This window comes from Paramormyrops kingsleyae, unplaced genomic scaffold, assembly GCF_048594095.1.
Source record: "Paramormyrops kingsleyae isolate MSU_618 unplaced genomic scaffold, PKINGS_0.4 ups29, whole genome shotgun sequence".
NCBI lineage: Eukaryota > Metazoa > Chordata > Actinopteri > Osteoglossiformes > Mormyridae > Paramormyrops > Paramormyrops kingsleyae.
Window position 1 is genome coordinate 298,900 of NW_027325967.1, and position 72,089 is coordinate 370,988.

At 42.9% G+C, this 72,089-nt stretch overlaps 1 long non-coding RNA gene and 2 pseudogenes across 1 annotated transcript; 2 read left to right on the forward strand and 1 right to left on the reverse strand.

Annotated features, from left to right (window-relative positions):
- Positions 1-6,699: 6,699 nt before the first annotated feature.
- LOC140584025 (U2 spliceosomal RNA) lies at positions 6,700-6,932 on the reverse strand (annotated as a pseudogene).
- Positions 6,933-27,334: 20,402 nt separating this feature from the next.
- On the forward strand, positions 27,335-28,677 carry LOC140584013 (uncharacterized). Its single transcript, XR_011986064.1, has 2 exons — positions 27,335-27,746; positions 28,091-28,677. It is a non-coding gene; the product is annotated as an uncharacterized lncRNA (long non-coding RNA).
- Positions 28,678-33,955: 5,278 nt separating this feature from the next.
- Positions 33,956-34,188, forward strand: LOC140584026 (U2 spliceosomal RNA; annotated as a pseudogene).
- The last annotated feature ends 37,901 nt before the right edge of the window (positions 34,189-72,089 follow it).

Here is a 72,089-nt window from a genome sequence, read left to right on the forward strand (position 1 = left end):
TACTGATGTTATAATGTTTGTTGTTTGATGTCCTTGTAATGAGTGTTATTTTACTTATGGTTGTTTGTATTCTGTATTCCCCTACACTTCATTTTCTCCGTCCAACCTACATTATTAGTTTTATTTTTCCTGTATACCTCTGTTTCCTTTTTTTTTTTTTCTTTTCTCTCCCCATGGTGATTAATGTCTGTTCTCGTTACGATTGTTGTTTCTGTATCCCCCGTTTTTTTTTTTTTTTTTGCTTTCCTCCACAGGACGGGTGAGTTCGGAGCAGCCACACTCTTTGCTCTTGAATTTAGTGTAAAATAAAGTTGTCCTCCGAAGAGGGGGGGTGGTGGTGGGGAATTTAAAAAAGAAAGAAAAAAGGAAAGGGAAAAGAGAAAAAAAAATAAAAAAAATCAAAGGCTCTGAAAAAGAAGTTCAGACACCAGATCCACTCTGATGAGTAGGAGAAGCGGTCCTCTGAGCCCTTAAACTTTTTATACTTATATCATTTTTATACTTAAGACTTATATACTTTATATACTTAAACTTTATATACTTATACTTTATGTACTTATACACTCACCAAAGGATTATTAGGAACACCATACTAATACGGTGTTTGACCCCCTTTCGCCTTCAGAACTGCCTTAATTCTACGTGGCATTGATTCAACAAGGTGCCGAAAGCATTCTTTAGAAATGTTGGCCCATATTGATAGGATAGCATCTTGCAGTTGATGGAGATTTGTGGGATGCACATCCAGGGCACGAAGCTCCCGTTCCACCACATCCCAAAGATGCTCTATTGGGTTGAGATCTGGTGACTGTGGGGGCCATTTAAGTACAGTGAACTCATTGTCATGTTCAAGAAACCAATTTGAAATGATTCGAGCTTTGTGACATGGTGCATTATCCTGCTGGAAGTAGCCATCAGAGGATGGGTACATGGTGGTCATAAAGGGATGGACATGGTCAGAAACAATGCTCAGGTAGGCCGTGGCATTTAAACGATGCCCAATTGGCACTAAGGGGCCTAAAGTGTACCAAGAAAACATCCCCCACACCATTACACCACCACCACCAGCCGGCACAGTGGTAACAAGGCATGATGGATCCATGTTCTCATTCTGTTTACTCTACCATTTGAATGTCTCAACAGAAATCGAGACTCATCAGACCAGGCAACATTTTTCCAGTCTTCAACTGTCCAATTTTGGTGAGCTTGTGCAAATTGTAGCCTCTTTTCCTATTTGTAGTGGAGATGAGTGGTACCCAGTGGGGTCTTCTGCTGTTGTAGCCCATCCGCCTCAAGGTTGTGCGTGTTGTGGCTTCACAAATGCTTTGCTGCATACCTCGGTTGTAACGAGTGGTTATTTCAGTCAAAGTTGCTCTTCTATCAGCTTGAATCAGTCGGCCCATTCTCCTCTGACCTCTAGCATCAACAAGGCATTTTCGCCCACGGGACTGCCGCATACTGGATGTTTTTCCCTTTTCACACCATTCTTTGTAAACCCTAGAAATGGTTGTGCGTGAAAATCCCAGTAACTGAGCAGATTGTGAAATGAGCAGATTGTGAAATACTCAGACCGGCCCGTCTGGCACCAACAACCATGCCACGCTCAAAATTGATTAAATCACCTTTCTTTCCCATTCTGACATTCAGTTTGGAGTTCAGGAGATTGTCTTGACCAGGACCACACCCCTAAATGCATTGAAACAACTGCCATGTGATTGGTTGATTAGATAATTGCATTAATGAGAAATTGAACAGGTGTTCCTAATAATCCTTTAGGTGAGTGTATACTTTATATGCTTATATTTATATACTTATACTTTGTGTACTGATTATATATACTTATTAATAAATAATATATTTTTATCACTATTATTTTTAAAAGAGTTGCTGATTTTGTAATACTGCTGCAGCATTCTCCACATGCTAATCACTGCCCCACATCGAATTGGCACTTTGATCAGCCATGAATCACTTCACTACCCCCTGTTGAATGTTGCATCGTATGTTGTTAGATATCTCGTAGTAGTATTGCAGTATTTATTTAAATTGAAAATGCTTAAAACAGATCAATTTCTCACAAACACATCTATTCATGAGTGATTTAAACGGCAAGGATGAAAATGATTAGGATTAGCTCTTGCCAAAATAGGGCTTGTAAACTTTTGTGGTACTCAGAATGAACCCAAACAACTATGACTCTATAATCCTCTATAATCACTCTCACTCTGTCACACTTGAATCAAACTCCAGGCCTCGCATGTAATGAGCAAAATTTTCTTCTTTATTCAGCAATCCAGCATAGTGTTCCAACCACACTCGGGGACAATGCGCAATGCACCCCGCACCCAGAAATCAGCAGGTTAATATACTATAAGACGAATTCCCCTATATGGACTTCTAAGTCCTGATTGGTTACCAAACATCTGCAAACCAGGTTTCGAACATACAACAAACATAATACGCCACCTCTATTGGTCTACTTCAAGGATGTTCAGTTTCCAATCCTCGTTAGGCCTAGGCCTCCTATGAGTCCCACACATAAGCCTGTCTATCCAGCCTAGGAAGGAGGGCAAAAACCCTAAACATTAGGGAAATTCCACTCCCAACCCAGCAAAAAGGTGCAACCCCCCCTTTGGTGTCCATGGCTGGCATGGCTCACAATGTTATCAGTAAGGGAAACCCCAACCCTATATTACCTAAATAAAGACTTCAGCGTAAACATATACAACCCTTATGGGTACATAACTTGCTTGTGTGTTCAAATGCTACCATACAACAAACTGCGTCTAGCATAGTATAGCAGCTACATTTCAAGGCTTCCTGCAGGTCCCCTTTCTCCCCCCGGCGATGTTCCCTTCAGCCCAGTTCTCCAAGATCTGTGGCCTGCAAAGCTGGTTCCGTGCAGGTGGCTGTGAGGCAAGGACACACGGCACCATCCCCAAAACAACAAAACCTGAGACACAAGAACAATCCCACAATGCCTCCCAACCCTGGCCTACCATCACTTTAAATTTCCCTTCCACACTTTGAAGTAATGTTAAACATATACTACATAATCCTGAAAAGGAGTGGTCACTAAAATTAAACAGCTCGCAGATCTTCACAATGCAAGAAATGCAAAGATGGAGAAAGCGAAGAACAGTTCACAGCCGGCTGGGCACATTGTCATCATCAAAGATTTTAAGCATGTTTATTTATATAGCACAATTCGGGCACAAGGCAATTCAAAGTGCTTTACAAAGACAAGGATACAATCAAATTAAAATGTCAAAATCACATTTCAAAGATAAGTAAAAGAAATAATAATGAAAATAAATAATTTTATTAATCAATTACAATGAACACATAATAATAAGAAAAAGCCAAAATAAATAAATAGCTAACTGAAAAGACGTCACATTTTAATGACAGAAAATGACTGGTGCTGCACTAGGAAACTCTGACCATGCAACAATTCATCTAATTCCAGCATACAGACAAAATCTGAAAACTGCTAAACCTGTTGTTACTAGAGTGAAACACTGAACATGTGGAGCAGTAGAGCAATTAAAATCATGCTTTGACTCGACAGACTGGAATGTTTTCAAAACTGCTACTAACAGCGTGGATGAATACACGGACACTGTAACATGGCACATAAGCTTCTGCGAGGACTCTCGCATTCCCAAAAAGTCTGTTGTCAGCTATAATAACGACGAACCATGGTTTACAACTGAACTCAGGCAGCTTCCTAAAACAAAAGATGAAGCTTACAGGAGTGGTGACAAAAACCTGTTCAAATTCTACTGCGGGTTTGAAAAGCCACATTCGCGCATCATACAGCCCTCACCTTTTCAATGGCCTTCTTCACACCTGGGTACCTTCACACCTTGCCCACACTATACCCAGCTCACCCCCCCCCCACGTCCAGCCACCTCCCCAGGAGAATCAACGACAGAGATGTAAACAAGATCTTCAGTAGCCAGAATACAAGGAAAGCTCCTGGTTCAGACTCTGTCTCCCCAGCCACTCTGAAGCACTGTGCAGATCAATAGTCACCTGTCTTCACAGATATTTTCAACCAGTCACTGAACCAGTCAGTGACTACAGACTGGTGGCTCTCACATCGGTGGTAATGAAGGCTTTTGAGAGACTTGTGCTGTCATACCTTAAAACCATCACAGACCTATCGCTTGACCCCAGGCTACAGTCTGCCTACAGAACCAACAGACCTGTGGACGATGCAGTTAACACTGGACTCCATTTCTTACTCCGACTTTTGGAGTGCCCTGAGACATATGTTAGGATTCTGTTTGTGGACTTTAGCTTTGCATTTAATACTATTCTATCGGAGCTAATGCGGAATGAACTCTCACAACTGTCCGTGCCTGATCCAAAATAACATGTTATAACCACGATGGCCCAGTTTTACGCTACAATCATTGAGTCCATCGTCACCTCCTCCATCACAGCCTGGTTTGGATCAGCCACTGAACGAGACAAGGCCAGACTGCAACACATCATCCACTCAGCAGAGCGAATAATCGGCAGTAACCTGCTTACCCTCCAGACACTTTACATCACCAGAACCAGGAAACGGGCATACAAAATCTTTGAGGACCCATCTCACCCTGCTCACCACATCTTTCAAGCCTTACCCTCCATGAGAAGACTCATGGCAATCAGAACCAAGACCACAAGACACGCCAAGAGCTTCTCCCCTCAGGTAGTCTCTCTCATTAACCAAACCAGTCTCTGAATGGACGTTCAATTAATCGTCAGCTGCAGTGAAATATCCACCAGCATAACCAGTGAACAACTGATAAACTACCTCTATGATTATATTCTGCACTCTTGCACATTATGCACACATACTGCAAACTCTGTATACATATTGCACTCTTGCACATATAGTTGACTTGGCTGCTACTTAATAACGGCACCATTTAAGAGCCCTTTAAATTATTATACCATTTATATAGTTTATATTCATACTACAATGATTACTATGTACACACACATATATAAATATCATAATACCATCATTACTACCATTAATAAACTTAATTATCATATAATTATCATATTACCCAATTGCCAGTCTATTGTTTATTACCTTTCTGCATATGTCTTTGCTAAATGTGGGTAACTCTCGCCAGTGTGGGGAAGCAATAAAAAAGGCCAACAGAATGTTGGGTTATATCTCTAGGTGTGTGGAGTTTAAGTCAAGGGAGGTGATGATACACTTATATAATTCCTTGGTAAGACACCACCTAGAATACTGTGTGCAGGTTTGGTCACCATACCTCAAGAAGGACATTGCTGCCTTAGAAAAGGTGCAACGAAGAGCTACGAGAATGATTCCTGGTCTTAGAGGAATGTCTTATGAGGAGAGGTTAGCGGAACTCAATCTGTTTAGCCTTGAGCAAAGGAGACTAAGGGGGGATATGATTCAGGTCTATAAGATTCTAACGGGTCTGGATGCTCTTCAGCCAAATGACTATTTCAATATTAGTCTAAATACTAGAACTTGTGGCCATAAGTGGAAATTAGCGGGAGAAAAATTTGAGGAAGCACTTCTTTACACAGCGTGTAGTTAGAGTATGGAATAGTCTTCCTGCTAGTGTAGCGGAAGCTAAAACCCTGGGTTCCTTTAAATCAGAGCTAGATAAAATTTTAACAACTCTGAGCTATTAGTTAAGTTCTCCCCAAACGAGCTTGATGGGCCGAATGGCCTCCTCTCGTTTGTAAATTTCTTATGTTCTTATGTTCTTTGTAATGTCATGTAAAAGCACCACCAAGGCAAATTCCTTGTATGGAAACATATCTGGATTCCGATTCTACATCCTTCATCAGTACTAGAAAACTTCCATCCAGCGTTGCATTTCTCTTTGACGCTGTCGCTTTTGAAACACTTTTCTGTGATCTAGCTCTTGTTTTGGTCGCCGACTATCATCCAACAAAAGGTTCATTTCAGCTCTCCTAATCTGACATAAACCACACTCACAAACACTTTTGGGTTACTGTGTCACCGGGAAGGGATGGACTCCAGTCGGGATGGGTTTCCAGCATTTCCTATCCTGGCTGTTCTCTTTAGGGACAAACACAGGAATGGAGTCTAGTGATCACACCGGAACTTGACTTACCTGAACGGAGATGTATGGAGCAGACTCTCATATGCGCAGGGATGCTCTGGAATGCAAGGTCTTTACGCCCCACCGCTATAAGCTACGCTATCCGACGCCATTTCGTCAACTCTTCCACTTTTGCTCTTGTCTTTTCCAATCCAGAAAAGAGAAGAAACGTATACCGGTCCTGAAGACCGAAGAGAGACCCGAGTCGATATGGGGCTGCCGCTTAGCGGGTCGCCGTTAGCCGGGCCTCCGTGACGCCCCCGCGCAGAGTAGAATGCCCAGGGGCGTCGCAGCCACCGGCGTCCTCCCTGTCCTCCTGTCCTCTCAAAAAACAGCAATCATTTAAACAAACATGAGGGAAAATTCAAAAGGCAAAGATGAAGTCATGCCTTACCTCAGCACAGCTGCCCACCGCACAAACGACAGCGTGTCACCTTACTTTAAAAAAAAAGAAAAATTGGGGCCGCGCACGGACAGGGCCCCTCCCTCACACCACATGCGGCTAATTAGTTGGCCATCCAGAGGCACTCAGTCTATTAGTCACCCATTCAGTCAGTCAGTTCTGCCTTTCAACAACAGGGGGCAGTAGAGGTGCACCGTTCCCGGAAGCACTGCAATACCGGGTCGATGCCTGGAGCAGATGGGGCAAGCCCCACTTCCGGCTCCCTGTTCCAAAAATCCGTTTAATATGTGGTCCCCTCCATGGGGGACGTATCAAAATAACCTTTTCATACCAAAACAAAATGTAAATCAGCTCAAATACATGAATAATAAATATTATGCTTGTACTACTTACATTAACACATAATCACAATCTATAAGGCTGAAACATTCCCACACTATGCAAATCATGCCAACACAGTACAATAAGACTTTCAAAGATAATATTAAACAAACACCCACAGAGTGTTCCAAAGTGCATTTTGCAATGTCTATACTTTGAATGTCAAATTACAAACTTCACATAAATCTAAAGTACACTAAGATTAAGATGAGTTTGTTACCAAACCAAATATATAAGAAATAATTTATTTGCCAGGAATTAAGTTTATGATATTGAATGAAATGTGTGAGCATGCCCCAGTTAGTGAAAGTGTGTCCCCTACCCCAAGACTCCAGAGGGTTAAAAAGGAACACATCCGCAGACTTCCAAGCTCTGCACTAGGGCTGAACGATATTCTGTTTTGACATCGACATCGCGATGTGCGCGTGAGCGATAGTCACATCGCCGGAACATACGATGTGAAGGGTAGAAGCCCATTGTGTATTAAGAGAACGGTAGCACACAGTAAACACGAGTTTGTTGTATGGCTTGTTGCTGGGGTGACATGCACGTTCCGCGTGCCTGCACAGTGATTGGTTCGCTGTGTCGCTGCTCACCGCTCACAGCCAACATTCACTGCTAAAAATGCGCGACGAAGAGGATCCGCCGCAAAAAAATGATTTCGTACCAAAAAGAAAGTCGAAATCATCTATTTGGGACTATTTCGGCTACAAAAAGGAGGATGTTGACCAAAAAGAGGTACTTTGCATGGAGTGTCATAAAGTTGTGGCCACAAAACATGGAAACACCACCAATTTGTCTGATCACTTAAAACGGCACCACAAAGCTCTTTACAACGAATACAAAGCCAAATCTGGATGTCAACCAAAACAAACAAATGTTTGTGATGCCTTTGCCAGTGTGACACCTTACCAGAAAGGCTCTCAATGACAGAAAGAAATAACAGACGCAATAACGTTTCATATCGCTAAAGATATGTTGCCATTAAATACCGTCGCCAAAGAGGGATTTAAGAAAATGATCCGAACGCTTGACAGGCGGTATGTTATACCATCCCGCACATATTTTTCCCAAGTTGCGATAAAAGAGCTGTATGAAAAATGCAAATCTAAGATTGAAGCAGAACTGTCGCACGTGGAATACTATGCAACTACAACAGACTTGTGGTCCAGCAGGACAACGGAGCCCTACATGAGTCTGACGGTCCATTTCATCGCAGAGGACTTCGAGCTAAAAAGTCGCTGTTTGCAGACGGCATTTTTCCCGGAAAGTCATACAGCCGAGAATGTCGCAGAGGCCCTGAGAGAAGCGGTGTCCGCTTGGGGCTTAGATGAGACACGTCAAGTCTGTATAACAACAGATAATGCAGCGAACATGGTGAAAGCTGCCGATCTGAACAAGTGGACCAGGCTACAGTGCTTCGGCCACAGACTGCATCTTGCAGTTGGTGAGTAATGACCATGACCTTTATCCAAAATAAAAATACATTTTTACTCAGCTGTTTTACTTAATAACCTGTCCTGAACCTGACAAAACTTGTAAAATGAATTTGTTGCATGTGTGTACGTAGAGCTTTAAAACGTACGAAAAAATACAGACACTAAACATTTAATTTTAAACAAAAAACAGTTTTATGAGCACATTTGAGGAGCTCTTTTCCAAAATGCGATAACTCCATTTTAGAGCCCGACCGATAAAGGATTTTGAAGGCCGATACCGATACAAATATTTGTTGGTTTTAAAACCGATATTCCGATATATCGGCCGATATATATATATATATTTTTTTATTTCAGAAACACGCAACAAAACATTAACAGATTTCCCTAACATTAGTGATTTGTAGTTATTTATGAGTTTTAACTAACATAATATGATAATGCATTTTAAAAAGAAACTTGTTTCATTTATTGTCACAACAGAACAGAGGAACATCAAAATATATTAAAGTTCTGATAAATAAAATGTATAAAAATACAAACTTAAGATATGAAACGTAAAGTCCTTTGAACAAAAACACAAAAACAACAACAACCAAATCAAAGTTACCAGTTTTAAAAGACTTGGTAAGCTTCATAAATATAACTTTGAATAGCACAAGCAATAGAACTTTTATGCACAAGCTACGTTTGATACTTTTTCTCTATGTCTAAATGTTCACTCCTTGGCGCCAGAGCATGTGAGCAGAGCGGAGCGGGCGGAATTTGGTCAGAGCGCGGAGCGGGTTTTCTAATTAAGGCTGGAGCGGTCGCTTTGTCTCGCTCCAATTTCGCTCCGATACCGCTCACACTACAATTCTGAGGCGTGCCCAAATCTACCCAGAATTCATCTGTACAATTATCAAGACTGTTACACAAATTGGCCGAGATGGAATTCGCAAAGTATTTCACAAAGGAAACTGATAAATCATACAAGTGTACTATTCTTATCAAACGTATAGATGACAAGAATGTACAGCAAGAACAACAATGTGGTGAAACTGTTTCAGTGAGTAAAGATTCACTTTGGAATCACTTTTCTCAGAAACATGAGTGTGCTACGCGAAGAAGCGGAAGCCAGAGCAAAACGCGTGCAAGTTTTATATGGTTGTAGCATATCAAGTCTATAAAGTAAATTAAAGTATAAAAGCCTATAAAGTAAATATTGGTAATCAAATAAATTCGTTTTGTCATTCAAAGTAGGTCTAATAAGATTTTATTTTTTATTTCACGTAACGTAAAATTTTATTTTAGAGACGTGCTGCATCAACAGAAAAAAATTGAGGAATTTAAAACGTGTCTGTATATTCTTTAGGCTATTAAACCCACTGATTCTTTTATTTTTAAGCCTATTTTTGTGTGGAATGCCATTTCCAAACCTGTCCGTTGTTGCCGATAGGTTGCTTAATAATAAATATTTTCTGTTCTGACTGGCAATGTTACCGTTGCTCATATTTCTTTATGACATAAGGCTTCGGTTTAAGGTGACATTTGTTAGGCATGCAGATTATTTGTTCCTCTTTTAAATTGGAGCGAGCGTGGAGCGATTTGACTGGAGCGGGAGGACATTTTAGTGGAGCGAGGAGCGGTGTTGAGCGGAGCGGCTTAGTGCGAATTAGAGTGGAGGAGCGGGCGCGGAGCCAACAACCTAGTGAGCGAGGAGCGGAAATTCTCACCGCTCCGCTCCGCTCACATGCTCTGCTCCTCGCAAATGTCTAACTTACATTTTACAATGCAGGGACTGTAACTAGAGATATGCTAGTTATAAATACAGTAATCATTACTTTATTTAGGCAGAATAAGTTCGTTGTGGTTTCCAAGCTCATTAATGCTAACGTTAGCGGTCTTCCACTGATAGTGGCATTAGCTAGCTTTGTGGTTAGCTAGTCTATGATGAGCCATAATTTAGCAATGGATAAAGTCATACTGCAAATTGTAAAACATACATTTTCAATATAACAGGCCAAGGAGAGATGATACGTCTCACTGCTATAACTACCACGCTATTAAAGAAATACTCAGTCTCATTGTCAAAAGTTAAAAGGACAGTCAGTCAACTACTGTACACTGTAACAACGTAACGTAATTACTAGCTAATTCCGCTTCACTCTCGGCTTATTTAACAGCAGCAAAACTGGACATGATAGTCACGAATTTTGTCATGCTTATTTGAGTTAAGAGAACTGATGGGGATGTTCTTTTAATTGTTATTCAAGCAATGTATGTCTCGTGACCAAATCACCATGAACACACTTCACCGATGATCTCACTCGCGGATAACTGGTTCTCTCTGCCCGACTCTGGCTGGATCAGCAGGTTGCAGGATGTGTGGTTATACACGAGTGTTGCCAACAGGGACGGTGTAGAGTGCCCTCTAGTGGACAAACTATACAACGCCAACACTCATGACATGGTTGAAGGGTGTTTCGTCCGTTTTTATTTTATTTTTGAAATATTCATTTATCGGCCATTATAAACGCCGATACCGATAGTTTGGAAAATGCCTAATATCGGCTGATAATATCGGCCTGCCGATAAATCGGTCGGGCTCTACTCCATTTCAATAGTTTTCAGGGAAATTAATTGTTTTACCTAGACCCACACATTTTGTGAATATTCAATTTATCCTGTTAAAATGTTTTTTGCTTAGTCTGAACATGTTGAATAATGATTATTAAATCAAACAACTATATTGTTGTTGAAAAATTCAAAGTAAATTTTTTTTCTTTTCAAAACACTATAAATCCATCCATTTTTCCCAAAAATTGATGGTTGTCTTTTTTTAAAAGTCTTTTGTCTTTTATTTTTCATGTTCGCAGTTATTAATAAACAATTAAAATGTCTCATTGCAATATTTTACATATTCCTAATCATTACTTTTGCTGGTTCTTTGTCACAGCTTTTAGGGGCCGTGTACATGAACGCGTCCTGCATCAGCACCGAAAACTTAGAGAGAGAGAGAGAGAGAGAGAGAGAGAGAGAGAATAAGATTTTTTTACTTATTTTGAGGAATTATAGCCTAATGAACAAACATCTGTTAGGAGCGCAGCCACGTTGGATTGCGAGAACGTTCACTAGGCTAAAATTAAGTTCGGTGCTTATTGGGGTTTGGAAAGAAACTGCATCTTGCAGTACATTTTAAACAAGGAAATTATTATTGGCGTTTATCGCGTTTCGGAAAAGAGCTCTTCATTTATTGTTTGAAATAAAACAGTGTGCTTCAATAATTAAAGTTCGCAATGTTTTGTTTGTTTTCTCCGCTTAGAAAATGCAGTGAAAAAGGATGGCCGCAATGATCGTGCTACAGGAGTCTGCAAGAAGCTGGTGAGCCACTTCTCTCACAGCTGGAAGGCCAGCGATGCCCTGGCAAAAGTCCAGAAGGAACTCAATCTACCATCACATTGTCTCATCTCAGAATGCCAAACAAGATGGGGTTCCAGACAGATGATGATCAGCAGGATATTAGAGCAGCAGCAGGCTTTAACTCAGGTCCTGTCTGCAGACAAGAAGCTGCGGCATCTAATTCCAACCTGGCAAGATATAGATGTGCTGGAGTCTGTAAGCAAGTCACTGGGCCCAATGCTGGATTTCACTGATGCACTTTCAGGCGATGAATACGTCAGTGTCTCCTTTGTAAAGCCAGTTCTTCAGCTCTTCAACACTTCACTACTGGAAATGCGAGAGGAAGACACAGACCTGACCAAGAACATAAATATGAAGATGCTGGACTACCTCAATGAGAAATACGAAGATGATGATACTCAGAAGCTGCTAGATATGGCATATTTTTTGGACCCCCGGTTCAAGATAGACTTCATCAGTGCAGACAAGAAGACCCAAGTTAAGGCCAGAGTGGTATCACAGATGATGGAATGCCAGGAGAAATCAAGCTGCAGCACTGACGTGGAGCCCAACGTTACCAGTGCACCCCAGGCAAAGAAAGCAAAGAAGTCATTGGGAAGCTTCTTTAAACAGAGAGAAACTGAAGCAAAGGGTGATTCCTCTCTGACCCTAAAGGATGCTTTGGAAGCAGAGTTAAACACTTACCTGCTAACACCTCCAATAGACAAAGAGGAGGATCCACTTGCATGGTGGAAAGTACACAAACTAAGCTTTCCTCATCTCGCCAGACTTGCCCGCAAATACCTGTGTATTCCTGCGACAAGCTTGCCGTCAGAGAGACTTTTCAGTACTAGTGGCAACATCGTCACTTGCCAACGAACCTGTCTCAAGCCTGCAAAGGTTGATAGACTTGTATTCTTAGCTAAAAACCTTGAGTAAGCAAAGCATACAGCATGCATGATCATGATCATGCTAAAGAATACTCAGTTTAGAAGTTTTATTTCATTTTGTTTAGCCATGATTATGATGATGACCAACACTGTTTTACTTTGGCACTTTTGCTAAGAAAAGTTGACTTAAAAACAAAAGATTGTGAACCAAAATGCTTATAAGTTGTTTTATATAAATATATATATATATATATATATATATATATATACTTTACAAAAGTCTTCAAGAAGTCTTTCATGACAGCATTGGCAACTAACCAAGTGTCTAACTAGTGTAGACCTGAATAATACAGCACATGAAATGACACTTGTTAAACTCACCTCAACATGCATTTTACAGTCGTTTAAACCGTCATGAGCAATGCTGAAATCACTGTTGCTAACAGTACAGCACGCAACACTGTCATTATTTTCATCCTTATTAAACATGGATACACTTTCTGAAGTGAAATGCGTTTTATACTTCCGTTTTTTGGGGCACTCTCCGTCTGTCATGATGCTCCACTGAACCGATAACTTCGGTCCTCGAGAAGTTAAATAGAAGCCCGCCCACGTTGAAATCTGATTGGCTTATTTTGCTAAGTAAACCAATCAGGATGCTGTCTGTCTAGCACGGGCAACAGGCACACACGCAGGGATCCACACATATATGCACGTTCTCTCTTTCTCTCTCTCGCTCATTCCGTCGTACGCGCGCGTCTCTCGAGTGCGCGATGCACATGTAGAGGTATGAATCCAGATGATACATGTCTATGTCTATTATTATTGGTTATTGTTTATTAAGTACATGAGTATTCTCACATAACTTTAAGTTTGTATAAAATGGAATGATGCTTATGTAATTACGTAGACCTGTACATACTGGCGGGTGACGCTAGAGGGAGCGACTGCGAGTTTCATCCATTGATGAAATCGTCGCACTGCCAGTCGTGTTAAACACGGGGAAATCTGTTCTAATTTCTTATCGTGTTTATTCCAATTTACAGGTAAGAGAAGTAATGTGGCATCGTGGGTTACGTCTATTAAATGCTTGTCGTGTATTTTATATGTTTGGTTGCGGCACGCAGGTGATATATCGAGGAAACTAATCGCATTAGCGCAGTCATGGTTGGAATGCGGCCAGTTAGCTCGCGCCATGTGGTAGCAGAACAGAGATGGTGGATGTCGTTCGACACGTGTGACTAATAAAAGAACTTATGAGTGCCACCAGAAAACCCTGCCTCTTCTGTGTGTGCAACACACACACTACTGTCTCGCATGCATGCTCTTGTTTACTTCCTCTTCTTTCCGGGATATTTTATTCAATTTGCGGGTATCAGGGAGTCGCTGTCAATATGTGGGAGACTCCCGGAACTTCCGGGAGAGTCGGGATGTCTGGATAACTGCTTATTTGTACTATAATGATAGCTGTTAATTTTCAGGGAGCTGTGATGATATTCGAAATTGTGCAGGGTTATATAAGTACTGTGAACCTGTCGTTATCTAGTTAAATGTTTAAAAATATGTATTATTTTATCATATTTTATGTATACTTTAAGCTTATTCACAGGTCTCTCCTGCATTCATCTTACCGTCCGTCCATGCCTACTTCAATGTAAAATCAGACAGATTGCTTAACTTGCAGCTGTCCAATTACGCGTACATATTTTATTGCTGCACATAATTAAGGTAGGTAATACAACGCTGAAGGTTAGATGTATAGTACGATTACATATGTACAACATGTGGTCATTTCAGTCAGACAAACGTTTAAAATGGAAAACCAGCTTTCCGTTTTTACCGGCAATTTCCATAGCACGTCTTAGTCGAAGTACTACACTGCCATCTATTGGACAAGTCAGGTTACTGAATCGTGAAATGTGTCTGTACTAAAATGGATAATATCTTCAGTCATGTTTTCTTTTAGGACCACTACAAGAGGATTATCAGTATGAAGGTTTATCAATAAAAATAATTTATTATTAAACTAAATATTACAGGGCTCTCCCTGAAAATAAGACGCTCTTAGCTTCCAAAGGCAAGGACACATTCTAGTGATTTTCCAGGAGACTGGACCTAACTAACCTGGGGCCTTATTAAAAAAAACAATCAATCAATTCATGTTGAAGCTCACAAGGTGTGGAGAACAAGAAACACAAGCAGTGTAACGACATATTGTCACGATCGCGGGCGAGCGGTGCAGGTAAGCAAGCGATCGGAGCCAGGAAATCAGGAACAAAGGGGATTTATTTGGAAAACAGGACCGGGGAAGCACGATAGGCAACATTAATGGTGAGTCAGGCGAAGACAGACTCAGACGAAGACTAAATACACAAGACATGGCAAACGAAACAGGAAACAGCTGGGCACAATCGGGGAAGCACACGTGGATAATGAGGGGGCGTGGCACACACTAGGAGCGGACGGAGCGGGGCGTGACACATATCAGTTACAATGTATGATTAAAAATACATCATTTCTCACAGTATGAATAGTGGCCCGTTGCTCCTACTATAGCCTCACGCCTCCAGGGTCATGGGTTCAATCTGCACCCCTGCTGTAATAAACAGTGACATTATTACAGTAACATGCTGGGATAATTATTTTTTATGAGTAAAGTAAACCCAAGTTTAGCAAATAACATACCTAATGTATTTAAAGGGCCCTTTTCAGCATTCAACGCAAAGTGGTACCAGGTTTGAAACAAAGGTCTTTGCCAGCATGGCCTGATACAGTTTTCTGTCCCTTTGGGAGTAAAGGTCTTTGCTCAAGAGCTCATTAATATGGCTATTCTGCCAAGACTGGGCTTTTCTGCAGCTGTGGTATATTTCACCCACCGTCATGAAGGAAACTCTCCCAAATACTGATCTTGCAAGATGTTCTCTGTTGAGATAAAAAAAAAATGGAATAGCTGTGATTGCTCATGTAATGCTTTTTTGGGGTGATGTATTTGTTAATGTAAGGCCATTTTGATTACCCACACTTGGCCTTGTAGCCTTATATTTGCAGAAAAGAGCCTGAGCTGTATGTATATGTATATTTGCATAGCATGACATGGTACTGCCTTTGATTTAGTAGATTTTTAATTCACTGTTATGATGTTGAATAGGACAAGTGCATAAATCCCCAAATATATTGGCTACCACAGCTAAAACGGATCTTGGTGGGGTGTGTTGGTTCGTGCTCCATGGAGTGATCTTAGGTGGGAGGCTAAGATTGGATGTACATAGAATAAAAAACCTCAATGTCTTCTAACATCCCCACCATAAGAAAACACATTAAGTCCTGCTCATACTAATTCTGGTATCTAAACCATCAGCTTTTCAGGACTCTTTGGCAATTATACATCTCAAAACACACAAAGCCAACTGATACAGAGCAATCAGTTTAAACAACCAAAGGAATCCTGAAGTAAAACAAGCAATGATATGTGGTGGAGACTAATATCTGTGGCATTCCATTCTCAACTGCAGTGGGATTCTAAATATTATGTAAACATGGATATCCAAAAATTAAACCTAATTAAAATCGAAATATTAAATGAGCAGAATGATTAAATTTGTTGTTCTATCTGCTCTAGGGAAATGCACTTCTGCGGCCAATAGGGGAGCTCTCACCTTCTCTCAGCTAAATAATGCTGCATAGTCTAACAAGCTTTATAATCTGTGTCAATGAGCAGTGCCTTACCGGAAATGCTTTCCCTGGGAATTATTGTAAACATGTATTACGTATTATAGGAGAAATACTTGTAAATGAATTAGATTTATTAACTGGCTCCTGAAATTAGGAATTGTAAATGAACTGACCTTAATGAGTATTAATTAAATTAATTCAGAGTCACTGCAGTTCATTCCACATGAAAAGTTACGACTTAAGCTAAATCCGCTTAAATCATTTAGAGCATAGTCATAGTGATCAATGAAACACCTATACACACACACACACACATATCCTTATGGGGACCGCTCATTCATTTCTATGGGAAAATTGCTAATGCTAACTTAACCCCTACTCAGCTCTAACCATAAGCATAAGTAGGCAACCAAAATACAAGAGTTTTTGCATTTTTAGTTTTTTCATTGCAGTCACGGATTTTTATAAAATAGAGTTTTCCCTTATAGGGACCAGGACCAGCTACACCTGTACTATTACACAGGCTACATGTGAAGAATGCGAGACAAAAAAGAAGAGCATTTAGACAGCCAGAGAATGTTAACTGCCAGTTTAATTATATTTATTACAGAGCTTATTGAATTGTTCAGTGAAATAAATCCATCCATCCATCATCCATCCATCTAGCAAACGGGCTGGTAGCCTCTCCTCAGCAGCATATGGCACAAGGTTGGTGCTCATCCTGGACGGGAGGCCAACTCAAATGTAATAGTGAATACTGAAAATAGGACAGTGGTGCAAACAGGAGAGATGATTATTTATTAATTTGTTTGTAATTTGATTAATTAATCACTTAATTCACGTTCCACAGCCACTTGTCCCATGTAGGGTTACAGGTCACTGGAATATATACCTGAAAATAATGGGCGCAATGCAAGGAGGAACCCAGGAGGGGGTGGCAAACCCATCGCATGGCAGGGAATAACCCAGATGGGGACACCAGCCCTTTAGGAGGGCAGGGAATAAGCAGGGGGCGGTGCCAACCTATCACAGGGCAGGGAAAAAGCCAGGAGGGGGGTGCCAACCCATCACAGGGCAGAGAATCTCCCAGGAGGGGCGGCAGTCCATCACAAGGCATGGCAGTTCATTAGATCACAAAAACCTGCTTTGTCAGTTAGACTGCGAAAGGCATTCCTAAAACTCATTTAAAAATAATGAAAAATATTAGAGTAGCTGGTTGGATACAGAACAACAAATTAGGGTTATGAGCATCTCTCCGGGATCCACCCATCTATCTTCTAACCTCTCATCCTGGTGAGCGCTGTGGGGCCTGGAGCCTATCCCAAACAGGACAGGACACGGGGATGGAGTACACCCTGGACAGGATGCCAGTCATACAGAGGACACATAGACACTAATACAGCCAACTGGACCACATCTACCTCTTCTAAAACATCCATATAGTTTCCTGTCTGTTTCTGACAGCTTTCACCATTTTTCTTTTGCTCCAGTTCTTTGTACTTTTTGAGGTCACAGGTTTTAGTATCAGTACATTTGCAATCTAGAGGAATGTTACCCTCCAACTATGAATTATTGTTTGTGGTCAAAATCACCCCATTTGTGTTAATTTGCACAAATTATAGTATAAATCGATATATTCCAGATCAATTTTTAAAGTGATTTCAAGAAAGGCCTGAAATATCATTATCGACCATCATGTGACCCCAAAAGCCGTTGGAAAGCCAGTAAGAGGCCCATATGATGCTTAGAGCTGAAAATAGGACAATATGCTGTTTTTGTTAAAAATATCACAGTGCAGTTGTTTTAAAAATAAATCAATGGCTTTGCATGCACAAAATGCTTTGTCTAATAAAAACCTGAAGTATCTGAACTTGAACCAATACTGAGCAAAATATCACCACTTACTTTTATGAATGTACGCATTATCTGTGATGTAGAATAAAACACTATGGCTCAAGAAAACAGTCCATTTCTGTATTTTAACAAGATAAATGTTAAAGTAAGAAAAGATGACAATATTTCAAACTACATTTTAGAACAGCAAAATCAAATATACTGTATACTGATAAAATTGCAAAAATATAAACATCAGTGTATCAAACAAATAACACCAAAATCCAAAGATGAATGAACACTGAACAATAACTAATCACAAACACTGCAAATGCTCTGCACAAGTGTGACAGAATGCAAGAAATGTAGATGTATGTGGTTTGCTAACATAACATACAAGTAGCACAAAGTGTGGTCGTCTTGCATCTGGTGATCCTGTGCGGGGACGTCATTCACAGAAAGCGTACAAAAATGGATGCTGATTTGTAAGTTGGGGCTTTTCTCCTCTATATGTGAAGAACCCCTGTTCAAACAGATGCAATTGACAGGAAACTTCTTCTAACTTAAGGTGTGAACTGCTTCATCTGAGAAAACTAGACTTAGGAAACAGGGAGCATCAGCGACAAGTCAATGACTGACATCTCATACAGCCATATTGCAAACTAATACACACATAATGAGGATACAACATGAAATGGTCTGGGGGAGGGGGAAACATTTCCACATGTAGGGGGATAGAGGCATTTAATTATTTACAGAAAATTCCGTGTAGCCAGTGTAGGAACCTGAGGTCAGTTTAACACAGATCACTGTCCGTGGTGCTGAAATCTCTACTTGGTCGGCTGGTGCTGAATGAATAGGACGGCTGGCCAACATATCTCACTGTGTGATTCCACTGACTGGTACCTTCTAATGCATGGGATTTTTAACAATGAGGAAAATAATTTAAAAAAAAGTTATTACAGGAAACAATATTTACATGCCTGTAGCTTTCATCTCTCACGACAGGAAACCCAAAAACTATTACTTTGTCAGGGATCCGGGGCGCGAGAACGAGGCATGGTGCACAGAAAGGGTGGACGATCCACTGGCGGCTCCAAGAACAAAAAGGGGTTTATTAAATAAAACAGAAAACACTACAAACACAGCAAAAACCAAAAGGACCACGAGGGGTCAAAAACTAAAGGGGATAAATAATAAAATAACAAAAACCTAATACACGTTGAACACTGAAAATCTCAAAACCATCAAACAACGACAATCAACAACACACAATCACAATCAATGAACCACTGGGGAACTGAACAGAAGCAGGAACTAAAATACTAAGGGGTAACGAGACTAACACAGGACAGGTGAGGCTAATTAACAAAGACCAGGGAAACAGGGCACAGGTGAAACTAATAAACTCAAAAGGAACTGATAACAGGGAAACTAAGAACTAACCAAGGAAACAGAAACTAACACTGGGGAATTACAGAAAAGGTAAAGACACAAGCAGGGGCACAAGGAACAAAACCAAATACAACGTCACCAGATACAGGAACTAGAAAAACTCAAATGAAACACTAGGGAGCAAAATACAAAGACAGAGGAGGTGGGACTCAAACACAGGACAGAAGGGTACACACAACTGGATGCTCAACACATTGAGCCATATGACAAGACAGGCAACAGGGGAGAACAAAGACTAACATAAAGAACAGGATGACCAGCGACACCTGCTGGTCAAACGGGGAAGGGACAGAGTGGGACAACAGGAGGGGCTGACCCTGACAGAAATACAGTAAAACCGGTCTAAGTCGACACTCGCGGGACCAGCTTAAAAGTGACGACTTAGAGAATTGACGAGATACACCTAAGTCGACACTTCGGCGACTTATGTCTATCTCGCCGTTTTGCCGACTAGTAAATATAACACCATACCTCTACTACACCACACTATACACGCGAGACTTAAGCCCAGGGAGCGACTAGTGCGATAGGTGGGGATTCCCCGTTTCTACATCGCCGTGGTGACAAGCAGGCGGCGGGAATGCAGCGATTGGGGTGTCGACTTACAGGTAGGAAAATCCATTCATTTGTGTTGTTCGGGATTTAGGTGACGACTAAGGGAATTTGACGACTTACAAGCGGCGATTTACACAAGGAATTTTAAAGGAAACATCATTAGGAAAAATCGGGACTTTTGCTTGAGCGTCGACTTGTGCACATTGACGAGTTACAAGATGGCGACTTAGACCAGTTTTACTGTACATTCATGTTATATCAAGTATATCACATACTCATTTAAAATCACAAAACACACCTGATTTAATCTCTATATTTTAATTATTTCAATAGTATTGCTTAATTACAGCAGTTAAACATTATCTGTATTACAATGGTACAGAAAAGTTGGGCTTTGGCTTTCCTGAGAGAAGTATGGCCTTGCCAGGATAGATGTCCTGTATGATTTGCGTTCTCTTTCATGCAATTATAGACACGTTTGTATTCATCTTCCTGGAGACCATCCATTCATTTCTGTGGTCAAAACACTTTTTTTAGATTTTTGATTGCAGTCACAGATTTTTTTAAAATTGAGTTTCCCTTTGGGGGACTGAAAAAGCTGGTCTCCACATCGTCAAAATTTCAGGTTTTATTGCATTGTGGGGACATTTGGTCCCCAAAATTTAATATATACATAATGCGCGCGCACACACACACACAAGTTGGTCTTCTTATCTAAATGGGGACTGTCCATTCATTTCTATGGGAAAAACCCTAATCCCAGTCACGACACCCTTAATCCCTACCCACCCCTAACCTTAACCATAAGTAACCAACCCAGATACAAGACTTTTGGCATTTTTACTTTTTTGATTGCATTCACAGATTTTTATAAAACTGACGTTATCCAAATGGGGACCTCAAAAGATGTCCCCAAAAGTAGGGAAATTTCAGGTTTTACTACACTTTGGGGACAGTTTGGTCCTCAAATGTGATCAATGCAAATCCACACACACACACACACACACGTTTGTATTCATTTCTTTGTGTGGACTCTCTATTCGGTTCTACGTGGAAAAACCCGAATCCCAACAATAACAACCTTTACCCCTCCAGCCTAACCTCAACCATAAGTAACTAGAAAAGATACAAGACTTTTGCCCCCCTTACAGCGCCATCCACCTGGCATTTCCCAGCTGGAGGCAAGGCATCGGAGCAGGGCAGTAGTGGGCAAAGTGTCTGATCTCTCCGCAGCTGCCATGGCTTTGCGCGTATAACGTGCATGCTCTGTCCCTCTCTGCAGACGGAGCCCCCACATGCGCAGGTGCAGGTTTGGCATGAAGTGGCTGGCGACCGGCGTGATGTTGCAGACAGGGACAGGATTGTCTCAGTCCGCTCAGCCTCTGCCAAGGCCTTGGCAAGCATGGCCGGCGTCTGCAGCTACATGTGTTGGCACAACCGTTCCGGGTACCGGTGCCCTCAGCGGGGAGGCTTCTGCTCACTCTACCTGGTGGATCCATCGGGTTGCCCCAGGAAGGCACGCTGCCCGACTCCCGGGGTGCACATCCCACGCACTGGTGCTCCTGGCTGCCACTGTAGGAAGTCGTTGGGTCGTTGTATAGGAAGTGGTTGTAGTCTTCCAGGGAGGTTAGTTAAGAATATAAGAGGGGGGAGACAAAAAGCCCTAAGTACTAATAAGTGGGCAGTGTAAAAGGCCTACCCTTTGCTGTCTGTATTTAAATGCTAGGAGCAGTAGAAACAAAATTCATGATTTGAGGCCTTCATTTCATCAGACTCATGATATTATAGGACTAACAGAAATGTGGTTGAGTGACAATGATGGAGAAGAATATAATATGGATGGTTACATGTTGTTCTGTAGGGACCAGATAAGCAAGAAGGGAGGTGGTGTTGCAGAATAGGTAAAAGAAAATTTGCAGGCAAGGGAGCTCACAGATAATAATAAACCTAGAGAAGCTACAGCACCCTCCACAATTATTGGCAGCCCTTGTAAATATTTTTAAAAAGGGTTAGAAAAAAATCTACCTTTTACTAAAATAGCTTCATCTAACACCGAAAAAATTAGAAAAATCCAACCTTTCATTGAAATAAATTTTTCGAAGAAAAAAAAATCCATCAAGAAATAATTATTTTTAACAAAAATACTTGAGCCATGATTATTGGCACCCCTGCTTTTAATACTTTGTACAACCTCCCTTTGCCAGGATAACAGCACTGAGTCTTTTATAAGGTTGGAGAATACCAAGCCGGGCATCTGAGTCCATTCCTTTTTAGAGAACCTCTCCAGATCAGCACTCTACTCTTCAGCTCAGTCCATAAGTTTACAGTGGGGTTCAGGTCAGGTGACTGAGATGACCATGGCAGAAGCTTGCTTCTATAGTCAGCTAACTATTTTTGTGTTGATTTGGACATGTGCTTAGGATCGTGGTCCTGCTGGAAGATCCAGTGAAGGCCCAGTTTTAGCTTCTAGTGTCAGTATTGTGTATGAATAAAATGCAAAAAAATATCCCTTTGTCCACTGGTGTCCCCTTGTTGCCCTTACCCTGTTTGTCCCTTTATCCCCTTTCCTGTGAATACTGTTACACTGCAACTCTAGACTGGAGATCATAACAGCATCTTACCTATAGTTTTAAAAGAGATGAGGGATATTATTTAACTTTGCTATTTCAGAAATCTGTATCTGTTGGTGTGTTACTAATATAACACCCATATTCAAAAAAGGGGATAGAAGTAATCCAACAAACTATAGGCACTTGGAAAAGTAATGGAAGCTATAATCCAAGCCAAAATGGTGGACTACTCTTGGTGTGTATGTTGTTGCTGCCATGTCCCACTCTCGCAAATGTTGGGAAGCAATTAAAAAGGCCAGTAGGATGTTGGGTTACATCTCTAGGTGTGTGGAGTTTAGGTCAAGGTAGGTGAAGCTTAAGATTGTACAATTCCTTGGTAAGACCCCACCTAGAATATTGTGTGCAGGTTTTTTCACCTTACCTTAAAAAGGACATTGCTGCCTTTGAAAGGGTTCAACGTAGGGCTACAAGAATGATTCCCGGTCTTAGTGAAATGTCTTATGAGGAGAGGTTAGCTGAGCTGAATCTGTTCAGCCTCGAGCAAAGGAGACTAAGGGGGGACATGATCCAGGTATGTAAGATTCTGATAGGTTTATTTTTTTTCCATTACTGCAATATGTCACTCATGATTATATAACAGAATAGATGAAACCCTGCCTACATCTAGCTTTCTCCCAGGGGATTCACTATCCCAGTGTAATTCAATACAGTCAGTATCTACTGAAATGCTTGATATATTTTCTTTTCCATTGCATTTTTGATGGACATAGAGGACAGTATTTGGCTGAGACAGTATTAGCTTGAAATTTTTATTTTATAATAAATACAGTTTAAATACAGCTCAACCTCATGACAGTGAAAAAGTCTGCAGGCCATTGCAGAGGTCTTGGATGATGTTCTCATCTATGGAGGTCTTTGGTGGCTGTCGTAACCAGTGTCTCTGCCTAGGCCAGTGGTGGGTCTCATATTGAGGTACAGAGAATGGGTCCTTCCGCCTTGCGGATTCCCTCTTTCCCTGAGCAACAGCTTCCCTCCAAGATGATGGGGGGAGTGCGGTGGACAGAACTGGGGCTTCTTCCCTGTCATGCACTTTCTGGACCACTGGCTGAGGCCGGACACACAGATGAAGTTGCATCCTCAATGTTAGGCCTCTGGAGACCAATTTCTTTAGCTGGCCTGTTGCACAGAAACATTTCTCTTTATTGTAAACTGTAAGATGATTACAGCAACTATTCTGCTGTTATTCAATCAGTGAGAATAATTTACATAGTACCGACCAATTTTTTAAACTTCAATTAACATCAGACTGTCTCAAACTCATGTTAAAAAAAGTTCTGAAATACACACGTTTATATACTGGCTGATGATAATGTTCCACCGCCCCAGCATCCACGTCTCCAGTACAGGTGCCAGCCTGGTTAGAGGGAGGTGATGTGGGTGGAGATTCGTCATCTCCCCAATCAATCACCTCATCCCACTTATTCCAGGCTGCCCAGTACTCATTATCTGTCCAGCTCACGGCTTTTTCCAATCGCCTAGTGCTGAGAGGAGAAACAGGTTTCAGTCAGACAGGTTGCACTACAGCTCACCAGACAACAATAAAAACCTCTTAAAGAGCAAATACATAAGCCGGTTCTATCTAATAATTGTATTTAATAATAAAACAGTACAATCATCTAAGTTTTATCAATGTAGATGGCCAGAAAATTTTACTGTCACATATATATGTACTTGTTACTGTGGCAGTACACTTGTTAACAATAATGCTAATATACTCACTGCAGCTACAGGATATATATATATATGGGGCATATGGCATACCGAGCATTCTCCGGTATGGTATTAATTCTAGTGCCACCCCCCTCCCCCAGTCAATAAAATGTATTGCTTAATGCCAACAAAGGGAAGGGTGAGTGCACTTGACCTTCTGAACATGATAACTGGTATTTGTTGCATCTTTTTATCACTTCACATAATGTCAAATGTTTAAATGCAGTTTTGGGTGTTTTTAGAAATCCATATTGCTCCCTCTCACGAGAGAGTAAAAACCAGTACAGTATCTCTGTTTGGACCAGTGGTGGGTCTCGTACTCAGGCACAGAGAATGGGTCCTTCCACCCTGTGAATTCCCTCATTCCCTGAGCGACAGGTTCCTTCCACGCTGATGGGGTGACGGTGGTTTCCAGAACTGGGGCTTCTTGTTCCCTGTCATGCACTTGGCTTTGCTGGACCAATTGCTGAGGCTAAGAATGAAGTCGTATCCTCACCGTTAAGCCTCTGGACAGCAGTTTCTTTTGCTGACCTGTTACATAGAAACACTTCTCTTTATAGTAAACTGCAAGATGATTACAGCAACCATTCTGCTGTTATTCAGTCATAGTACCATACAATTTTCAATCTACATCAGACTCATGGTTCGAATTATGGGGGATACTGGGGGGTACTGTACCCCCTGATCAAGACCCAGACCCCCCCAAAGAGACAAAAATAGCAGTTTTGGGGGGGTTTTAACATTTTTCTTTTGCTGTAAAAAAAAAAAAAAAAAAGATAACCTCACCTTGTAGGAAAAGTTTATGTAAAACAATTTCAGACACCCCTAATGTGGACCGTACCATTTTAACCACCTCGGCGCTAGAAGCAGCCAGTCGGTTGCGTCATTCATTCTCATTGAGTGACCTGTTCATTGTGTTCGTCTGTCATAGTACTGTTTGTCGTGCATTGGTAAATGTGAGTAGCCAGCAGAAGTCTAGCCTGTTGAAAATGTGTTATTTTACAACCTTCATTTATTCGTTTAAGTGTTTCATCTACTAATGCAAGCTGACGTCTTTATAAGTTGAATTACTTACCCTTGTCCTTCTGAGGCAGATGTTCTGTCGAGTTGAGCTACTTTGTCCAGGTAATCTACTGTAGTGCTAATTGATAGCCCTAATCATAGCTTACCTCGACAAAGTAGCTCAACTCGACAGAACACCGGTACAGTCAACTTTAGTTACATTAACTAGCAAGATGAGCTAAGTTCTCTATTTAAACCAGGCTTATTTGGTGAGGTAAAATCGATCATGATCATTTTCCAAGGAGATGAACTCCATATGTTTTCGTTCTCATTTTATCACGAATAAATTGTGCGATTCTGAAATTAGTTTGCCACTTAGCCTGTGTGGTTTGTTATTAGGCTAATATTAACGCATAAGAATGTCTAACGTCATGCTCTGAAAAAACATTACTATAAGTGACACCTATAGGGGCAACGTAAAAAAAACTAGCTAACAAATAATAAGCCCTATTATTTGAATTTTAGTGGTATTGATTCTGCATTCCACAATTTCATATATATAGACATTTTAGAAGCTTCATCTGATAGCCCAGATACTGTTTTGTTAAATATAGATTAGATTTTATTCACAGACACACTATGAGGAAAAGGAAAGATGGAGACATCAGACACTCTTTTGGTGGTAAAAGAAGAGTAAGTAGGAAACATTAGTGTTAAGAGCTACAGAACATTACACTAAAAGTATAGGTTACTTAATATGTATGAAGGAAAGTGGTGGTCAGCAGAAGGCAGGAGAGGCACAGGAGCAGGGAGATGGCAGGATGAGGACAGTGAGCAGGTAGCAGGGAGATGGCAGGATGAGGACAGTGAGCAGGCAGCAGGGAGATGGCAGGATGAGGACAGTGAGCAGGCAGCAGAGAGATGGCAGGATCAGGACAATGAGCAGGCAGCAGGGAGATGGCAGGATCAGGACAATGAGCAGGCAGCAGAGAGATGGCAGGATCAGGACAATGAGCAGGCAGCAGGGAGATGGCAGGATCAGGACAATGAGCAGGCAGCAGGGAGATGGCAGGATGAGGACAGTGAGCAGGCAGCAGAGAGATGGCAGGATCAGGACAATGAGCAGGCAGCAGGGAGATGGCAGGATCAGGACAATGAGCAGGCAGCAGGGAGATGGCAGGATCAGGACAATGAGCAGGCAGCAGGGAGATGGCAGGATGAGGACAGTGAGCAGGCAGCAGGGAGATGGCAGGATGAGGACAGTGAGCAGGCAGCAGAGAGATGGCAGGATCAGGACAGTGAGCAGGCAGCAGGGAGATGGCAGGATGAGGACAGTGAGCAGGCAGCAGGGAGATGGCAGGATCAGGACAATGAGCAGGCAGCAGGGAGATGGCAGGATGAGGACAGTGAGCAGGCAGCAGGGAGATGGCAGGATGAGGACAGTGTGCAGGCAGCAGGGAGATGGCAGGATGAGGACAGTGAGCAGGCAGCAGGGAGATGGCAGGATCAGGACAGTGAGCAGGCAGCAGGGAGATGGCAGGATGAGGACAGTGTGCAGGCAGCAGGGAGATGGCAGGATGAGGACAGTGTGCAGGCAGCAGGGAGATGGCAGGATGAGGACAGTGTGCAGGCAGCAGGGAGATGGCAGGATCAGGACAGTGTGCAGGCAGCAGGGAGATGGCAGGATGAGGACAGCGCACAGGACCAAGTGGTGAGTTAGAAATTAGGCTGTACTTTACTACCATTATCTACTGTATCATCAATGCAGATATTAGCCTAATAGACAAATATTCATTTCTGAAGGCTGTTGGACCTGCGGGGACTGAGAGGGCAGGAATTACACCAGACTGCTGGACCAGACCAGGCTGTTTGTATATGTATAGGCTTTTTACTTTTATTAGTATACTACTTCTAGGATAATTCCTGAGAGTTAGCAAAACCAAATTCTTTTGGATAGGGATAAGGATAATGAGATCTTCTGTATTGATTCTCATTTTGTCGCATGTCCAGACTAGAGGTCGACCGATATATCGGCCGGCCGATATATCGGGCCGATATTTAGCATTTTTTAATGTATCCGCATCGGCCGATATCCGAGTGCACTACGCCGATTTTCAGACAGGCACGTCTGCGGGCAGCCCAGTGTTATTGTTGCCATAGATATATATATAGAATGACTAGATGTATTATGACGAGGTCTAGAGCGTCCGCACAGGTCGGCCATCTTACCACAGGCTGGCTTTCTGGCGGGATCATTCGAACGTCAGGTAAACAGAGGTAAGGTAAGTGACCTGCACAAACGTTAATACTCTTATCTCGCTGAAATCTTGATGGATTTACAAACTGTGTGTTTTCTTACAAACATTATTAACGTGGTTATAGTTCTGGATGCTTGAACATGTTGAAATCGCAACTTTTCTCCTCGAAAAAAAAACTGACTTAATCGTGCAGTTTAGTTGTGTATCACGCCTAGCTAGGCTACTAGCGATCCAGTAATTTGGGGCGAGGCAGAATTACGCTTTCTTTTCAATATAATACACACATTATAAACATGATTTAACTGAATTTACACATGATTTACTGTCTGGTTGGTTTGTTAAAACGTCTTGCATTATAATTTCTACAGGAAATTGCTGACAAGATGCCAGACTTTTGTGCCGCCTATGTCTGCTGTAACCGCCGTTGTCTCGAAACGAGAACCCGAGGGATCACCTTTCACCTGTAGGATGTTACAATATTATGAATTATTTTTAGGATAATCGTTAGCTACTTAGTGGAAGTATGTACATATTACATAATAGTATTGCTAGATTGTTGTTGACACAAGGTTTAGAATATTTTGTTTAACGTACACCCATTTTAAAATCACATTCCCTCTCTCTGTCTCTCTCTCTCACTTTCTCACAAACACACATACAGACACAGGGAGAGAATGTTAACTTTTATCTATTATTTTGTCCGAATGCACCAGAATGCTCCGTTTGTATGTGAAAATGACACATTCACCAGCCGCCACTGATCATGAGTTATAGTAATGCTAACCCACTCTTATCAGGCCCAGCTGGATGAGGACCAGAACCAGCACCACTGGGACACCTTTGTTACTTCGCTAAATTTTTAATGAAAATGTAAAAAAAAAAAAAAATCCATCAAATGTCTCTAACACCTCTGTCTAAACATTGATTTTAATAAATCTTCAAAAATCTTTGAAAAGTGCCTTTATAATGTCTAAACAAACTGTTTACTACCATTTTATGTGTAAAAATATTTTTATTAACGATTTGGAAATATGGACTTTAGTTCTTTGTGCTGTGTTATAGTCATCACTGTACAGGGTGGGGATTTTAACATGCAGCGTTTCTTGATGTATATTTGTTAAGGGAAATCTTGTAGGCTTAGTCTACCTATTCTAGAACATTATTCTATTTTTTAGAACATAAGATAATTATTCAAAAGTATTCAGTGTCATAACTACATATTTGACGTTTATAAAATCAAACCGTTTGAAAATCGGTTAAAAATTGAGCACGTTATGGCTATTTAAAAATTACATGTTTTACTATCAACATATTTTGGGTGAGCGAGCAGCCTGTGGTAAGATGGCCGCCATATGCGGACGTGCGACTCCGTTGGCCAGCAACGCAGACGAGACATCTAGTCATTCTATAGATATCTATGATTGTTGCTGTGGAACACGTGACCCATGCTGCCTTGTGCAGGACCACAGCCAGAAGTTTTGGAAGAGTCCTGGGATAAAAGGCTTAAATTCTGATCTTTCAATGACCTGTTTATTTAAGTAGTTTGCTATGAAATGTTGCTTTAAAAGAAAACGCGAATTACGCTATTGGGAACTGGGGTAATGATAATGAGCCTTCAACCAACTGTAGCTTACAGGTAACATTAAGGATCATTGATTCTAATAGAGTTCGTTTTGTGCGCTTATTGGTGGGCTCACAGACGTTTTTTAATCGTTAAAAATCATTTTAGTTGTTAACATTTTAATTATTACCATATCAGCCCGATGTTATCAGTTATGTTTTTTTTCTTGTGTCGGAGAATTTCACTCTGTGAGTGTGTGGGGCGGAGCAGGCAGCTCTCAAATACTGCAGCGTGTGTGAGAGTTGCGTTGCTCTGCCCTGATCACAGACAGCGCCGTCCTCGGGAGACACAGAGCTGCTAAGAACAATGCATGGCGGAGAAAAGTGTTTGTTCGAAAGCGTGGTTACCATTTACTTGAGCTGATGCTGACAATGGTCCTTCTGTGCAACTTTTTTTCATTTGAGACCGGAGATTCAAACAATTTGTCAGACGTCTAGATAAAAAGTGCATGACTTTGCGCAGTTAGTTTCCTCATTAAACATGTCTATCCTTTATACGGGCTTATACGTAGACAACGTCACAATCACTAGGGGCTTATGGTGTCCTTGCATACAAGGCTGTGCAATACGACAGTTATTTTATTTTCCGGGATCACTAGATTCTGATTGTGAATTTGGCTTTAAGCTATCTGTCTGCTAACAACAGAAACAACATGTTAGTGTACACTACTCATCATACCATGATGCACTTAGTGTTTTTTTTTTTCTTCAAAATGTATTAGAGTGTAATTGTTTTAATGTGCATGGAATACTGGAATTGTAGAATGAATTGAAGATGAAGGTACTATAATAAAAATTCTAACCTTGCATTTATTCTTCTGTTTTAGTAATTGCTGTCTGATGGCTGAACAAAAATCTAATCCTGTATGGCAGCATTTCACAAAGCCAACACCAGGAAAAGCCAGGTGCAATATCTGCAGCAGACTGGTGAGCTTGGGAGCTGAAGAATGAGTTTGCTGCTAAAGAGATTCTGATGCTGCTATCTTTATTGTTTATAAGTTTAAGTTGTTTATAAGTTGTATTGTGTTTTTGTTATTTAAGTTTATATTTAAATTTACACAAGTCAGTATTCAATAAATGCTAAGTTGAGAAATTTTGTGTATCATTTGTTATTATTAATGTGATATTTTATCATGCAAATAGAGGGGAAAACGTCCAATTTTCGGCCAAAAAATATCGGCAGCATATATCGGCCATCGGCTGACCCTGACTCCTAAATATCGTCATCGGCATCGGCTATTGAAAAACCCATATCGGTCGACCTCTACTATCAACCTTTGCAGGCTTGAGACAGGTTCGTTGGCAAGTGACGATGTTGCCACTAGTACTGAAAAGTCTCTCGGACGGCGAGCTTGTCGCAGGAATACACAGGTTTTTGCGGGCAAGTCTGGCGAGATGAGGAAAGCTTAGTTTGTGTACTTTCCACCATGCAAGTGGATCCTCCTCTTTGTCTATTGGAGGTGTTAGCAGGTAAGTGTTTAACTCTGCTTCCAAAGCATCCTTTAGGGTCAGAGAGGAATCACCCTTTGCTTCAGTTTCTCTCTGTTTAAAGAAGCTTCCCAATGACTTCTTTGCTTTCTTTGCCTGGGGTGCACTGGTAACGTTGGGCTCCACGTCAGTGCTGCAGCTTGATTTCTCCTGGCATTCCATCATCTGTGATACCACTCTGGCCTTAACTTGGGTCTTCTTGTCTGCACTGATGAAGTCTATCTTGAACCGGGGGTCCAAAAAATATGCCATATCTAGCAGCTTCTGAGTATCATCATCTTCGTATTTCTCATTGAGGTAGTCCAGCATCTTCATCTTTATGTTCTTGGTCAGGTCTGTGTCTTCCTCTCGCATTTCCAGTAGTGAAGTGTTGAAGAGCTGAAGAACTGGCTTTACAAAGGAGACACTGACGTATTCATCGCCTGAAAGTGCATCAGTGAAATCCAGCATTGGGCCCAGTGACTTGCTTACAGACTCCAGCACATCTATATCTTGCCAGGTTGGAATTAGATGCCGCAGCTTCTTGTCTGCAGACAGGACCTGAGTTAAAGCCTGCTGCTGCTCTAATATCCTGCTGATCATCATCTGTCTGGAACCCCATCTTGTTTGGCATTCTGAGATGAGACAATGTGATGGTAGATTGAGTTCCTTCTGGACTTTTGCCAGGGCATCGCTGGCCTTCCAGCTATGAGAGAAGTGGCTCACCAGCTTCTTGCAGACTCCTGTAGCACGATCATTGCGGCCATCCTTTTTCACTGCATTTTCTAAGCGGAGAAAACAAACAAAACATTGCGAACTTTAATTATTGAAGCACACTGTTTTATTTCAAACAATAAATGAAGAGCTCTTTTCCGAAACGCGATAGACGCCAATAATAATTTCCTTGTTTAAAATGTACTGCAAGATGCAGTTTCTTTCCAAACCCCAATAAGCACCGAACTTAATTTTAGCCTAGTGAACGTTCTCGCAATCCAACGTGGCTGCGCTCCTAACAGATGTTTGTTCATTAGGCTATAATTCCTCAAAATAAGTAAAAAAATCTTATTCTCTCTCTCTCTCTCTCTCTCTCTCTCTCTCTCTCTCTCTCTCTCTAAGTTTTCGGTGCTGATGCAGGACGCGTTCATGTACACGGCCCCTAAAAGCTGTGACAAAGAACCAGCAAAAGTAATGATTAGGAATATGTAAAATATTGCAATGAGACATTTTAATTGTTTATTAATAACTGCGAACATGAAAAATAAAAGACAAAAGACTTTTAAAAAAAGACAACCATCAATTTTTGGGAAAAATGGATGGATTTATAGCGTTTTGAAAAGAAAAAAAATTTACTTTGAATTTTTCAACAACAATATAGTTGTTTGATTTAATAATCATTATTCAACATGTTCAGACTAAGCAAAAAACATTTTAACAGGATAAATTGAATATTCACAAAATGTGTGGGTCTAGGTAAAACAATTAATTTCCCTGAAAACTATTGAAATGGAGTTATCGCATTTTGGAAAAGAGCTCCTCAAATGTGCTCATAAAACTATTTTTTGTTTAAAATTAAATGTTTAGTGTCTGTATTTTTTCTTACGTTTTAAAGCTCTACGTACACACATGCAACAAATTCATTTTACAAGTTTTGTCAGGTTCAGGACAGGTTATTAAGTAAAACAGCTGAGTAAAAATGTATTTTTATTTTGGATAAAGATCATGGTCATTACTCACCAACTGCAAGATGCAGTCTGTGGCCGAAGCACTGTAGCCTGGTCCACTTGTTCAGATCGGCAGCTTTCACCATGTTCGCTGCATTATCTGTTGTTATACAGACTTGACGTGTCTCATCTAAGCCCCAAGCGGACACCGCTTCTCTCAGGGCCTCTGCGACATTCTCGGCTGTATGACTTTCCGGGAAAAATGCCGTCTGCAAACAGCGACTTTTTAGCTCGAAGTCCTCTGCGATGAAATGGACCGTCAGACTCATGTAGGGCTCCGTTGTCCTGCTGGACCACAAGTCTGTTGTAGTTGCATAGTATTCCACGTGCGACAGTTCTGCTTCAATCTTAGATTTGCATTTTTCATACAGCTCTTTTATCGCAACTTGGGAAAAATATGTGCGGGATGGTATAACATACCGCCTGTCAAGCGTTCGGATCATTTTCTTAAATCCCTCTTTGGCGACGGTATTTAATGGCAACATATCTTTAGCGATATGAAACGTTATTGCGTCTGTTATTTCTTTCTGTCATTGAGAGCCTTTCTGGTAAGGTGTCACACTGGCAAAGGCATCACAAACATTTGTTTGTTTTGGTTGACATCCAGATTTGGCTTTGTATTCGTTGTAAAGAGCTTTGTGGTGCCGTTTTAAGTGATCAGACAAATTGGTGGTGTTTCCATGTTTTGTGGCCACAACTTTATGACACTCCATGCAAAGTACCTCTTTTTGGTCAACATCCTCCTTTTTGTAGCCGAAATAGTCCCAAATAGATGATTTCGACTTTCTTTTTGGTACGAAATCATTTTTTTGCGGCGGATCCTCTTCGTCGCGCATTTTTAGCAGTGAATGTTGGCTGTGAGCGGTGAGCAGCGACACAGCGAACCAATCACTGTGCAGGCACGCGGAACGTGCATGTCACCCCAGCAACAAGCCATACAACAAACTCGTGTTTACTGTGTGCTACCGTTCTCTTAATACACAATGGGCTTCTACCCTTCACATCGTATGTTCCGGCGATGTGACTATCGCTCACGCGCACATCGCGATGTCGATGTCAAAACAGAATATCGTTCAGCCCTAGTGCAGAGCTTGGAAGTCTGCGGATGTGTTCCTTTTTAACCCTCTGGAGTCTTGGGGTAGGGGACACACTTTCACTAACTGGGGCATGCTCACACATTTCATTCAATATCATAAACTTAATTCCTGGCAAATAAATTATTTCTTATATATTTGGTTTGGTAACAAACTCATCTTAATCTTAGTGTACTTTAGATTTATGTGAAGTTTGTAATTTGACATTCAAAGTATAGACATTGCAAAATGCACTTTGGAACACTCTGTGGGTGTTTGTTTAATATTATCTTTGAAAGTCTTATTGTACTGTGTTGGCATGATTTGCATAGTGTGGGAATGTTTCAGCCTTATAGATTGTGATTATGTGTTAATGTAAGTAGTACAAGCATAATATTTATTATTCATGTATTTGAGCTGATTTACATTTTGTTTTGGTATGAAAAGGTTATTTTGATACGTCCCCCATGGAGGGGACCACATATTAAACGGATTTTTGGAACAGGGAGCCGGAAGTGGGGCTTGCCCCATCTGCTCCAGGCATCGACCCGGTATTGCAGTGCTTCCGGGAACGGTGCACCTCTACTGCCCCCTGTTGTTGAAAGGCAGAACTGACTGACTGAATGGGTGACTAATAGACTGAGTGCCTCTGGATGGCCAACTAATTAGCCGCATGTGGTGTGAGGGAGGGGCCCTGTCCGTGCGCGGCCCCAATTTTTCTTTTTTTTTAAAGTAAGGTGACACGCTGTCGTTTGTGCGGTGGGCAGCTGTGCTGAGGTAAGGCATGACTTCATCTTTGCCTTTTGAATTTTCCCTCATGTTTGTTTAAATGATTGCTGTTTTTTGAGAGGACAGGAGGACAGGGAGGACGCCGGTGGCTGCGACGCCCCTGGGCATTCTACTCTGCGCGGGGGCGTCACGGAGGCCCGGCTAACGGCGACCCGCTAAGCGGCAGCCCCATATCGACTCGGGTCTCTCTTCGGTCTTCAGGACCGGTATACGTTTCTTCTCTTTTCTGGATTGGAAAAGACAAGAGCAAAAGTGGAAGAGTTGACGAAATGGCGTCGGATGGCGTAGCTTATAGCGGTGGGTAGTAAAGACCTTGCATTCCAGAGCATCCCTGCACATATGAGAGTCTGCTCCATACATCTCCGTTCAGGTAAGTCAGCTTCCGGTGTGATCACTAGACTCCAATCTTGTGTTTGTCCCTAAAGAGAACAGCCAGGATAGGAAATGCTGGAAACCCATCCCGACTGGAGTCCATCCCTTCCCGGTGACACAGTAACCCGAAAGTGTTTGTGAGTGTGGTTTATGTCAGATTAGGAGAGCTGAAATGAACCTTTTGTTGGATGATAGTCGGCGACCAAAACAAGAGCTAGATCACAGAAAAGTGTTTCAAAAGCGACAGCGTCAAAGTGAAATGCAACGCTGGATGGAAGTTTTCTAGTCCTGATGAAGGATGTAGAATCGGAATCCAGATATGTTTCCATACAAGGAATTTGCCTTGGTGGTGCTTTTACATGACATTACAAAGAACATAAGAACATAAGAAATTTACAAACGAGAGGAGGGCATTCGGCCCATCAAGCTCGTTTGGGGAGAACTTAACTAATAGCTCAGAGTTGTTAAAATTTTATCTAGCTCTGATTTAAAGGAACCCAGGGTTTTAGCTTCTGCTACACTAGCAGGAAGACTATTCCATACTCTAACTACACGCTGTGTAAAGAAGTGCTTCCTCAAATTTTTCTCCCGCTAATTTCCACTTATGGCCACGAGTTCTAGTATTTAGACTAATATTGAAATAGTCATTTGGCTGAAGAGCATCCAGACCCGTTAGAATCTTATAGACCTGAATCATATCCCCCCTTAGTCTCCTTTGCTCAAGGCTAAACAGATTCAGTTCCGCTAACCTCTCCTCATAAGACATTCCTCTAAGACCAGGAATCATTCTCGTAGCTCTTCGTTGCACCTTTTCTAAGGCAGCAATGTCCTTCTTGAGGTATGGTGACCAAACCTGCACACAGTATTCTAGGTGGTGTCTTACCAAGGAATTATATAAGTGTATCATCACCTCCCTTGACTTAAACTCCACACACCTAGAGATATAACCCAACATTCTGTTGGCCTTTTTTATTGCTTCCCCACACTGGCGAGAGTTACCCACATTTAGCAAAGACATATGCAGAAAGGTAATAAACAATAGACTGGCAATTGGGTAATATGATAATTATATGATAATTAAGTTTATTAATGGTAGTAATGATGGTATTATGATATTTATATATGTGTGTGTACATAGTAATCATTGTAGTATGAATATAAACTATATAAATGGTATAATAATTTAAAGGGCTCTTAAATGGTGCCGTTATTAAGTAGCAGCCAAGTCAACTATATGTGCAAGAGTGCAATATGTATACAGAATTTGCAGTATGTGTGCATAATGTGCAAGAGTGCAGAATATAATCATAGAGGAAGTTTATCAGTTGTTCACTGGTTATGCTGGTGGATATTTCACTGCAGCTGACGATTAATTGAACGTCCATTCAGAGACTGGTTTGGTTAATGAGAGAGACTACCTGAGGGGAGAAGCTCTTGGCGTGTCTTGTGGTCTTGGTTCTGATTGCCATGAGTCTTCTCATGGAGGGTAAGGCTTGAAAGATGTGGTGAGCAGGGTGAGATGGGTCCTCAAAGATTTTGTATGCCCGTTTCCTGGTTCTGGTGATGTAAAGTGTCTGGAGGGTAAGCAGGTTACTGCCGATTATTCGCTCTGCTGAGTGGATGATGTGTTGCAGTCTGGCCTTGTCTCGTTCAGTGGCTGATCCAAACCAGGCTGTGATGGAGGAGGTGACGATGGACTCAATGATTGTAGCGTAAAACTGGGCCATCGTGGTTATAACATGTTATTTTGGATCAGGCACGGACAGTTGTGAGAGTTCATTCCGCATTAGCTCCGATAGAATAGTATTAAATGCAAAGCTAAAGTCCACAAACAGAATCCTAACATATGTCTCAGGGCACTCCAAAAGTCGGAGTAAGAAATGGAGTCCAGTGTTAACTGCATCGTCCACAGGTCTGTTGGTTCTGTAGGCAGACTGTAGCCTGGGGTCAAGCGATAGGTCTGTGATGGTTTTAAGGTATGACAGCACAAGTCTCTCAAAAGCCTTCATTACCACCGATGTGAGAGCCACCAGTCTGTAGTCACTGACTGGTTCAGTGACTGGTTGAAAATATCTGTGAAGACAGGTGACTATTGATCTGCACAGTGCTTCAGAGTGGCTGGGGAGACAGAGTCTGAACCAGGAGCTTTCCTTGTATTCTGGCTACTGAAGATCTTGTTTACATCTCTGTCGTTGATTCTCCTGGGGAGGTGGCTGGACGTGGGGGGGGTGAGCTGGGTATAGTGTGGGCGAGGTGTGAAGGTACCCAGGTGTGAAGAAGGCCATTGAAAAGGTGAGGGCTGTATGATGCGCGAATGTGGCTTTTCAAACCCGCAGTAGAATTTGAACAGGTTTTTGTCACCACTCCTGTAAGCTTCATCTTTTGTTTTATGAAGCTGCCTGAGTTCAGTTGTAAACCATGGTTCGTCGTTATTATAGCTGACAACAGACTTTTTGGGAATGCGAGAGTCCTCACAGAAGCTTATGTGCCATGTTACAGTGTCCGTGTATTCATCCACGCTGTTAGTAGCAGTTTTGAAAACATTCCAGTCTGTCGAGTCAAAGCATGATTTTAATTGCTCTACTGCTCCACATGTTCAGTGTTTCACTCTAGTAACAACAGGTTTAGCAGTTTTCAGATTTTGTCTGTATGCTGGAATTAGATGAATTGTTGCATGGTCAGAGTTTCCTAGTGCAGCACCAGTCATTTTCTGTCATTAAAATGTGACGTCTTTTCAGTTAGCTATTTATTTATTTTGGCTTTTTCTTATTATTATGTGTTCATTGTAATTGATTAATAAAATTATTTATTTTCATTATTATTTCTTTTACTTATCTTTGAAATGTGATTTTGACATTTTAATTTGATTGTATCCTTGTCTTTGTAAAGCACTTTGAATTGCCTTGTGCCCGAATTGTGCTATATAAATAAACATGCTTAAAATCTTTGATGATGACAATGTGCCCAGCCGGCTGTGAACTGTTCTTCGCTTTCTCCATCTTTGCATTTCTTGCATTGTGAAGATCTGCGAGCTGTTTAATTTTAGTGACCACTCCTTTTCAGGATTATGTAGTATATGTTTAACATTACTTCAAAGTGTGGAAGGGAAATTTAAAGTGATGGTAGGCCAGGGTTGGGAGGCATTGTGGGATTGTTCTTGTGTCTCAGGTTTTGTTGTTTTGGGGATGGTGCCGTGTGTCCTTGCCTCACAGCCACCTGCACGGAACCAGCTTTGCAGGCCACAGATCTTGGAGAACTGGGCTGAAGGGAACATCGCCGGGGGGAGAAAGGGGACCTGCAGGAAGCCTTGAAATGTAGCTGCTATACTATGCTAGACGCAGTTTGTTGTATGGTAGCATTTGAACACACAAGCAAGTTATGTACCCATAAGGGTTGTATATGTTTACGCTGAAGTCTTTATTTAGGTAATATAGGGTTGGGGTTTCCCTTACTGATAACATTGTGAGCCATGCCAGCCATGGACACCAAAGGGGGGGTTGCACCTTTTTGCTGGGTTGGGAGTGGAATTTCCCTAATGTTTAGGGTTTTTGCCCTCCTTCCTAGGCTGGATAGACAGGATTATGTGTGGGACTCATAGGAGGCCTAGGCCTAACGAGGATTGGAAACTGAACATCCTTGAAGTAGACCAATAGAGGTGGCGTATTATGTTTGTTGTATGTTCGAAACCTGGTTTGCAGATGTTTGGTAACCAATCAGGACTTAGAAGTCCATATAGGGGAATTCGTCTTATAGTATATTAACCTGCTGATTTCTGGGTGCGGGGTGCATTGCGCATTGTCCCCGAGTGTGGTTGGAACACTATGCTGGATTGCTGAATAAAGAAGAAAATTTTGCTCATTACATGCGAGGCCTGGAGTTTGATTCAAGTGTGACAGAGTGAGAGTGATTATAGAGGATTATAGAGTCATAGTTGTTTGGGTTAATTCTGAGTACCACAAAAGTTTACAAGCCCTATTTTGGCAAGAGCTAATCCTAATCATTTTCATCCTTGCCGTTTAAATCACTCATGAATAGATGTGTTTGTGAGAAATTGATCTGTTTTAAGCATTTTCAATTTAAATAAATACTGCAATACTACTACGAGATATCTAACAACATACGAAGCAACATTCAACAGGGGGTAGTGAAGTGATTCATGGCTGATCAAAGTGCCAATTCGATGTGGGGCAGTGATTAGCATGTGGAGAATGCTGCAGCAGTATTACAAAATCAGCAACTCTTTTAAAAATAATAGTGATAAAAATATATTATTTATTAATAAGTATATATAATCAGTACACAAAATATAAGTATATAAATATAAGCATATAAAGTATACACTCACCTAAAGGATTATTAGGAACACCTGTTCAATTTCTCATTAATGCAATTATCTAATCAACCAATCACATGGCAGTTGTTTCAATGCATTTAGGGGTGTGGTCCTGGTCAAGACAATCTCCTGAACTCCAAACTGAATGTCAGAATGGGAAAGAAAGGTGATTTAATCAATTTTGAGCGTGGCATGGTTGTTGGTGCCAGACGGGCCGGTCTGAGTATTTCACAATCTGCTCATTTCACAATCTGCTCAGTTACTGGGATTTTCACGCACAACCATTTCTAGGGTTTACAAAGAATGGTGTGAAAAGGGAAAAACATCCAGTATGCGGCAGTCCCGTGGGCGAAAATGCCTTGTTGATGCTAGAGGTCAGAGGAGAATGGGCCGACTGATTCAAGCTGATAGAAGAGCAACTTTGACTGAAATAACCACTCGTTACAACTGAGGTATGCAGCAAAGCATTTGTGAAGCCACAACACGCACAACCTTGAGGCGGATGGGCTACAACAGCAGAAGACCCCACCGGGTACCATTCATCTCCACTACAAATAGGAAAAGAGGCTACAATTTACACAAGCTCGCCAAAATTGGACAGTTGAAGACTGGAAAAATGTTGCCTGGTCTGATGAGTCTCGATTTCTGTTGAGACATTCAAATGGTAGAGTAAACAGAATGAGAACATGGATCCATCATGCCTTGTTACCACTGTGCCGGCTGGTGGTGGTGGTGTAATGGTGTGGGGGATGTTTTCTTGGTACACTTTAGGCCCCTTAGTGCCAATTGGGCATCGTTTAAATGCCACGGCCTACCTGAGCATTGTTTCTGACCATGTCCATCCCTTTATGACCACCATGTACCCATCCTCTGATGGCTACTTCCAGCAGGATAATGCACCATGTCACAAAGCTCGAATCATTTCAAATTGGTTTCTTGAACATGACAATGAGTTCACTGTACTTAAATGGCCCCCACAGTCACCAGATCTCAACCCAATAGAGCATCTTTGGGATGTGGTGGAACGGGAGCTTCGTGCCCTGGATGTGCATCCCACAAATCTCCATCAACTGCAAGATGCTATCCTATCAATATGGGCCAACATTTCTAAAGAATGCTTTCGGCACCTTGTTGAATCAATGCCACGTAGAATTAAGGCAGTTCTGAAGGCGAAAGGGGGTCAAACACCGTATTAGTATGGTGTTCCTAATAATCCTTTGGTGAGTGTATAAGTACATAAAGTATAAGTATATAAAGTTTAAGTATATAAAGTATATAAGTCTTAAGTATAAAAATGATATAAGTATAAAAAGTTTAAGGGCTCAGAGGACCGCTTCTCCTACTCATCAGAGTGGATCTGGTGTCTGAACTTCTTTTTCAGAGCCTTTGATTTTTTTATTTTTTTTTCTCTTTTCCCTTTCCTTTTTTCTTTCTTTTTTAAATTCCCCACCACCACCCCCCCTCTTCGGAGGACAACTTTATTTTACACTAAATTCAAGAGCAAAGAGTGTGGCTGCTCCGAACTCACCCGTCCCGTGGAGGAAAGGAAAAAAAAAAAAAAAAACGGGGGATACAGAAACTACAATCGTAACGAGAACAGACATTAATCACCATGGGGAGAGAAAAGAAAAAAAAAAAAAGGAAACAGAGGTATACAGGAAAAATAAAACTAATAATGTAGGTAGGACGGAGAAAATGAAGTGTAGGGGAATACAGAATACAAACAACCATAAGAAAAATAACACTCATTACAAGGACATCAAACAACAAACATTATAACATCAGTAATAATAATTATAATTAATAATGTGACAAATAGGTATTATATATATATATATATATATGTAGCATACACACACGTGATCCTACCCTTATACATGTATATTTCAATTCCTATGTCTATAACACACGCTAAAAAGTAACAATAATAATGATACTGATCGCTCAACCATTCTTATATGTATGTGTAAGTGTAGGTGTGAACTGATTTGTCATTGGATGTGCTGGCATATGATGCCGTCGGGGGAAGCGACAGCACCCCACCCCCCCACAAGGCCGAAGGCGAAGGCAGGAGAAACCAGGCAACCGAGGCCACCCTGCCGCCCCCCCAGCACAAGGGCCCACGGCCATGTGCCCCGGAGATAACCACCCGCCCAACCCAGGAAGCAGCCCGCGAGGGACTAAAGGGGCGCCAACCCCCGTACAGGGAGGCCCGCAGAGGGAGGACGGGCGGCGAGCCCCCCCGCCCAGCCCAAACCGAACCCCCCAATCCGCCTAGAAGGCCCCCAGTGTCCCAAGATCCCCCGGACTGCCCGCCAGGGCCCCACCACGGCGCAGCAGAGCCAAGCACCACCCGGCCCGCGGCCCAAGAGAGGAGGCCGCCCACACCCGCCAGAGCCTTTGATAAGATGGAAGTAATGTCCTCTTGAGGCCATGGGCGTCCCCTGTGTCAGCCCCTCCTTGGCACTGGCGTCCCACCTGGCGATCTCAGCACCGGGTGCAGTTTAATGCGGGGCAGCTCCGCCAGGACATCCACCATGTTGGGGCCTTTGGTGGGTCCTGCGCCACTTCCCTGACGATGACTCTGCTTGGGGCCCTGGATACTAGCAGGTGGAGGAGGACGAGGTGGCGGTGGAGGATGAGGAGGAGGAGGAGGGGGCGGGAAACAGCTTGGAGCTGAAGTGGGGACTACAAAAGGAGTCCCAGTGGTCTCCGAACTACTCCGGGATATATATGGGTCAGTCAGGGCACCAGCAAGCATGGAGATCTCGGACCGGAACCTTGTCTTCGAGGGCTGCAATCTTTTTCCAAACTGCCGCCCACTCGGACCCTGCCTCTGCTGCAACAGCAGCATGCTGGAGATCCCCGTGTCCACTGGGGAGGTGGATGCCGTTGCAACACTTGAGGATTTCTTCACAAAGCGCTGGGAAAGAAAAAAATCTCCAGTTGCAAAAAACTTGTTACATTGCGCAGTTCAACGCAGAGGGAGCGACTCTGTGAAACAAGCGATCTTCCTTGGCCGAAAAAATACTGAATTCGGAACGGAATCAAATCCAAAAAAAACAGTCTGCACACAAAGTACAGAGAGTTAGATGTCTTACTTAAACATCACACAAAATTATATTTTTTTCCATCATCCATTAACATACAGCGCAATCTCAGATTCACATTAGGCCATACTATGATACTATACAGATTTCCTGAATAACATTAATATACACATATACATGTATATACTTATATATGCACATTATAAACATTTCAACCTGCAATGGTACTAACAGGGTGGCTAAACTGAATAACACCATATCACAGTCAACGTATTCCGATCAATTAGCAAGTAGCCTTATAGGTAGCTTTAGCATTTTACATACAACTACAAAAAATGATACATTAGTAAAGAAAATAATCAACCACACAATCAGCAAAGGTTCACATTCATATCCTGACTGTTTTTCCTTCACACTAATGATCCCTATATCTATATTTTCAAACAGGTAAATTGACCTACCAGGATATCCAAAAGAGAGCACTTGCACCAAAATCTTTCTATCCACTAATTGCTGCAATTGTATGCTTAGGCCAAAAAAAATAAACAGTGCTCTAAACGTTGACATCTACACAAATATATATATGTAGATATATACGTTTATTTCCCTAAGTTGCCGTTCACTCCTCTTTCCGCTCTCTTTACCCGCCTTCCTCCGTCTAGAAAAACCCGCCGGAAAAAAAAAACTCCCACCCTACCTTTTGGCACTCAGGAGCGTCTTAAAGAGACAGCTGCCCACTTTGGTATACACAACTTATTGTAAGGTTCATGTCTCCCTCTTTACAAATTACGCTCTATAATAGCTTCAAAGCCTTATGGTAGCTTTATAGACCTGGCTACATTTGGTTTTGTTATTATTATTATTGGTATTAGTATTATTATTTTAAGAATGAAGCTAAATAATATAGCTAATATATCACATATGGGTTAAAATGCAGAGGACGCATTTCGTCGTTGTGTGATGTGCCAAGAATGGCACTTGATCACAAAGTACAAATACTTTTTTACTTGCCAACATTCATAAGCAACGTTATTTTTCATTACAGTTGAACTTTTTTTTGGGGGGACTTTTTTATTTGAAGGACTTACTTCAAATATTGACAATAATAACAAAAATAAAGTACAAAAAAAACTGCTAAACAATAGCAAGTGCTTAAAGTGCATAAATAACAAGTGCTCAAAGTGCTAAAGAACTGACCTGCTAAACTGAAGATTAGAAGTGAAATCAAGGCCATTATCACTTATTTTTTCTTTTTTTCTGGGTTGTAAGCAAAGTCCTGCAAACTCTTTCTTTTTAAGACATTTGGACCAGAAGATGGAGCTGGTACAGTGGAGGAGGATGAGGCTTTGGCTGGTCCAGATGATGAGGATGAGGCTTTGGCTGGTCCAGAGGGAGGGAGAAAGAGTTTGGCTAGTCCAGAAGAGTCTGGTCCAGAAGATAAGGATGAGGCTTTGGCTGGTCCAGAGGATGAAGATGATGCTTTGGCTGGTCCTGAGGATGAAGATGAGGCTTTGGCTGGTCCAGAGGATGAAGATGAGGCTTTGGCTGGTCCAGAGGGAGAGAGAAAGAGTTTGGCTGGTCCATTGGAAGTTGAAAATGGTCTGAATGGTCCAGAGGAGGAGGCTGAGGGTCTGGCTGGTCCAGAGGAGGTTGAAAAAGGTCTGGATGGTCCAGTGGAGGTTGGTGAGGGTCTGGATGGTCCAGTGGAGGTTGGTGAGGGTCTGGCTGGTCCAGAGGAGGTTGAAAAAGGTCTGGATGGTCCAGTGGACGAGGATGAGTGTTTGACTCGTCTAGAGGAGGCTTTGGCTGATCCAGCGATATTCCTGGCCTGCCGTATGAGTTTGTTTGCCATCTGTGATGGCCGAATCCTTGCTGCCTCATTCACCCTTTTCTTCTTTTGTGCCTGTTGTGCCTCTTTCTTTTTCTGCAGATGTTTTTGATATGTTTGATACGATGACAGGCAAGACCACCTTAATGGCTGGTCTATTGTCATTGTCGATGCTGTCCACTCCCTTGCTTTAATCGTGGATTTTACAATTGCAAGGCTCTCATAAGTTTCCACATTCATGGAGCATCTGTCTGCTTCAAGAATATCACCCATGAGATTAAATGATCCCTCAACCAGGGGGCCTGTGAAAATGCTAAGTAGTGCTTTGACCAGCTGACCCAGAATGGGAAATCTCACACCTCTCTCTGGATTTTTCATGGATACAACTCTGCTCCACCAATCTACATCAACTCGGCCTTCTTCTTCAATGTAGTTCTGGGCACACGTTACCAGGTCCACCTCTATTTGGTACGCCCGTATCTCTTCCTCCACCTGACCAATCTCTTCTGGTGCGACCACATTAGGCAAGGCCTCTCCTAATGTGATAAAAGCCCCACAGATGGAGTCATCTTGAATCAGAGAGGGAGTGAGTGCAGAAAGTGAGGTGATTATCTTGTTGTCCAGAGGAAGGTCTTTGAGAAGGAACTCTGATGACTTCATGTACCCTTCTCTGAGAGAGTTGTAAATGTTTCTCACCCATATCAGCCTCTCCACACGGGCCTTGTTTAGTGCAGAGTAGCAGTATCTTCCAACAGACAACCTTTTGTCTTAAAGTTGCAAATCTTTACTCCGGACATCAACCTTGATGATATCCTTTGCACTCAGTGGGATGGCTTCCAGCTTCATAAATTTGCTGAGGAGCTCTCGAACTAGGGCCACCATCTCCACGTGCAGCAAGTGCGCCATTGGTTTTTCATGTTGCATTTTTTTCAAAAATCCCTGAAATGTTGAAAGTATGCCTGCAAACATTAAAAAAAAAATTATTTTTATTTGACATTTTCACATGCGTAAAAAAAACCCAACAAGAAAACAGAATTAAAGACAAGTTGCATACAGTTCAAATAAATAGCAGTGCGTTTTAAAAAAGTGAATAAAGTATAAATACTTTTAATAGCTTTTATTTCCATATATCAGATGTAATGGAAAAATTACTCCAAATCAAATTATTAACGAATTTGACCAGGTCTGCAGTTTTTTTTACTGGAAGCAAAGGAAACGGAATATGAATCTGTTCCCAAAAAAAAATAAAAAAAATTGAAATGTTGAGATTTTTCAAACACTTGACATAAACTTAAGACATTTTTCAAGATTTAACTTAACTTTAAATTACTGAAGTAATATTTTGGTGCATAATCATTGTTTTTGTCAGATGTTAATCAGATCATAATCAGATGTTATCATCAGTTAAATCTTTAAAATGTTTTAAGTGTATGTCAATGTTTGTGGCTGAAGAGAAAAGAAAAAATTCACAACACTGCTATATTTTTTTCTTAAGATAAATATTCCTTCTCTTCATTTCCTGTAAAAAAAATGCACACTTAATAAAGTATTTTACATTTTTTGCCTTGGAATTGAATGTCTAATCTTTCCATTACATTTGAAATATGGAAATAACATACTGATTAAAAATAATTTCACTTTATTCACTTTTTTTTAACAATAAACTGCTGTTTATTTGAACACTTCTATATAACTCTGCATAACTTCTAAAGCTGGTTATATGACTCTAAAATGGCGCTGGTGTGTTCGGCCGCCATCCTGGCAGCTCCGGCACGACTGTGCTTTTTTCTTGTTTTATTTATTTTTTTCATCGTTTTTTTTGCTCATGCTGCACAAGGTCTGACTCAATATGACTTTGGCTCACTTTTGGACATAGGACAACACTTTTCACTCACCTCTGCTACCGGTTTACTCGACACAACGTCGTGGCCGAAAGAGATCCTCCGGGACGGAAACAAAGACCCCAGAGGTCGCCGGGGACAAAGGAGACGGCGATACCGAGGTCGAAGAGCAGGGGTCCGGAACAGGCTGCGCACCAGAGCACACCGTCCTCCACTGCCTAGCATACTGCTAGCCAACGTCCAGTCACTTGAGAACAAGCTGGATGACATCATGGCAAGAACTAGGTACCAGCGCGACATCAGAGACTGCAACATCTTCTGCCTGACCGAAACCTGGCTGACCAGCTCTGTGGCGGACCACGCGATAACCCCGGCAGAATCGTTCTCTGTTTTCCGCTCGGACAGAACAGCAGAGTCCGGTAAATTGCGAGGCGGTGGGGTTTGTTTTATGGTCAATAACAGATGGTGTAACCCTGGGAATATCACTGTCCTTTCCCGGTCATGCTCACCCCACCTGGAGCTTCTCACCATTCTCTGTCGCCCATTCTACCTCCCTCGGGAGTTTACTGCTGTGATTATCTCTGCAGTGTATATCCCGCCACAAGCGGACAACAATAAGGCGCTATCGGACCTCCATGATGTGCTGAGTGGCCACCAGGCTAAACATCCAGACGCCGCCCTCATCGTAGCAGGGGATTTTAATAAAGCCAGATTAAAACAGATCATGCCTAACTTCCACCAGCATGTCACCTGTCCCACCAGAGGTAACAACACATTAGATCACTGTTACAGTCCGTTCAAGGGTGGCTACAAAGCCATCTCTCTACCGGCTTTTGGGAAATCGGACCATGCCGCCATCTTACTCGCACCGGAATACAAACAAAGGCTACACCAGGAAGCTCCGGTGACGCGAGAGGTCAGACGCTGGACTGCCCACTCAGAGGCGACGCTGCAGGACGCACTCAGTGACGTAGACTGGAACGTATTCCAGGATACTTCCGCAAACATTGACGAGTTCGCGGACACAGCGATTAGCTTCATTGGCATGCTAGTGGACACTGTCATCCCAAAGGCTACAATCCGGACTTTTCCTAATCAGAAACCTTGGGTAGACTCTACTGTCCGGGAAGCTCTCAAGGCACGAACCACTGCCTACAATAATGCACTCACTTCGGGCGATATGACCAGCTACAAGGCCTCTTCTTATGGACTAAGGAAGGCTGTGAAAGCGGCTAAGAGGCGCTACAAGGACAATGTGGAGTCGCATTTCCAACACGGCGACTCCCGACGTATATGGGACGGGCTACGAACAATCACAGACTATAAACCCAGCACTGAGAGATGCACGAAACCGGAATTAGCTGACGACCTCAATGCTTTTTTCGCGCGTTTCGAGGTGTCTGCTGTGGTGGCAAATCAGAGCGCTGCACCCGCCCCCGCTGCTGAACCGGCACCTCTGATACTGTCTGAACATGATGTGAGGAGAGCTCTGAGGGCAACCAACTGCAGGAAGGCAGCGGGACCAGATGGCATACCGGGACGTGTGCTAAGAGTATGTGCAGATCAGCTGACCACGGTATTCACCAGCATCTTCAATGCCTCCTTAGCCCAACAGGTAGTCCCCACCTGCTTTAAAACATCAGTGATTGTTCCAATCCCGAAGAACCCCCGCCCAGCCAGCCTCAATGATTACCGCCCAGTAGCCCTGACATCTATAGTGATGAAGTCCTTCGAGAGGCTCATGAAACCCTTCATCAGCTGCTTCCTTCCCTCTGACTTTGATTCATTGCAGTTTGCATACCGGACAAACAGATCCACCGGAGACGCTGTTGCACAGGTCCTGCACTCCACACTGAGCCACCTTGATGAGGGATGTGGTAACTATGTGAGAATGCTGTTCATAGACTACAGCTCAGCATTCAACACCATAGTCCCCCACACCCTCTCGGAAAAGCTCCAGGACTTGGGTTTCAGTACGTCCTTGTGCAGGTGGATACACAGCTTCCTGACCGCAAGACCACAGTCAGTGAGAATAGGGGATGTGTACTCCCATACACTCACACTGAACATAGGGGCCCCCCAGGGATGTGTGCTGAGCCCCCTTCTCTACTCCCTCTACACCGCGGACTGCAAGGCCAGGCACCTCACTAACTCCATTGTGAAGTTTGCTGACGACACAGTGGTGGTAGGACTCATCTCCAGGAATGACGAGAGGGCCTACCGGTGTGAGGTGGACGGTCTAGCAAAGTGGTGTAAGGCAAATCACCTCTCCATGAACATCAGTAAAACAAAGGAGATGGTGATTGACTTCAGGAGACAGAGAGATGAGCAAACTCACACCCACCTCCAGATCAACGGAACCCCTGTGGAGAGAGTCTCCCACTACAAATACCTCGGCGTCCACATTACTGAGGACCTCACCTGGAATACACACACGGACTTCCTCATCAGCAAAGGCAGACAGCGCCTCTATTACCTGAGGCGTCTAAAGAGGTTTAAGATCTCCGGAAACATCCAGAGGAGATTCTACACTGGAGTAATTGAGAGCATCCTGTGCAACAACATCACGGTGTGGTACGGGAACTGCACTGTTCAGCAACGGAAGGCCCTGCAGAGGGTAATGCGCACAGCAGAACGCACCATGAGAACCCCTCTACCAGCACTGCAGGACATCTACACTGAAAGGTGCAGATCCCGGGCCATCAGGATCACCAGTGACTCCGGCCATCCCACCCATAAACTGTTCAGGCCACTGAGGTCTGGGAAACGCCTCTGTAGCCTGAAAACAAGAACGGAACGGTTTAGGAGGAGTTTTTACCCACAAGCAGTGAGACTCCTAAACCACAGCACATAACGGGGCAACACAATGGACAACTACACACACAACTTAATTTCTTCCATCTGTAAATTATAAAAACATCTGTACCTCATGGCACATCTGCACCTTACCTTGTCTGCACCTATGGCACTTTATTTATTACATGGTAAATGCATATTTACTTCTGTATATAGATGTACATAAATTCATTTTTCCTCTTTTTATACTTATCCTCTGTTAGTACTTATACACTTATCCTACGTCTAGCACAGTCGGAGTTCAGCCAGGAAAACACATTTCACTGTATGTTGTACCAGCTATAACTACATGTGACAAATAAAGAATCTTGAATCTTGAATCTTGATTGCTGTAGTAGAGACCTGGCTGTTCCCTTTGTAAAAAACAACAACTGTTATTAACTTTCATTACATTTAGCCTAAAGTTTTTGCCTACACAAGTTAGCCTGCTACAAGATACCTCTGAACATGTCGACCATGACTTTGAATCGGTCAAACTCTGTAAAGAGCACAGAGATTCGTGCCTTCCGGTCAAGGTTGGCTTGTGTTCCCATTCGGGATGTTGTGGCTTGTTCTTGTTGAAGAATTTCTACTCTGGTCTTTTCCTCAACTGTTAGTGCATATCTCGTCAGCAATTCATTAAGAAGCCTTCTGTATCACACAAACACACACACACACACCACTGTGGCTATTTTCATTGCTTATTCCTACATAAAACCTAACAACACTCTAAACTAGCACATCACTCTACATGCAATATAATACAATAAAAATGGTTAACTGCAGAGACAGCACATTAAAAAATACTTAATTTATACTACAAAATGATTAGCATTACCTGTATTTGTGTTCTTCATTTGGATTCCCTTCCCTACCCTGTTGCAAGTCTCGACTTTAGTGTTGTGAGATGTGGTGACTATGTGCTTATTGCTGAGGTGTTTTTTTTTCTGTTCCTATATTGTACTTCCTACTGGAGTACAGTCTGGGGGCTGTTTTTTTTATTCACCTCCACTCTCCTCACGTAATCTGTTTCTCTGAGTTTTCCTACAGTCCCCTGTCTTCCTGACCTGTCTGCCCCCCTATAATGTTTGTGTATGTATGGTCGGGTTGATGGCCTGCTTTTCGCTGGTACTTGTGACTAGTGACATGGTGAATTGCAACAGCAATAAAGGGAATCAATCAATCAATCAATCAATCCAGCACATAGTAATAATGCACCACCAGTACATCCATGAGTTCATTCAGCCTGGTGCACACCTCCAGCATCTGAAGAAATCTGTTGCTAATAGGTCTTATCAAGCTCTTGGAAGGAAGATGGAGCAGACTCTGAAAGTCTGAGAAAATCTCCTTCTGTTTTGGTGACTTCTCAATATCATAATAGACATCGGAGCAGAAATTTTCCACTTCTGTGCTGAACGGACTCATGAGGGCCTTGGCAGCATTGGAAACCATGTGCACGGTGTCTCCAGATACGTCAAGGAGGTATGGGTTCGCCTTCCTTGCTTGAGTTTCAAGGCCTGACTTTTTTCCTCTCATGACTGCACAGTTGTCAAGGAGGATGCTGGTAACTTGTCTCCACTCAAGACCATAAGTCTGCATAACATCTTTAAGTTCCAGCATAAGGTTTGGGGCATTTGCAATGTTGACTTTTCTGCTTGCCAGATGTTGTGTTATTACTCTGTTGCTTTCATTATCAAAAAAGCGAACAAGCACATTGAGTGTTTTATCCATATTCAAGGTTGTTGCTTCATCAACATTGAGTGAGAACATGCATTTTTTTAGCTTCTCAGACAAACATTTTTTGAACTGTAATGCAATTCCATGAGTGTTCATGTAACTCGCATGTTGATTTGAAACCGACAGGCTAGTTAACGCTTTTTTGTCTTCTGCCAGTTTTTTACACAGGGTGACCAGTGGATGCGAAATTCTGAATGCCAAATCATGTTCTGCTATAAATGTGCACAAACGTATTTTTAAATCGCAGACACGGTCAGTCATAGACAACGGTGTGTCAGCTGTAACAGTTGCTCCCGGCAACGTCGTGGTAAGTTTGAGTGCACGGGCAGTGGCTCTATGACCGGAGTCTAAATCATGACAAGCAAGCACTTTCTTACCGCTGCTGGCATACAGTAGCTTCCTCGAGCAAATCGTGCAGAAACAAGCCCCGGGCTCTCTCAGTTTCTTGCACCAACTGCCAAAAGGCTCGCCATTTCTACTTTCTTCAATCCACACCCAGCACCATTTATTTTTGAGTCCTTTATCTATTGCTAGGACATCATCCCCAGGCTTCATAAACTTGCGCTCCATTTTTTTTTCTCCGACAACGCTAACGTGACATTGACGTATGGGTGTCAATCATACCGTGTTGCAAGGACCCGCCCTTCTCTGCTTCTGATAGGCTTGTAACGTTAGTTAAAGCTGCGTTCCTCTCATATGATTGGTAGGTGAAATAAATTGGCTCGAAAATATTAAACCGCATGCGCAGGCTCTAAAATATTATTATTTTTTTCCCTCACGGCCGCACGCCGGAGATCCGGCACGGTGCCGGAATACTTTAAGCCCTGCACTAAGGATCTGGTCTCAGTTTCGTAAACATTATGGCCTAGCCTCCATGTCTGTTTACGCCCCTGTCATGGCCAACCTGCTATTTCCAGCTTCTCTATTAGATAATGCATTCAGACAATGGTTTAAAAATGGAGCGTTGAATATTAAGATGTTATATAAGGATGGCGTCTTCATGTCATTTGATCAGGTTAGACAGGAGTTTGCTCTGCCAGCAAATCACTTTTTCAGATACCTACAAGTTAGACATTTCACACAGAATAACGTCAGTCATTTTCCTTCACTACCTCAGACATCATTTCTTGATTCAATCATAGAAAGTCAGCCAGAGCTTAGGGGAACCGTCTCAAAGCTGTACACAAATATATTTGACATGGAAGGTTCTTCACTGACAATAGTAAAAGAAGGATATGGGTACAACTATTAATGATGGTCAATGGTCTAACATACTTCAAAGAATCCACTCCTCCTCTATTTGTGCGAGGCACTGCCTCATTCAGTTCAAGATTGTACATAGACTTCACATGTCTGGGGTTAAGTTATCCAAGATTTACCCGGGGGTTAATCCTATTTGTGACAGATGTAGACAAGCACCTGCTACTCTCTTTCACACTTTTTGGTCATGTCCAAGTATGACTGCATTCTGGTCTTCAATATTTGAGGTGTATTCTGTGATTTCGGGGGTAACCTTTGACCTTTGTCCTTTTATTGGACTTTTTGGCGTACCATTGAATGATCTCCCATTACGAAAGACACAATTAAATTGTATAGCCTACTCCTCCCTTTTGGCTCGGCGACTCATTCTTTTAAATTGGAAAAATGAGAAACCCCCCCTCCTTTGTTAGATGGATATGTGATGTCATGTTTTTCCTTAAGATTGAAAAGATTAGATATGCATTGCATGGATCAGTGGGAAAGTTTGATATGGTATGACATCCTTTTATTTCTCATATAGAACAGCTGACAATGCACCTTGACTCTCGATAATGTGTGATGTGTACAAAGTAACTGAGTGACTACATTTTTTTATTTTTTTTGTCTTGTGGTGTTATGTTTATTTGTCTTAATGCTTGTACCTGTGGGGGGTTTTTGTATGTCTGGAAAAACCAATAAAAAATACATTGACAAAAAAAAGAAACAATTGCATAACATAGGATACCATAAAATCAAGATAGGATAGGTTAAAAGAAGAAGTTTAAGATAAGATTGTATAAGATAAAGGATAAGATTAAGATAATGATAAGTAGAGATAAGGTTAAGATAACATTATATAACATAACATAGGATACGATAAAATTAGGATAGCTTACGATAAGCATAAAATAATATATAATAAGGATAGGATAGGTTGTATAACATTAGATAACATAGGATATGATAAAATTAGGATAAGATTGTAAAAATCGAACGCGAGAAATTGTGAAATTTACGTGACGTCCCCTTGTCCGCATCTGAAAACGAACACGGAAAAGTGAAGCATCAATTGGCCTTAAGTGTCACGCCAGATGCGTTAGTTGGCAACCCTGTTAAGCCCCCTAGACCCCATCCATGAAAAAATCATGATGGCCATTGAAAGGATGCAGGCAGACACTGGAAACAGTATTGAACACCTGGTCCAGACCATTCAAAAAAATCCCCCTGGCCCGGCGTCCATGGAGAACATGTGTTTTGAGAAGCCCTGCAGGACAGTGCAAGAGCTTGAGGGATTCAAATTGCAGTTGGAGGGCCCAGAACAAAAACAAAAGATGGAATGTTGATATGCTATATTGCTGTTTAAAAGGGTTTGTCTAATTGCAACACTAAGAATTGTTTTTAAGTATTTATCTTCATATGTTGTATAGATCCGTTTTTTTAGTCTGATGGGAGGCTGCAGCATTGGGGACGTTGTGAGGAGAACCCTCAGAAAGATGGCTACAAACGAGGTCTGGTCACAGTTACAGCCTGAAAGGCCGAAAAGGAAAGCTGTCCTTCTTGGGAACAGCACTCCACCATGTTGTTTTAAATTACCTAGTATGTTAAACGGTTAGATTTCACAAAATGTCCATTACATTGCATAGACCCATTGTTTAATATTTATTAAATACTGCATTTTTTCTAGGAGCTTGTGCTGCACAATTTCCGAGGGTTAGCGAGAAGGACATTGAAAATTATATAGGGGATACCCTAAAACACGCACCTCACCGTGCAAAGATCCACCCAATACCTGTAAGTTTTTTTTGTTTTTCTTCGGAGCAGTTAACACTTAAAACTGCACTGCACATTGATGCCATTTTTAAATTCGTAGTACCTGTTCACTTAAATCGGACAAGCCAAGGTCGTCACGCCCAGCTCGTCCGATCCTCGTGTGTGCCACGTCCCCTCATTACTCACGTGCACTACCCTGATTGTGATCACCTATTTCCTGTTATTTCGGCTTGTCTTGTGTGTTTCAGTCCGCGTTCGAGTCTGTTTCCCCAGGTCTGTCATTGACGTTGTTAACCGAGTGCTCCCCTGTCTGCTTGTTCTCCATAATAAACCCTGTTGCCCTTGGATTGCGGTCTCCCTGCTCCTGCTTTTCCGCATCCCACTCGCTCGCCCGTCACCCGGTCGTGACAAAGGTGCTGTAACATTTTATGGCAACACAGGAGGACATCCAAGATATTAGTGTAACTCGTTACTTTTATTACCCTTCACCTTGTCTCTCTATTAAACCTTTGTTTCTGTCACAAATTCATGGACACCTACTCATAGTCTAACCACTAATAATCTCAGTTTTGTCTTATATTTCCACACTTTACATGGCAAACACATTTGGTTAATATGCTAAGTTACCTCATAGCCTGTACACCTAAGGGTAATCAAAAGCAATTAAAAAGTAAACGAAGTGACTGGGAAATATTGTTATTTATGATTTTCAGGCAGCGGAAGAAGAACCTGGGCCATCTACACGATATCAAATTGAAGACAGTGACGGAGTTTTCTCTCAAACATTTCTTTCTTTTTTATTGATAGTGTTTTTGGATGGTTTCAGCTCAGTTTGAGAAAAGAACATTTTAGATGTTACTACAGTGACTGAAGTAATTGTTTCATGTAAATAATTTGTTTAAATAATTGTTTTACATAATCTGAGTCATTTTTGGTCCAAAACCAAAACATCTCTCTCTCTCTCTCTCTCTCTCTCTCTCTCTCACTCGAATTATGAACAATAAAAGAAATAATAAGAACTGAAATGCATTGGATATAATTGTTTTATAGTGTAAACACGTTTTGCATATATTAAACTTTAAGTCACCTAAATGTTGTGCAAAAGTCCCTGTAATGTTACTAAAGTTCTGCAAACGATCTGAGTTGTGCTGTACGAAAAATCCACCTCCGCATCATTGTGATGTGCGCATGCACAATATTACTCATTGGATTAGGTACTGTTTTGTGTCTGTTGTTGCAGCTCGGGGTAACACCACTAACCTATTTGTCACACTATGTTAATTGGTAGATAATAACAAGTCCTATTTCATTACAGGTTATTTTGGGTAATCTCTCCTTTTCTGTTGCATAAAAATCTCAGTATTACTCGTGGAAAGATCACATATGGTGATGTGATCGTACAGCCCTAGCTTTGAGAAGGTGGTGCAAGGACTAAAAAATAACATTCCAGGTAGGTCCCCTAAAGGTTACTGTAATTGTCACTCAAGATCTATAAAAATCCTGGGAAAGTGATGAAAAGACCACATAGGACCCGAAACGTTACCAACACGTCCTGAAAGTTCCCCGAATTTTCCCAAAATGATGTTCCTCGAACGTCTAAAGAACTCCACATCGTGACATCCCGGGAACATTCTGGGAAGGTTACACAGCGACGTCCTTTACACCAATGGGTACGTTCTCTGAACGTACAGGGAACGTACAATTTCCAGCTGGGTAGACTCCATTCTTGTGTTTGTCCCTAAAGAGAACAGCCAGGATAGGAAATGCTGGAAACCCATCCTGACCGGAGTCCATCCCTTCCCGGTGGCACAGTAACCCGAAAGTGTTTGTGAGTGTGGTTTATGTCAGATTAGGAGAGCTGAAATGAACCTTTTGTTGGATGATAGCCGGCGACCAAAACAAGAGCTAGATCACAGAAAAGTGTTTCAAAAGCGACAGCGTCAAAGTGAAATGCAACGCTGGATGGAAGTTTTCTAGTACTGATGAAGGATGTAGAATCGGAATCCAGATATGTTTCCATACAAGGAATTTGCCTTGGTGGTGCTTTTACATGACATTACAAAGAACATACCACGTTTAGCAAAGACATATGCAGAAAGGTAATAAACAATAGATTGGCAATTAGGTAATATGATAATTACATGATAATTAATTTTATAAATGGCAGTGATGATGGTATTATGATATTTATATATGTGTGTACATAGTAATAATTGTAGTATGAATATAAACTACATAAATGGCATAATAATTTAAAGGGCTCTTAAATGGTGCCGTTATTAATTAGCAGCCAAGTCAACTATATGTGCAAGAGTGCAATATGTATACAGAGTTTGCAGTATGTGTGCATAATGTGCAAGAGTGCAGAATATAATCATAGAGGAAGTTTATCAGTTGTTCACTGGTTATGCTGGTGGACATTTCACTGCAGCTGACGATTAATTGAACGTCCATTCAGAGACTGGTTTGGTTAATGAGAGAGACTACCTGAGGGGAGAAGCTCTTGGCGTGTTTTGTGGTCTTGGTTCTGATTGCCATGAGTCTTCTCATGGAGGGTAAGGCTTGAAAGATGTGGTGAGCAGGGTGAGATGGGTCCTCAAAGATTTTGTATGCCCGTTTCCTGGTTCTGGTGATGTAAAGTGTCTGGAGGGTAGGCAGGTTACTGCCGATTATTCGCTCTGCTGAGTGGATGATGTGTTGCAGTCTGGCCTTTTCTCGTTCAGAGGCTGATCCAAACCAGGCTGTGATGGAGCAGGTGAGGATGGACTCAATGATTGTAGCGTAAAACTGGGCCATCGTGGTTATAATATGTTATTTTGGATCAGGCACAGACAGTTGTGAGAGTTCAGTCCGCATTAGCTCCGATAGAATAGTATTAAATGCAAAGCTAAAGTCCACAAACAGAATCCTAACATATGCCTCAGGGCACTCCAAGTGTCGGAGTAAGAAATGGAGTCCAGTGTTAACTGCATCGTCCACAGGTCTGTTGGTTCTGTAGGCAGACTATAGAGCAGGGGTGTCAAACTCCAGTCCTGGGGGGCCAGAGCCCTGTGTAGCTTAGTTCTTTCCCTGTTCCACCACAAATGATTCAGCTCAAGAGCTGTGTGGTAATTAGCACAAGGAGTTGAATCAGGTGTGTTAAATGAGGGGAAACCCAAAAATGTGCAGGGCTCCGGCCCTCCAGGACTGGAGTTTGACACCTGTGCTATAGAGGGTCAAGCGAAGGGTCGATGAGGACACCATAAAGTGGTGTCCTCTCACTGTTCTTCGCTTTCTCTTCGCTGTTTAATTTTAGTGACCACTCCTTTTCAGGATTATGTAGTATATGTTTAACATTAGTTCAAAGTGTGGAAGGGAAATTTAAAGTGATGGTAGGCCAGGGTTGGGAGGCATTGTAGGATTGTTCTTGTGTCTCAGGTTTTGTTGTTTTGGGGATGGTGCCGTGTGTCCTTGCCTCGCAGCCACCTGCACGGAACCAGCTTTGCAGGCCACAGACCTTGTAGAACTGGGCTAAAGGGAACATCGCCGGGGGGAGAAAGGGGACCTGCAGGAGGCCTTGAAATGTAGCTGCTGTACTATGCTAGACACAGTTTGTTGTATGGTAGCATTTGAACACACAAGCAAGTTATGTACCCATAAGGGTTGTATATGTTTACGCTGAAGTCTTTATTTAGGTAATATAGGGTTGGGGTTTCCCTTACTGATAGCGTTGTGAGCCATGCCAGCCATGGACACCGAAGGGGGGGTTGCACCTTTTTGCTGGGTTGGGAGTGGAATTTCCCTAATGTTTAGGGTTTTTGCCCTCCTTCCTAGGCTGGATAGACAGGCTTATGTGTGGGACTCATAGGAGGCCTAGGCCTAACGAGGATTGGAAGTTGAACATCCTTGAAGTAGACCAATAGAGGTGGCGTATTATGTTTGTTGTATGTTCGAAACCTGGTTTGCAGATGTTTGGTAACCAATCAGGACTTAGAAGTCCATATAGAGGAATTCGTCTTATAGTATATTAACCTGCTGATTTCTGGGTGCGGGGTGCATTGTGCATTGTACCCGAGTGTGGCTGGAACACTATGCTGGATTGCTGAATAAAGAAGAAAACTTTGCTCATTACATGTGAGGTCTGGAGTTTGATTCAAGTGTGACAGAGTGAGAGTGATTATAGAGGATTATAGAGTCATAGTTGTTTGGGTTAATTCTGAGTACCACAAAAGTTTACAAGCCCTATTTTGGCAAGAGCTAATCATAAGAGGTAATCCTAATCATTTTCATCCTTGCCGTTTAAATCACTCATGAATAGATGTGTTTGTGAGAAATTGGTTTGTTTTAAGCATTTTCAATTTAAATAAATACTGCAATATTCATTGCAGAAATACATCTTTTCCAATATTGTGCAGCCTAATAATGAAGTACTTACTACTACGAAATATCTAACAACATACGATGCAACATTCAACAGGGGGTAGTGAAGTGATTCGTGGCTGATCAAAGTGCCAATTCGATGTGGGGCAGTGATTAGCATGTGGAGAATGCTGCAGCAGTATTACAAAATCAGCAACTCTTTTAAAAATAATAGTGATATAAATATATTATTTATTAATAAGTATATAGAATCAGTACACAAAGTATAAGTATATAAAGTTTAAGTATATAAAGTATATAAGTATAAAAATCTTAAGTATAAAAATGATATAAGTATAAAAATGTTATAAGTATAAAAAATTTAAGTAAAAAAAGTTTAAGTAAAAAAGGTTTAACACTAGGTTTACTGAGCTTTTTATTTTCTGGTGAGAATTCCCTCGGCCCGACCTCGGGTGGAGAGGCCATTAGCTCCATTGTCCTCCTGCTTTTGTTGTGCAAAAACACTAGTTACCTGTGAACCCTGCCACATTTGCATTTCTTTACCGCCACTGCTGCTGGCAAGCTTGCCATATCTATACAAAATATCCCACACTCTGACTGACCCACAAATATGAAAGACACAATTTCACAAAATATAGAAACACAAGTGTTTTATTTGTCAAAAATAGACTGAAAACAGAATCAATAATAATAATAATAATAATAAAAGAAGTAAAAAAAAATTCTCAGTCCCTCAGTTCCTCTTCATCATCTCAGTGGTTTCATAGTCAGTGTTTGCAGCGTTTGCAGACCCAGTAACCTCTGTGCCTGCATTTGGCGCAGGTGAATTTGCAACACTTTGCGCAGATATATCTGCTGCGATTCCTGTTGCAGCTCTCTTGTACCTGGCACTGAGTTGTCTGAACAGTTCCTGGCACAGCAGCAGCAAATGATGCAGCAGCTGCAAAAGCTTCCCTCTCTGCTTCCATTGCCTTTTGCAGCATGAATCGGTTACGGAGTTCCATTCCGGTCGGGTCGAGGGGATTTTACGTAGATTTGCGTAGGTTTAGCAAACCTAGTGTTAAAGGCCTCAGAGGACTGCTGCTCTTACTCATCAGAGTGGTTCTGATGCTTAAACTTTTTCTTCAGTGCTTCTGCTAAAATGGCAGCAAAGTCCTCTGAGGGCATGGGCGTCCCCTGCGTCGGTCCCCTCCTGGTCACTGGCGTCCCACCTGGCGACCTCTGCACTGGGCGCAGTTTAATGTGCGGCAGCTCCGCCAGAACATCCACCATGCTGGGGCCATTGGTGGGTCCTGTGCCACTTCCCTGAGGATGACTCCTCTTCTGCTTCGGGCCCTGGATATTAGCAGGCGGAGGAGGAGGAGGTGGCGGTGGAGGAGGAGGCGGTGGAGGAGGAGGAGGGGGCGGGAAACAGCTTGGAGCTGAAGTGGGGACTATAAGAGTGGTCTCCGAACTGCTCCGGGGCATATTTGGGTGAGTCAGGGCACCGGCAAGCTGGGAGATCTCGGACCGTAAACGGCCCACCTCGTCTTCGAGGGCTGTAATTTTCTCCCAAACTGCCGCCCACTGATCCCCGTGATCCCCGTGTCCACTGGGGAGGTGGATGCCACTCCCGACCGTTGCAGGGGCGTTGCCATTTATAGCAACCCCCGTTGCAACACTTGAGCATGGTGCAGTGGATTTGCCCACACGAAAGTTGGAACGCTTCAAGCTTCTCAGACAAGTGCGTAGAAAACTACGCAAGCGACTGAAAGGAGCCATTGCCGAAGTTATTTAAAGGAATTGAACAGGAACAGTAATCACCAACCAAGCCCAAATGAAGACTGAGAGAAATAAAAAAAATTACAGCTTCTGCTTCCAGATATACGTAGCAATAACTATAAATTCTAGAATCTCTCTGAACCTTCGCTTGACGTCACTCCATTGGCACGCTGATTGGGTGGCTTCAGTTTCTTAAAACAAGAAACGAAAAAGAAAAAAAAAAAAAACAATGAGTACGCAGAACCGTTCGAGGTCAACTTAGCCGACCATTTCACATTCTAAAATTTACAGGATATTTGGTTTTGTTATTATTATTATTGGTATTAGTATTATTATTTTAAGAATGAAGCTAAATAATATAGCCGCCCACTAATATGTCACATATGGGTTAAAATGCAGAGGACACATTTCGTCGTTGTGTGATGTGCCAAGAATGGCACTTGATCACAAAGTACAAATACTTTTTACTTGCCAACATTCATAAGCAACGTTATTTTTCAGTACAGTTGCGGTTTTTATAAATCTTGGTGATTAATATTCGCGGAGAGCGTGGGGTTTCCATTTTTCTATAACATTTATATTATTAAAGGAAACACAACTTAGCAAGCTGATTAATTTTAATGACTGATTGTTTTCAGACTAGTATTTGTTTAACATTGGTTTAAAGTTGACTGCTGCTACTTTAGCAACAGCTCGGCATGGGCTCTCTGAGCTGATCCTAATCACTTTCATCCTTGATATTTCAGTCAGTCATGAATGGAGGTGTTTGTGAGAAACTGATTTATTATTATTATTATTATTATTTTTTAAAAGATCCTTTATAAACACTCCAATACTTACTGCAGAAAATGATTTTACGCAATGTCCTGCAGTGCAGTTATGAAATACTAATCTAACTACATACCATGTGCAGCCCACAGAAACGCTGTCTGTGCGCAGCCTGCTGGCAAAAAGCGGAACTACAGTTACAGCAAATAAGGCAGAACGGAAACATCGGCGTCACTCCTTGGACTGATGATAGCTTATAAATAGTTATAAGTAATCGCTTGTGTGATTATAAATGTGCTGTGTGTTATGTCATGTATAGTGGTTAATGTTTATTGTTGTGTGTAGTGTGTGTGTATGTGTGCGTGCGCCCACCGTGTGTATGAGGAGTAAACGGGGCGACGTGCACGGTGAGCAGTGCCGGTGTGTGGGTTGTAGTAGTGCAATTGTAATAAACGCATGCATCTGATGATTAAACCCCGAACTATCCCTGCTGTTTTACCCTCTGGGGTCGAGTGCATCGTCGGCGATGCAACGTACTTTTCGCGTCTATTTCAGTTTATATCTCGCTGAAATCTGTTGGAGTAAGTAATCTCCACCGGGTCCGTGGATGAGAAGAGATTCACAGCTGAGACGAGGAGTAGTTGCAAGTCACCAGTTTATTCTCTGACTGATTACAATCAGGGAGCGACTATCTGACATACATTCAGCATGTACAGTAAGAAGCTCGAACAATAGTTATCGGCTGTCTTTTTATAGCCCTCCGGGTACGTGTTCCCCCCTCTTTTGGTATTTTCCCAGCTACGTGACATCAACATGTTTTTACATTTGCTTCTGTTTGTCAGTTAGCACATGTCCCCCCTCCCAGCATCTTATTGTGTCAGCATTTTTGCAGCCCCCTTTTGTTAAGCAAAAGTTAAAATAAGCATCTGTTCCTCTTTTCCAACTGTCTGGGACGAGGTCACCCTGCCCTGCTCGCACACTGTCAGTTCCTGATTTCTGTTAGTTGTATTATTTTAGAATCAACCCCCTCCTTTCATCATGCCCTGCTTTAAGCTATATTCTCCTTTTCCTCTATTCATTGTATGTTCTTTATAATTCTATTGAATCCCACAAATCTTAATGTAGAATCATGAAAAATCCGTAATCTGTCTTCTTTTCAAAACATCCATTGACGGAAGTATTAAAGTTTTTTAAATTAGGTTGAATCGGCAAAAAAGTAAACCATGTCACCTTACTTTGTTTTACCTGCATCGGGGGCGTGTAGCGCGTATTCAAATCGCATTCGCATGGTAATTTGATTAACAGCGCAATGGTGAAACGCGATCCAGATACTGTACGTCCCCATCAGCGCCATAAAAGGGGGGTAGGGACGTGGCCAGGTGACAATGGTTCATTCATACACATTAAAGTTGCTACATATTCAATGAAAGGAGCCAGAAATAGTTACATGAGTTAGGTTTTTCTTATTTATTTATCCAAATTGTTGGAGTCAGAACTCCGCCGGGTCCGTTGATAAGAAGAGATTCATTGCACAGTCGAGGAGTAGTTGCAAGTCACCAGTTTATTCTCTGACAGATTGCAATCTGGGAGCAACCATCTGACATACATTCAGCATGTACAGGAAGAAGCTCAATCCATAAATATCGGGGCTGTCCCTTTATAGGCCTTCTGGGGTGTCCCCCCCCCCCCCCCTTCTCGGTAATTTTCCCTTCGCGTGACGACAACACATCTTGACATTCGCTCTAGTTAGCCAGTGAGTACATGTTCCTAATTGATCAGTAAGTACGTGTTTCCTTCTTTTGTTAAGCATAAGCAAAAATAAGTATCCGTTCTATGGTGGGTTCCTGTTTTCCTCGTGTCTCGTGCCAGGTCGTCCTGACCTGCTGGCGTACCGTCAGTTCCCAATTTCTCCAAACTGGGTGGGGTGAGATCACCCCGTCCTACCGGGCTAATATCAGTTCCCAAATCTGATGTCTACATTATGTTAGACATATTATTAGAATTAGTAAGTAAATTATGATATGATTAACCCCTCAATTCCCCCTTTTGATCTCCGCTAGGAGATCACCTTGATTATAGGCAATGATTAGTGAAAATTTGCTTCCAGTGCAGCATACTTCCCCTTACATAGCACACACTCCCCCCTTTTCAGCTAGTAACATATCTAGTGCCATCCTATTTTGCACCGCCATAAGGGAAGTTGGACCTAATTGTTCTGCCAGGCCCGCCACTGCGTCTCTAGTTAAATTTGAGAGGCGCAAAACGTTGTAATGAACATAATTAATCCGATCCACATTTTTATTGGGGGTGATGGGGAACAAAGCTGCAATAATGGGAAGGTTCTCAAATACCTGGTCGGCCAATTTAAACTCATCTGGCACTCCTCTCGGTATTCCTATGGCGTCTATGTATGTTGGGAAATCTACCGTGGGATCAAAAGTAAGGGTCCCACGTCTGAGTAATAATCCCAGCAAAGCCACACCGCATAACTCTGGTATGATGCGTTCTGTTCCTGGCAATTTATCACGTCACATAAGTCGAACACGAAAGTGGTGGGGGTGCCTCTTATGTACTGAAGCTTCAGAGGGACCTCTCCCCCTGATCCCACGCACTCGAACTGAGCGGCTTCTCCAGTCTGGACAATGGAAAGCAATATAATCATCAGCAATTTAAGCATTACACACAATACATTGGTTCCCCCCACAAGTCCCCTTTTTATCTTGAATCTCTGCATCCTGGTCCTGATGATCTGCGACGGATGATGTGTTGACTTCTTTAATCAGTCAGAGGTAGACTACCCTGCTGATCTGCTCAGGTCAAGGGATTATTCTGCCCTTCTGTTGAGACCTGAGTCGTGTCTGGTTCAGCCGAACTGACGCTCTGTGTGTCTTCTCCGAGGTCCTTCTGTATCTCTGCGGTTGTCCTGCCTGGCTCCTCTGCAGCTGCACACTGGCTCCAATGGAACCACGTGTCACCTTTGCCTTTTAGACTAACTGCGTGTGACGTCCTCTCAGTAACTCGGAAGGGGCCGGTCCACCTGGGTTCTGACCACTTCCGTTTGATGACTTTCAGGAGGACCCACTCTGCCGTGTGTGGGTCGGGTGGCTGCTTCCCAGGTCTCGTTTCCTGGATCTGTTTGGAGAAATCTGCAACGAGAACTTGCCAACCATCATAATATGACCTCGGATTTCGCTTCCCCTTTTCATCAGGGGTCCAGGATAACCCTCTCTGGGGTCCTGGGAACTGCCTGCCTGTCTGGAGCTCAAAGGGAGTAAACCCAGTCCCCCTATTTATAGAACACCGTACTGACATCAGTGCCAGCGGTAAAGCATCAACCCAATTCATTTTAGTCTGTGCACAGATTTTTGCCAATTTTTGTTTTATTGTTTAGTTAATTCGCTCCACTTTTCCCTGGGACTGCGGGTGATAGACAGTTCCGAACGCATGTCTCAATCCCAACGCTTTCTCCACTGTCTGGAGGTCTTCGTTCTTAAAATGGGTCCCATTGTCTGACCGAATCCTGTTGGGAAACCCATGTCTCGGTATATACTGATTGATCAGAAACTTTATCACGGATGTGCCATCCTCCTTTTTTGTGGGCCATGCTTCTGGCCACCCTGAGAATGCATCCACACACATCAGCACATACCTAAACCCTTTCACTGGAATAATCATATCTGTGTAATCTATGATGATTTCTTCCCCTGACCTGGTGCATGTTGGAAATTGGCCTTTCTCCGGCTTCACTGTGGGTCTTGAATTATGAAAGGTACAGGTCACACACTCCTGAACGTGTCCCTGCACCATTTCTTCATAAACGGGTGCCACCACGCAGTCAAATTCTCTAACATCTGTCTCACCCCTACATGACCAACCCCGTGAGCCTCTGCTAAAATTGTCTGGCAAATCCCAGGGGGAAGGGCTGGTTTTCCTTCCTTATTCTGCCACATCCCCCCTTCCCTGGATCCCCCTTTCCTCATCCACATAGTTTTTTTTTTTTTTTTTTTTTTTTTTTTCTTCCTCTGGAGAGGCTTTGGCCTGTTCTTGCATAACTTCCTCTAGGGTTAGTCTATTGCTCAGCTTCACTTCCTCCTCTTTTTGAACTCGGTACTCACACACATGTGGTTCTCCCCCGCTCATCCGGTCGACCATGTTAATTCCTTCATGGGAAAAATTCAAATTAGGTGCTTCTAGTATTTTACTAAGTCTCTGCTGCCTGAGTGATGTCATGGTAAACGTTTGTGAGTTTACATAGGCCACCACGCTGTGCGAGGTCAAAATATACAGCGCGTGTCCCATTACTATGTGTGCTGTTTTCTGAATAATATTGGCCACTCCTGCTGCATACCTTGTGCATGCAGGGTGTCTTTTTTCTGCAGTGTCAAGTTTTACACTGACGTACATCAGCACTCTCCTTTCTCCCCCTTTTTTCTGAAACAGGATGGCGTTCACAACGTCACCCGTTTCAGAAACATCCAAATGGAGCGGGTGCAAGTAATCTGGGAGGGCTAGGTCTGCCGCCTGGGCTAGTCTCTGCTTTAAGGTTATAAAAGCCTCCTCTGAGGCCTGATCACAATTAAGGGATGCACTGAGGCGACGTAGGCCGTGCTCTCGGACCAGAGCCCTCAGGGGCTGTGTGAGCCCCGTGTAATCTGGAATGTAAGTGCGACTGTACCCTGTGAGGCCTAAAAAGGACAACATGTCTTTTACTGTAGTGGGTTTTGGGTGATGCAGGATAGCTGAACGATGAGCTGGGGAGAGTCCTGTGCCTGCGCTGGACAACACTCGACCTAAAAAGGACACCACTGTCCGCGCAACCTGCAATTTATCTTTACTGACCTTGAACCCTTTTTCTGACAGTCGGAGCAATACTGACTGAGTAGCCTGTAGGGCCACCTCCGATGTTGGGGCAGCAATCAGGAGATCATCCACGTATTGGACGAGGGTGACACCGTCCGGGAGAGGACATCCCTGCAAAGCCTGCTTTAGGGCCTGATTAAAGATACCTGGAGAAAGGGCGAATCCTTGGGGCAGGCGAGTGTAGCTCAGCTGACAACCTTTATAAGTGAAGGAGAATATGTCCCTACACTGCTCTGCCAGGGGCAGACAGAAAAAACATTTGCCAAATCAATGCATGTGAACCATTTCTATTGTGGGGTCAGATTAGTAAGGGCAACATATGGGTTCGGGACTGGAACAGTGGGGGTCAGCAGGAGGTTATTTATGGCACACAAATCATGGGCCATCCGATACTTCCCTATTCCAGCTTTTTCCACCGGGAGGATAGGGGTGTTCCACAAAGACGTGGAAGGCTCCAACACCCCAGCCTGTAAGAGGCCGTCTATTGTCTCGGCTATCCCGTCCTCTGCTGCCTGCTTATGGGGATACTGTCTGAGCCAGAGGGGGCCTTCCCCTGGCTGAAGTTGGAACTGCACTGGTGCACAAGATATTAGGCCCACATCTATGGGGCTGGTGGACCACAATGAGTCTGGTAAAGATGCCAAGAGGGCCGCTGCTTTTGGGTGGTCCATCTTTTCACGCCCAGGATCTCTAGCTATCTGCTCATGTTGCAAGAGGGCTGTGTCCTGTGCTGCGACCTGTATGCAATAAGTACTGCAGGAGTGTGAATAAGAGATCTGTGGGATCTGGGTCTGTACCCAGTCCTTGGTCTCTCTGGCCCGTTTAACCATCGGGCCCAAATCCTTGGGCTGGTGCTTGGGATGGAGGGCTAGAGAGACATGTGGGACGGCTTCCTGTCCCATCATGTACCAGGGCAGCTGTTCTGGGGTCAGCGGTGTGGCCGAGTCTACTCCTTCAGGACCCACATATATATTCTCAGAGGCAACTTGCCACTGTCGGCCTTCTAGTTGCTCAGCAAACAGTTCCTCATACCATTCAGTCCTTTCCCTATCATAGAAAAGGGTCACATGAGGCAGGTCAGGTGGGGGCACATACTGTAGGGCTCTAGGAGCGAGATCCAGGGCCGCCACGCTGAGTAGGCCGCCAGGATGCCAGTCAGGCCAGGTTCCAGCAGGCCCCAATAGATGTCTGCCAGGGCCTGACTCTGGACTGGCTACACCAGCCACTGTCCTGAGCCCATGGTCCGGGCGTCACAACGCAGGCGAGTGCCTTCCGGCAGGGTAACCACCAGTCCATCTGCACTGCACAAAATTGAGGCCCCCAACTTGTCCAGCATGTCCCTGCCCTGGAGATTCACTGGAACTTATCCATGACCGTGAGGGAGAGCATGGGGTCTGCCTCCCGGGCCGCTCGTGGGCACCGTCACTGGGGAGAGGGAGACCAGTCCCACTCCCCCCGTCCATCACCGGGTAGTGTCCTGCCGGGGGAACCGCCTGTGGGTGTGGTGCCATCACCTGTGGGTTGGGTGCCTGCACTTGGACTCTAGGAGGTCCTCCCCTGCCGCGTACACTGCTAGGCGCAGGTGCTGGACAATCCCTTGCCCAGTGGTCTTCTGCCCCGCACCTGTAACAGGCACCTGACGGCGGTCCCCTTTGCGGGCCGCCCCTTCCCCAGCCCCGGCCCCTGTATCCCCGACCCCAACCGCCTCGGCCCCTTCCCCACTGTTGGCCCCACCCTCCCTGTTGGTAGGTGGGTGTCCCATTCCAGGGACCAGGTGGCTGAGGTGGTGGTCCCTCTGGGGAGACTCCTGCCACCATCTGCTTTCCCTGCCCTGTCTTTTTATTTTCATTAGCCTTTTTTCTTGCTTCACCCACCTGCAGCTTCAGCAGCTGCGACTGCAGTTCCTTAAGGTCGCCCTCTTCTTTCTGTGTTTCCTCCTTTGCCCTCTGCAAATGGTGCACTACGTGCCGGTCCCACACCTGTGAGTCCGCTCCTGGGAGATCTGGGTCGTCCAATATAGCTGCCCTCACTCCCTCTGGGGCTCCCTCCATCACTGCCTGTCTAAACCATTCCCGCTGCACCCCATCCTTCCCTGGATGGCACCCGGTACAACGGGTCCAATCCTCTTTACATTCATCCAAATAATCTCTAGGGTGAAGTTTAGGGTCCCATGTAAACTTTGGAACGGCTGCCCCACCAGGGGCGGGGAACATCTCCCGCATGGCGTCACCCAAATCCATCACCACCGTCCTCAGACTCGCACTGTCTGCATATGTAATAGTCCCTGCTCTGTCTTCTATGTCCTGTAAGGAATGTTTAGTCATGCAACGGGCTGCCACCGCCCGGAAATCTCCCAGGGCAAGCTTCGTGCCCTGAGTGAATTGGTCTAACTTATCCATCCACTGTCCTCCTCCCTCAGCCGGGGGAGGCATTTTATCTGCTAACGCCTGCACATCTCTTATAGAAAAAGGTTTGTATCTCTCCTTTCCATCCCGTGCTCCCTGTAATAAGGGGAGCTGCTTCGGCCTTTTGGAGTGCAGGCCGTATCTATTTTTAGACGGGCCCTGCACCCCCTCTGTGTAGTTATTACTCAGTCCTTGTATCAGTCGCTCCTTTAAGTGTTCGTCGTCAAATTCCTCTAACAGTAGGTCCACCTGTGCTTGTTCCCTCAATACTCTGTCAAAGAACGCGGACTGCTCTAGTGCCCGTGTAAAGTCCCGTAATTCTGACCTGTCTTTTTTATCTCGACTATAGGACTCAGGCTCGACGTCTGAGCCCCCCTCCGACATTTTTTCAGACTGCGCGCAGGCTGTGACTTCCTCTTTCCCCTGCCCGCGGATGTGGAGGGTTCCTCCTGTGACATTAATCACTGGGCACATATGGGCTGTGGGGGGTGTCGGAAACACCCTCCGGCCTGCATATGCCGGAGGAGGATCCTCACCGCAAGTCTGGGTGTGTTTTTGCGGGAGAGGGTGACTTATCTCTGTGGAGGTGATCTGTCCCCTGCCATAATAACGCCAACCTGGACCACTCCCACCTTTCCTTCTCATACTTTTCCCTACTTGCCCCTTTCACTGTGTCCTTCACCACCTGAATCTGCCGTGCTAGGGGCTTCCACACTATATTATTAGGAGGTCCCCATCCTCCATCATCTAACTCTCGATCAAACTCGTGATCCATTGTGATTGGACCAGCTAGGTTAGTATTATTTTATTATTATTCTTAGTAGTTATTTATTACGGTATATTACTTTTTATATTAATTTATTTTCTTTCCTATCTATTATTTTATTTATTTTTATTATCAGAGCGTTTTTGCCTCTGGCCGTGGGTTCACCCAACCACACTTAGTACACCTTTATATTGTAGTGGAATATCCTACTATTAAACACCACCAATACATGAAACAACAATTTCACACACACTGAGCCTGCATTCACACGTAGCTTACTGCTGTGTCTCCCCCCTGAATAGGGCGCACCTCACAAGCTCAATCCCAGCCAAACCAGCTGGGAGCGAGTGATAAGCACCCAAGACAGGAAGAGCCCACAGCGTTGCTCACACACAAATCAGCACAACAGCGCAAATAGCTTTAATTCATCCTTCTCATTCTCTCACATATTTTTTAGAGCGAGGACCTTTTCCCTCTTGCCTATCTTGAGTTCGGGGGGTCCCTAATTCCCCGGGTTTCACACCCAGCTTCCCTATCGCTCGTCAACAAGTAGGGGGGGTCGCCACACCTAGGACACGCGGGGGTCCCGTACCCTCCGCTCCTGAAGGTCCTACTCTACGGCAGGGTTCCGTACCCTCCGCTCCTGAAGGTCCTACTCTACGGCAGGGTCCCATACCCTCCGTTCCTTAAAATCCCATTTTACGGCAGGGTCCCATACCCTCCGTTCCTTAAAATCCCATTTTACGGCAGGGTCCCGTACCCTCCGTTCCTTAAAATCCCATTTTACGGCAGGGTCCCATACCCTCCGTTCCTTAAAATCCCATTTTACGGCAGGGTCCCGTACCCTCCGTTCCTTAAAATCCCATTTTACGGCAGGGTCCCGTACCCTCCGTTCCTTAAAATCCCATTTTACGGCAGGGTCCCGTACCCTCCGTTCCTTAAAATCCCATTTTACGGCAGGGTCCCGTACCCTCCGTTCCTTAAAATCCCATTTTACGGCAGGGTCCCGTACCCTCCGTTCCTTAAAATCCCATTTTACGGCAGGGTCCCGTACCCTCCGTTCCTTAAAATCCCATTTTACGGCAGGGTCCCGTACCCTCCGTTCCTTAAAATCCTATTTTCTCACACACTCTCTCGCTGCATACTTTCCCAAAGCACAATGCATACACATCACACAACACAGTACATAAACCCCATATACACCTGGTACCCGCAGCCTCCTCTTTGTGCTAATTTACAGACGGGCCACTGGACACTTTAAACTGCTCAATTTGACATATCCAATGTGCAGATTTTGATATAACAGGCTCTGCTCACCTCTTCTAGTCGGCGCCTCGCAGTTTTCTGTGTCTAAGTGGGCCGCGTCACCACTTAGCCGAATCTTGCGAATCTCCTGCTCATCCCGGACGAGCCCCCAAATTGTTGGAGTCAGAACTCCGCCGGGTCCGTTGATAAGAAGAGATTCATTGCACAGTCGAGGAGTAGTTGCAAGTCACCAGTTTATTCTCTGACAGATTGCAATCTGGGAGCAACCATCTGACATACATTCAGCATGTACAGGAAGAAGCTCAATCCATAAATATCGGGGCTGTCCCTTTATAGGCCTTCTGGGGTGTCGCCCCCCCCCTTCTCGGTAATTTTCCCTTCGCGTGACGACAACACATCTTGACATTCGCTCTAGTTAGCCAGTGAGTACATGTTCCTAATTGATCAGTAAGTACGTGTTTCCTTCTTTTGTTAAGCATAAGCAAAAATAAGTATCCGTTCTATGGTGGGTTCCTGTTTTCCTCGTGTCTCGTGCCAGGTCGTCCTGACCTGCTGGCGTACCGTCAGTTCCCAATTTCTCCAAACTGGGTGGGGTGAGATCACCCCGTCCTACCGGGCTAATATCAGTTCCCAAATCTGATGTCTACATTATGTTAGACATATTATTAGAATTAGTAAGTAAATTATGATATGATTAACCCCTCAAAATGAATGTTGCAACTACACCATTTAGTCATCTTCATGTAGCCAAGACTTTGGTGATCAGATATCTGGGATCAAAACAAACTGCCAGCATTGCTTACTATGTACTTTTATAATGTTTCTGCAAGTGTTCCAAACTGCATTTTGCAATGTCTATACTTTGAATGTCAAATTACAAACTTCACATAAATTTGACATATTTACAAAGTACACTAAGATTAAGATGAGTTTGTTGCCAAACCAAATATATAAGAAATAATTTATTTGTCATGAATTAAGTTTATGATATTTGAAGAAATGTGTGACCATGCCCCAGTCAGTGAAAGTGTGTTTCCTACCCCTAGGCTCCAGAGGGTTAATTATTGTGAGCATGGCTCAGCGACCCACTATTAAAATACTTTATTAGAAATATTATAGTGTGTGTGTGTATGTGTGTGCGCCCGCGCCTGTTTGCTAGCCTGGCGCCGCTGAGTCATGTGACAGCTGGGAGCAGCAATTGAGAGCAGCAGCGCGAACACACAGCTGCGGTGCATTCGGGAGAGAGATTGAAACTTATAAGTATCGATCTCATTAAACTGGTATTGATCAATATAAATACCAACATTATTATCGATATTTGGATCGATCCGCCCACCACTATCGGACAGTATTGCTGTGTTATAATCACTTCAGCATAAATGTTAAACCTAGTGTTTCTGTTTCTGTCATGTTGTCAATATCAAACAGTAAACGTTGTAATGGATTGTTTCTATATATGTGCTTTTAAACAGTATGCCTGCATGTGGGGCTAACAGAACACATCTACCCTATAGGAATACATATATACTATAAACCTGTTGTGGGTTATAAAGCCAAATAAGGAAAAATAACAGTGGGCTATAGGTAGCATAGTGAGCACATTAACGTCGCCTCGCTGTTGAGAAACATGGCGCAGACATCGGGGGAATGTCGAATCAATGTTCGGTAGCGATGTTTCTGCAACAGAGATGCTTTGACGATGGATTTTCAAGGATCGCGGAGACAATGCCAATGCCTGGTAGTTATATCATTTTAGTGTTGCAGCTGTGACAGTGCGAAACAATACAACTGACAAATTGTCAGTAAGGTCGGATGGCGTTAGATCATAAACCGGAAATTAGCGGAACAGGACGCATTTGTAACTTAATATTTTAACGAAAGACAAAAGTAACAAGTCCATTTAAATTTCGGTACTGTTAATTGTGTTATTTAACTTGAAAGGGTATTTAGCTATATTACTCCTTACAGCCAAACGTAGTGGAATTATAGTAACGTGTTACTTCCAAAGATTACTAGGCAGCTGTTTGCTAATGCTAACGTTAGCATTGCGTCATTTTGCTTCTTCCACTCTCAGATAAGATAAAGATAGCTTTATTGTCATTGTGTAAATGAAATGAGATGTCTTTAGAGCAAACCCGTGGAGGCTATGTTAAGGATAAAACTGTAAACATGGGTAAACAAAACATAATATCGGCATAAGTGCATAGATCCACCTCTGTATTTTTAGGAAGATTAGCAATACATGAAAATTTCCTTCAAGTGTGGTAAATATTCAGTTTTAAATGAAAACCACATGTGACATATTATCTGTCCCATTGCATTAAGCCCTACATCAAACCCCCATGAATCCTAACTGAATGGGTCGCTTTTCGCTGTGAATTCTGGGAGTCTGTGCAACGTCGGGACCGCAGCTCTCGCGTTACTTCTAAAAGGGGAAGGAATTATATTCAAAGTCTTTAATAGCGCCCGATTTTAACAAACGACCAAATTATGTCGATATAAACTGT